Source organism: Neltuma alba, unplaced genomic scaffold (assembly GCF_004799145.2).
Source record: "Neltuma alba isolate B1F8T4 unplaced genomic scaffold, ASM479914v2 tig00005347_pilon, whole genome shotgun sequence".
In the NCBI taxonomy this organism is placed as follows: Eukaryota; Viridiplantae; Streptophyta; class Magnoliopsida; order Fabales; family Fabaceae; genus Neltuma; species Neltuma alba.
The window spans coordinates 12211-84299 of NW_021634073.1; the positions used below are offsets into that span (position 1 = coordinate 12211).

The window sequence follows — 72089 nt, forward strand, 5'->3', positions numbered from 1 at the left end:
AATTTAAATCATATAATTTAATAAAAATTCAGTCTTATCATGTTATTAAAAAATTAGTTTTATTCTAATTAATATAATAATATATTTAAAATAATCAAATTAACAAATTTTATATGCTCTAAAAAAAATGAAATTTTATTCTCTTTAGGCTTTTTTTTTCCAGCTTTAAAATATATTTAATAAATAATATATTTATAAAAAATAATTAATTTTATAATATTATAATTTTTTATTTAAATAATTTTTTATAAAATATTTTAATTATAATAATGTATATACATATTTTTTTACTTAGGATAATATATTTTTTATTTAAAATAAATATTATAATAATATATTTTATGGGTAAAAGTGGAATATTGAAAAAATTATAAGGGCAGAATGGTCTAAAAATTTAACTCCCCTCCTAAAACCTTCAATTTGGAGGGGAGTCAACATGGAGAAAAAGAGAGGAAAGGAGGAGACATTTTAGCTATCCTCTCCTCTAAAATTTTTAACCAAATGAGGGGAGGGGAGAACCAAACAAACCGATAATGATGTGTGCATTTATGGGGGTATGTGTTCCAGTCGGGCCCCGGCTCCTTGATTTACGTTCCACTGACAATGTGATTTGAAGGATCGAGAGGTTCGCTCGTGATTACTAGCAAAGGTAAGACTATATTAGCGTCATGTTTTGTGGGTGGCCAGGTGGGTCGCTGAGAAGGAGTAGCCTCCCTCACAATTGATATCAAAGGGGAAAAAACAAAACCTCTGTCTCCATCCTATAAATAACAGAGCATGGTGGGGAACAAAAAAGCAGAATGAAGGTTAGTGAAGATTCATGGAATGGTAACGTCATAATTTCCTTGGGAAAATGACAAAAAAAGAACAGAGAGGGGGAGAGAGATGAAGAGAAGGACCAAAATTTGTTGAAGAGGATGTTAAAAACTTTAATTATTTAAAAATACAAAATCACCCTACAGTTCTATCCTCAGTCTTCCACCCGGATGCGTGTTTGCCATGAATATATCTTAAGCTTGTTTTACGTAGAAAACTGAGCCTATTTGTTGTCTGCTAAACGTACTATTAGGTACGGATTTCGTTGCTATTGTTCCCTGTTAATTGCTTGTGCCTTGTGAATAGATCTTCAATGCATAATAGAGGGGAAAAAAACATAACTTGTGACCAATGTATTAAATTTAAACGTGCTTAGTCCGCGTCACTGTTTCTAAACGTGAATGAAGGTCAACTTAAACGCTCAGGCCTTGTTTGGCATAGCATTAGAAGTTACTTATACGTTTTATATAAATTGAGACAAAACTCCTTTCACGTATTTGTTCTGTATTTCATGAATCACCAACACAAAGTTATTTGGAAGCTATTCCAAACAATTTTTTAAATTTATAAGTTATAATCATTCGTCCCTTAAGTTTGCTTTTATTTTGGTTTTGGTTCCTCAAGTTTCAAATAATAAGTTTTGGTTTCTCAAAAGGCAAAATGATCCAGATTTTTATTAGATTATAAGGATTAATATTATAAATAAATAAAAATTTGAGAGATCAAAACTAAAATAAGGATAAACTTGAAAGACTAAAAATTATATTAATCTTTTAAAATTTGTGGTTTTTATTTTATCTAGATCTGTTTACTTGCGTGATGCACCAAAAATATTGGCATTTTTTTTTTTTTTGAGTGAAAGATGTTTTACTGGTAAAAGTATTTACAACGGTAGGACAAAACAAATAGAAAAGCCCAGCTTACAAGAAAGAGAATTACAAAGTCAGGTGCTTATCGAAATCCGCAGACTTGATAGTGTGGTCAGACAGCAATAGGACTTCATTGACTGGTCTATATGGCTGGATGTCTTCCTTGCTAAAATGTCTCTTGTTATGGGAAGACCATGGCTTCCAGCATAAGGTTCCAAAAGTAACGCGCCAAACAGTATTAGTTTTATTGGATCACAGAACGAGCCACAAAAGGATCTAATTCTTTATGGTCCTGGTTATTTCCAAACTAGATTCCATTTGGAGGATTCCTCATTCCAATCTGGTTCCATGATAGACTGATAAGCAGATATGAAGGTGAGCTCTTTTTTGGTTTCTAGTCCCCACAATCGGCAGTCATCCTTGTTATGCAGCCTTGGGGGTTCAAGTTTTGCAATATCGGACAAAGCAGTTTGAGGGAGTAACATAGCAAATGCCTCCCAGTTCCAATTCCCATCCTCCGAAATGAAGTCAATCAGTTTTTAACCCAACTCAGTGGCATCTAACGGAGTAAAAGCAAGATTGTGAAGAGCACCGAGATCACCTAACCAGTTGTCACACCAGAACCGAATTTGCTTCCCACTGTTAATTTTCCATTTAATGCCTAGTTGTGTTTCTTCGAAGACAGTAGCCAAGCTGCGCTATAGATATAAGGTATTCTTTGTTTTCATTGGCTGACTATTATCACTACTCCAGCCATATTCCCTTACAAGGATCTTTGAGCCGGTACAAATCTGGCCGAATCATCTAGATTTTTTAGACCACATCCCCCTGATTCTTGGGTTGGCACATTTGGGTCTATTTGATGAGATGGACACTTTTATGATGGTTAGTATTTTCCCAAATAAAGCTTCGTATTAAGGACTGTAACTTAGCTGTTGTGGTATTTGAGAGGCGAGTAGTTTGCATGGCGTAAAATGGTATAGTGAAAAGGATAGATTGTGCTTAAGTTATCCGACCTGCTAGGGACAGGGTTCAAGCTTTCCACCCAGAGAGCTTCCGTTGCACTCTCTCTTCGATGTATTTGTAAGTGTCCTTTGTGATGCGCTGATGCAAGAGAGGCACACCCAGGTAGTGTCCCCGGTTGTCTGCCTTCTGAAATCCTAAACAGTGGCTGATTGCAGACATAGTTTGACGGCACATACAGAAGGGGATTGGAGAAGAATATTCTTGTCTTAGCTTTGCTGACTTTATGTCTCGAACACATACAGAAATCATTAAGCATATAATGTAGCAAACTGACTATAGGGATGAATTTGTGGAGCAGAAAAGGATTAAATCATCTGTGAAAAACAAGTGTGATAGGGCCGGACCTCCCTTTCCCATTCTGATCGGTTGCCAATGGCCTCTTTAGGCTCCTGCATCGATAGTTTGAGACAATCTTTCTACGCATAACACAAAGATATACGGTGACAGCGGGTCTCCTTGTCTAATTCCCTTTTGAGGATAGAAAGTAGTTGCAGCTTGTCCATTCCACAAAACCTGGATGGATGATGAGGTGACGCACTTCATAATGAGAGTAATGAGCGTTGGTGGAAGTTTGGCAGCCTTGAGTGTATCTCAATAAAATCCCATCGCAAGCAATCAAAGGCTTTTTCCAGGTCAACTTTTAGAACCATCCATCCAGTTTTTCCCCTTTTCCTGCGCATTGAGTGGATTGTCTCTTGGACGATAATTATATTATCGGTGATTAATCTTCCCTCAATGAAACTTGATTGATAGGGAAGTACAAGCTTGGGCATGACTTACTTGACTCGATTCGCAATTATCTTGGTAACAAGCTTGTAGAAAGGAGTGCAAAGACTAATTGGCCAGAATTCTTTAAGTGTTTGGGAACTGTCTTTCTTTAGGATGAGGCCTATTAGAGTGTGATTATGCTCCGAGTCAATCTCCCCTTCTTCAAAGATAGCTTTCATTTCATTGAAAATAGTGTCATCAACCACTTCCCAATAGGTCTGGAAGAAGTGACTGTGCAAACCATCAGCTCCCGACGATTTAAGTGGGTTCATGTAAAAAAGAGCATGCTTAGTTTCTTCCTTAGTGATATTCCAGATTGAGATGTATTGATTTCGGAACTGGGGGAAACACAAGTGTATAGTTCTGAGGTGGGCAAGGATCGGAATCCATAGAATAGCGTTGTTTGAAATAGGCAGTTGCCATTGAGGGACGCTTTTCTTAATACGTGCAGCAGAGTATCGTCCGTAGTTTTATATTTTATAGATCGGAAAATACTGAAAATTGTTCTATAATTTAACAATATAAAACCCATTATTTCTTTTTCTTTTTTAAAGTATGTTTCCAAGCCAGATGAATACGGTTTTCTGTCTGTCCCCCCCCCTTTTTGTGAAAAGAATTCATTTTATTAATTACCAAAAAAATTAAGTTACAGACTAATCACCGAAGCCAAGAAATAAAACTCTCCAAAAACACCAATCAATACAGCCTAACACACGTCTTTCCAAGAAGTAAAAATAACAAAAGAAACCAACAATAACCAGTTTAGCACAAAATCACAATGCAGTTCTTAAGAAACAGTTAAAGCAAACAAACAGAACTAAGCATAACAGTATAAGCAGTAGCAACTTCTATCAGAAAATTAACAAACACCTTTCCTATTCCAATTATTCGGCTGAACCACCATTGTGCTCCACCTCTCACGTGTACTTTTGTAAAACTGTAGATTCAAATCGCGATTTTGACAAAAATAGAGCGATTATAGTGTTATCCTTGCAATTAAAGCTCTTCTTGATCCACGAATGAATATTCAAATTGAATGATACAATATGGATGTGCATGCCCATATTGACCCGGACCCAGCAAGCGGTCATGCAAAGATTAATAATGGGATCATATCCAAAAAGTAGGTTAGCCCTTATTTTTCGTCAGTTAAAAAAATAAAAAATAAAACTGCATCTTATCTTCGAGTTGAATCAATTTCTTAACAAATCAAGCACAAAGGACATAAGTTTAAATAAGGAAAAATATGCAGTAGTATTATACGTGAACCCAGAAAGAAAGTAATTTTTTTATAATATTCTTGAAGACTCGTTATTGTGGGGCTTCTTTTCCAAGGCCACACCGCCAATTGGATGGCCACCACCGCCATACCTAAGACAGATGTCAGAGAAGATCTTGATAACCCATCTTCTCCGATCAATTTCCCTACACCGTTTCCATTCTTCTGTTCAAACCACGACGGAGCCACGGCAAACCAAGCTCCAACGGCGACTACTCTCCGATCAGAAAGAAACGCCGTTCCGATCGTCAATGGGGATATTGTTGGTGGTGACGTCGAGCAGCCCTTGGTCGGAGCTTGGCTGGACATCACCACCAACAAGGTCCCGATTGATGGCCGATCTTGCACAGACAAACTTGCGTCAGGCGTCTGTGTGCGCGGGGGATTTATAATGGGGACCGACAAGTGGAGTCAACGAGTCAACGCAAGCGGGCTTCCGCGAAGCTTTACGTGTGAACACGGTATCGATGGGCCACATATGTGAATATCAATGCCTATAATTGCGCCCGAGCTGAGCAGCTCTCACCATTTAATTACTCGTTTCCTTCCAGAAGCCTTTTTGACTATTCCTTCCTCTCTATAATGCAAAGTACAAGAGTCAAATTTTTGAAAAGGTTTAATTTTTTTTTCAATAAGATATGATTTTGATTTATCCAATCACTCAATATATTTTTTTCATTTATAATTAATTATATGTCTTTCTGATCCTTTTTTTTCACTCATTTGATCTCTGTCTTGCTTATCCTCTTCATAAATAATAGTGGTTTAGAAAAATAAGTTTTATTATCTTTAACCAATTTTAATTAATTTTTTGAATTGCATGATTTAATTATTTGATGCTTATGTTTTGAACCAAATTTAAGTAGTACTTCATTAGCTATTATTGTTAATTTAAAATGTATGATAAAAATATTCCATTAAAAAAAATATGTTCAGTATTTGTGCTTGGCTTTCACAACCATGCCTAACAGTTAATTGATGAGATGTATTAATTAGAAATGACTATTTACCGAAGAATGGAGAATTAGCCAGATCAGAGGCATTTTAGTGGAAAAAATACATTTAATGCATGAAACAAAATGAATGAATTCTTATATGGAGGGATAAAGTAAAAAAATTAAAAAAAAATCTATATTTTTTTAGTCTTATTTATAATTTCAAATTTGAAAAAGAGTGTAAAACATTTTATGAATTTTAATTTGTATTTATCTTAACATTTAATTTTTTTTTCAATTTTTTTCTTAATTATTTACTATGTCCCATTTACCATATTCTTTTTCATCACATTTCTCTGTAATTTTTTAAATATTTTTTTTCATTTATTATAAGAGCATATTTAGAAATAAAAGTATATTTTAAATTTATTTATTCCTTTTAAATATTATTTTTATTTTATACAAATTAGTTATTTAAAATTTGTAACAAGAACCAGGAGGAGTATTTTAAAGGAAAAATTTTAAAAAAGAACTTTGAAATTAGTATTTTTCAATTTAGAGACCTAACACTTCAAAATGACAGAGAAGGAAGTAAACCCAAATTAAAATTTTGAAATTCAAGTAAAATAAAAAAATGCCTTTTTGTTAATTCCATCGAAAAAAAATATATTGTTAATCCCAAATTAAGATTTGTAATTTCATAATCAAGACTAGTTATTTCCAAATAAATTGTTGTATTTTTTAATTAATTCATATGTTATGTATTAGAAAAAAAACGTGTTATTAATTCCAAATTGATACCTATTATATTACAATCAAGACTTATTATTCTCAAATAAATTGTTATTCTGAAAAGAACATTTTTGTCACTTTTATTAAATTTTAAAATTTTAATTTTATGATTACTTTCTTCGATGTCATTTTGAAGTATTAAGTGTCTCAATTGAAAAATACTAATTTCAAAAAAAATTTCCTGAATTTTTTCCTATTTTAAAAACAGGGGTACAATCATAATTTTTCTCAAAAATATACAGAAAACGGGTTAATAGAATCCAGCACAATCTTATTCCTTATAATGGTCGATGTGATTGAGTCATTATTCTCTCAATCTTTTAAAATATTTCTCTTAATAAAAAAACTTCATTAATTTTATCTTACAATTTAAATTTTTTTTAATTTTATCTCTATTTAATAATATTTTCTTAAAAATTATAATTTGCACAATAATAAATAAAAAATAAATTTGTATACTCCTATTAAAAAAATTAATAATGACATAAAAATAGAATCAATAAAATTTCTTCTCTTAAAAATTATAAATAAGATCAGGTGGTAATCTTATTTAAAAATAAAATAAACTTATAGTTTTACTCATATTAAAACAATTGCCATTAAATAAAATTAATTAATATCATAACATGATAATGTTATGTAAAAGAAATTAAAAAAGGACGACCTATAAGGGCACCTATTTATAGCTGCATGTGCATTTATAGGGCTATGAGTTCCGGCAGGTTAAGGCTCCTTGATTTGCGTTACACGGAGAATGATGTGAAGGATTGAATGGCTCACTTGTAATTACCAGCAAATCAAGACTATATTTGTGTCATGTTTTGTGAGTGGGTAGTTGAAAAAGGGGGGGTGGCGATTGCCATTTAGGAGAGTTTGGCAACATAATAACAAATGCGTCTTTAGCATAAAAACTAATTAATTAATTTAAATAAATTAAAAATAATTAAGTTAATTATTTATAATAAATAATTATTTTTTTATAAAATATATTTATTAATCAAGTATATTAGATAGAACTACCATTATTATAAAAACTATTTTAAAATAAATAAATAAATATGATAGACAAAACGAATTGGTATCTTATAATTAGGTCAAAATAACAGTTAAACAAGTTATTATATTAAAATTGAAAGTAGTACTTGAAAAATATTTTCATCCAAATTGAGGTAAAATACTTGTTATCTCAAAATTTATAAAATTACTAATTATCTCGAAATCTATAAAAAAAATTTCAAGAAGCTAATTCAAACATTCCTTGAAAAAAAAAGAAAACAAAAAACTCTATCTCCATCGGTCCATCCTATAAATAACAGTGTGGTGGTAAAAAGAAAAAAAAGGAGAAGTGAAGATTAGAGAAGGTTTCATGGAACGGGAACATTATAATTTCCTTTGACCTGACAAAAGACAGGAATTAACATGGGTTCTATTGAAACATTATATATGTTTATTATAAATTACACAAGAAAAGACCAAGAAGACTTGGCTGGGGAAGACTTCGGAGGTTGACTAGGAATTTTTGTCCAACAATTCAAGTTCATACCAAGCTGTTGCTTCTTTCTTCTTGATGGACATTTATTGTTTTTAAATTTGATAATTATTGGGAAACGAATTTCATGTGTCAACGTGAAAACTTTACCATTTCACATTAACAAGTTGAGCAATGAAATGCGATTGAAATCGATTAAGCTTTATATATTGTTCTTAATTTTTTACGAATAATTTTTTAAACAGTTTTATAAAATAAAGGAAGGCCATTAAATAATAGACTGTGTATGATAAAATAAAATTTTCAAATTTAAAATATGTGTATACACACTTTGTTGAGAATTTTACCATTAATAACAAGGTAAGAATCACTAAAATGGTTTACAAAGAATCCATATTTTTGCAGCAATATAATAAATCCTTTAAGAACTTGAATATAAGTTACCGCATGAGTCTCGCATCACACGTATATGCTCTCCCTTTATGTTGTAGCTTAATAGCAATTAGTGCCTTTACAAGGGATGAAGGCACAAATTTATGGGATTGCAATTGGACCTCCAGAGCATAACATCTAACAGGCAAAGTGAAGGCAATTAAGCCATGTAAATGCCCAATCCGAAACCCAACTTGAATGCAACTACATAGGTGATGTAGAAGTGAGATGTAGGGGATAGGATCCATTATCAAAGGGATTACTAGTAACAACTTAAAATGATCAAGACATATATCACCAAATTTAATGAGCAAGGCACAGAAGTCATTGGGGCTACTTATCAAACAACGTGTGCGCATCTCAAGACAGGGGAAAATGATAACTTGGTGCTTATCTAACACCTCAACAAAATCCATTAGCAGAACACTTGTAAATTCAACTGGAAAATTTATGACATTACCATGATAGGAACACTCCAATTTGGAGATATGACCAATGAATAAAAAAGGTATTTTCGATATTTCCCTTTGATTATTATGTGAGATGTGATTTAAGATAATTTTTTTATTGTCAGAGAGTGAATAAAAAAAGGTATTTCCCATATTTCTTATAGTATCGTCTGACTTGCAAAACAGCTATGTCGGAAAGCATGCATAGTATGGGAAAGAATATCAATGGTAGCACAAAAAGAAAGAGAATTGAAGGGGAAAAAAATACCTTGAAAATCCACGTCCAAACTCATATCTTCCTCGAATTCATCTGAATCTTCCAGTTGCTCTCTTGTATTTTTTGCCACAAGTTTTGATCAACATATCTTCGAGGATCCATGAACTGAATATTTTCTAAGTTACTTTGTAGATTGCATACATGTACTCCAAAATATCTTTCCCGTGTTTTGCTCTCAATGGAAACCTTCACTTGGTTCCACCTATTTACATGGAGTTCAATATTGTGAATTATACTTTGCATATCACACATATATATGTGATCGGTCTTTATTGTTGATAATAAAAGCCACTTAGAAGAAATATCTAGTTTGATATCATTGATGCACACAGAGAATTTGCAATTGTGGATATAATCTTGATAATCTTTAACAAGAATCCATAGAAACATATGGGAGGGAACATGGTACGAACCCAAAATGACATACAAGTTCCTCGACTACAATTGTGTAGCCTTCCTGGGAACTTTTTTCCTTGCAAAATAAAGTTTCTTTTCCTTGATTAAAGTTGGGTGCCTATCGTTGCATATTACCAAAAAAATTATTAAAAAAATGCCAGCTAACACATAAGTAATAGAAGAATATGCATGTACGTATAACTAGAGAGAATGGCTGGTGAAAAGAGAGATATCTGCTTTAATACTTGGCTTTTAGAAAACTTAGTCAACGACTTGCAACATATGGCACTGAATTTTTCCAAGTTTGGTGGCATCCCTGGAATATGCTGAATTTGCTTGCAATTATCCAACAAAAGATATTTCAAATTGCGATATTCTCTAATGCATTCAGGAAGAATTGTGAAATTATTAAAACTTAGATCTAAATGTATCATATTTGGGAAGTGAGGGAGACCAAGAGCAAGAGAGTCATCTGATAAATTGCAGTCTGAGAAATGAAAATGTTCTAATTTCAAAGACATTGCTGAGCAACTTAAGCTTGCTTCTTCGTCACCTTCACATATCTTAAAATGCCTCATTCTTTCGCAAACATTTGCTGTTAGCTTCCAAAGGTTTGGCAATATACAAATGCTAGCTGGTAGTTGCTTAAGATTAGGACACTCCTCCATGTTTAAGATTTTAAGTTCAGTGAGGTTGCAAATTGAAGATCGCAATTCAGTAATTGCTGTCCTGTTTGGATCAAGTTTTTGCATTTCTTCCATCATGACTAATATCTCAGGAAAATTCTTGAGACTTGAGCAACTGAAGAAGTTGAGATGCTGAAGAGACGTCATCCTAAGGCCAGGTGGTAAAACTTTCAACTTTTTACATCGCATGGCACTCAATTTTCCCAATTTATTTTATTTAAACATCCAACTGAATCATGAATTTCAATTAAATTTGTGCTACAATCGAGCAACAATTCTCTTAAACTAGAAGCTCCAAATAAGTCTGGTATTTGCTGTAAAACTTTACAATTTCTAAAATTCACGCGACTTAAACTGTGGAACCTTTGCAAAACAAATGTCATATATCATTTAGAATTAGGCAAAGAAAGAAAAGAAAGTGCAAGCGGTAGACATTCACTCACCTTATCAAATGGTTGGAGCAATTCACAATAACTAAAAGACTAGTCTAGATAAACAAGCTATGTTGGGCGCATATGATATGCTAAAAATTTGAAAGGAAATTCTTTCCATTCCAACCACCTTAAACTGTCTGGGAGATGTTTGGGACATTTGGAAAATCATGCTTTTCTTATCACAAGCATTTTAAGATTTTTATCTTCATGAATGCCTCTCCACTCCATTGTACTTCCATACCTTTTGGTAAATCTAGAATTATGGCTTCAACCTTGTTAGTTTCCTTTTCAAATGAAAAACACACAATAAATTTCAAAATTTAGATATGTACAAATCATGAGCAAATTTTAAATAAAACAAAATGGATATGTATATGTGAATATGTGATCTTATTGTGTCCTGTTGTAAGACATGAAGAATGTCTTGATAGAACCATAACCTGCTACGTTCACCCAGCTCATGTGGTGATTCTTGTCGAACAATCTCTTTACGCACATCTTCTATCAAGTCATGCATTGTTTATACGATCTTCTTTAATCTTTGTGAGTGATTTATCAATTAGTGCTTCAATAGCATATTCTAGCTGTATTCCATGAATACACAATAGGGTATAATTGACATCTTCTAATTCTTTACCATTGAAGAAGACAGTCAAATCAAGAAAAACTTTTTTCTCAACATCCCCTAAAGTATCATAGCTTAATTTTAGGGCTTCCAAAACTCTTTGATACAGTGTTGTCTTAAATTGATCCAATGCAGAACTCCAGTGATTGACTCCCTTACCATGCAAGTTAGAACCAATCACTTCTAAAGCTAATGGAAATCCACACGAATAATGTATTGCACGATTGCAAACCTCCATGTAGGTGGAATCCATATTTTTCTTTTTAAAGGCATACCAACTAAGCAACTTAAGAGACTCCTTGTAGTTCAATTCTTTGACATCATAAATGCTTTCAACATCATGACTCACAAGCAATTGCTTATCCCTAGTGGTGATGATGATTCTAGTTCCACAACCAAACCAATTACAACTTCCAGCAAGCACTTCTAATTGGTCCAATTTTTCAACATCATCAAGAATCAAAAGAGTCTTCTTTTGACTAAGCCTATGTTCTATTATTGGTATTCCTTCATGATAATCTCCCAATTTGAGATCTTTCTCCATGACTAATTTATACAGTAATGTCTCCTAAAGATGTGACAAACCATTCAGCATTTTTAGATTGTTTTCTTACATTGGAAAGAAAGCATAAACTGTCAAAATTATCAGCGATCGAATTATACACAGCTCTTGCAATAGTTGATTTACCTAGACCACTAGGTCCCCAAATTCCTATCATCTTAATTTTCCTAGTAGACCAAAGATCTAAACAAGAGATGACTTCCTTCACTTGAGATGCAAGTCCAATAGCATAATTTGTAATGCAAAGGCTCCTGATTAATCCTAGTAGCCACTTCACAGATGATCCTTGTAATACACTCTTGTTCTTTTGCAATCTTGACCAATATGTAAGAAGTTTACTTTTAATCCAACTATTCGATGTGTCAATTTAGAAATAAAAACTTGTTTTTTTTTAACCTGATCTTCTATATTGAAAATAGTAGTTTCATTCCTCACACAATAAGTGATGATATATGCAAGTGTGGCATCATGACCTTAAATTCAATTGCAATGATTAGGGGAAAAAATTAAAGTAATCACATGAATTGATTGTGTTCTAGTTAATCGAATTTAGCTGCTATTGAGGGAAGTATAGGGCATGCTTGATTATTGTTTGTCTTCTTTAGAAAAATAAAATACAAAAATATTTTGTGAGGGCTTTTTGAAAAAAAATAAAAACATTTTTTCCATAAAATATTGTAAAACCGATAAATATGGAACATAATTGACGAAAATTTTATTTTCATGTTGGACTTCATAGATTATGTTTGAGCATATTGTACTAACATGGAAATTCGAATTAACTCTACCCAAAAAAAAGGGAAAAGGGTATATAAAAAGATGTGTATACTTTGGTTTTAGATGACAGCCTTTGAGTTCAGCAGCTTCAGACAAAGCCCTCTTCTATTTCTCCACCTTCAGCTTGTTATCTTTAAATCGTTCCTCCAATCGAGCAAATGCCTCTACGTAGTTTCCTCTTGGTCGTCGCAATTCTAATGGCTCCACATAATAGAAGATTGGATATATCAACCGGCCTTCTTCCTTGAAGCAATCCAAAATCTTTACAAGTTCCTCCAAACAAAATGTTGAGTTTGCATAATTTTTTGAAAAAACTATGGTGGCTATTCTTGATTCTTCTATAGCCCTGAAAAGAGCATGTGTGAGTTCTTTCCCCGTCCTAATGAATTCGTCATCAATAAAGGCATGAATTCCCCTTTGACGTAGAGCTTCATAGAGATGGCCGATGAAACTTAAGCGAGTATCATCGCCATAAAAACTAAGAAACACATCATAAGTCCATTTGTGATAGATACAAGAGGATGATGTGGCTCGCTGCGCCATGAATCTTAACACATTTGAGCTGTAACAACAATTATTTCTAACCTGTTACTAACCTTTTTAAACTCAAAATTTAATAATACTAACCATGGTAGGAAACAATCTTAATATAATCTTTGAAAGGGCTACCATGATTATAAAAAAAAAAAGAAAGAAATTTGATTCGCCAGAAATGTTAACCATAATAAAAAAGACTTGAACTAATAATTAGATATGAAAATAAACAAATTGGGTGTTGGGCTTTACTAAACAAATTAGGTCTTGGGTTTTACGAAATTTAGAATATCACTTTTAACTCTAAGCCTATAATATGATATTTTTTGAATAAAATTCTTCTAAACTGACAGTAATTAACTATTTTCAAAAATCATTGTGGATTCACAACTCAATAACACAAGCAAACCCTTGAAGACCTCTGGTCTTCTACTAGCATGCAATCCTACAACAAAAATAACCAAGACAATCACTCTTAGATAAATCAGGGTACATAAAAAGAGCTATATGTGGCAATATATAAATACTCATCACATGACAAAAATGAGGATATACAAGACAAACTTGATAGCCAACCCTTTGCCGCCTTTCCTGAAGGACCAGCCCTAGAGCTATTACTTGAAAATTTTAAACTATAGGATGAGACAAAAGTCTCAGGAGTCAACAATCCTACCCATCAAGCATACAAACAAGTGCTTGGAAGGTGTTAAGTGGAACAGTTACAAAAATAATAACATTCACAATTGTCACATGGTTATATATATGTATATATCTAAATACAATATCTCACTCTCAATTCCACCTTATTTTCGCACACTTTTTTTCCTCTGACTGAACCCATTGGCTAGTACTGATTTATGTGACTGGTAGCTCAACAAAATAAGCTCACTAATCAAGTGATGTGAACAGGCCAAAATCCACAGAACACAAGACCGGACCATGGGTTTCACCTCTAGCCTACTAGCGAGATGTCATATGCCCTACAGCACGCAAAAGGGCCAAAGGATCAACCAGTATACATCTGGTGTCCTATTATATAATTACCTATATAATATGTACAAAATTCACCCCTTATTTTTTCTGTAATATGCCTCCCATCAATCCACATTCACCATCCTCTCTCGTATTTATACTCATGAAATTTATAAAATAATTACTTACCAATACATTTACCAAAATCAAGATTTTTAAATTTCAATAATCAACATCAATCCTCAAAATCATTTCTCAATAAATTCATGTCCTACATGACAACTTTATAATAAATTTATAATTTCATAACTATTTTTTCAATAACATTAAGTATCTCAAGGCAATTTCAATAATAATACATTTTATTGCTTAAATCATATCCTAATGGCATTTTAAGAATATCATGTAATTTGAAATCACTCACAAACATCATAAAAGCATATATAACAAGTGAAAAGTAGTTACTTTTTACTTAAGCTATAAAAAGATTACCACAAAGTCAATCCCGTGCTCAAACCAATAATCCAATAATTAATCTACACATTTAATATAACCATATATTAATATAAGCTAATTAATTAATTAATTAATTAAGCTTATATATTAGTTAAGTTTCTTATTTTATTTTATTTTATTTTCATTCTAAATTTTCACAACTTTCATAACCCAAACTAAGTATTTTATAACTAACTTATAATTTTTTAAGAAGCCAAATTATTCATTTACATCCTTCAGATTATTTACTTTACTAAAAAGAATTTTCTAACATTTTTAAATATGAAATTATTATATTTTAAATTTTAAAAATCTCATTTGAAGTTTAAATCTTAACCAAATCATCAAAATTAAATAGCACCTCAAATATTTATAAATAAATAATCTAATCAAAATTTTAATAGTATAATTATCATTTTTTTTCACAAATAACAGATTTTTTAGTTAAAATAATTATTTTAAAACTTCCAGTCACCCAATAAATAAAACTAAACCGATTAAAATCTCAATAATATGTCAAATGATCCAAATAAATTATTTAACTTAATTTTAATCGGTATAAATATGGTGTCTCATAAATAAAAGATTTTTTTAACTAAAAATTAATTTTTAAATACTAAAACCAATAAATGAATAAATTTAAACCGATAGAAATACTCTAGTATAATAGATCTACAATATTACAGTTAACACTCATCAAAACTTACCACTTGCTCTAAACTTGAGATAAAAATTTTTCTCTAAACAACATAAAATTACTATTATTAGATAGTTCTAACAAAATAAAAATAACTTTTATGAAAAAAATTTTGTAATCAGGGATAATTTTACTTGCCAAAATGACGTAACACGAAAAAAAGAAATGGGAGAGAATGACGGTGCGAAGACGGAGAGACGGGGAGAAGAGAAGGAAACGACCGCAACGACAGCTATAAAGAAAACATTTGCGGGAAACTGAAGTTAAGGACCCCGTTTAAAACGGAAAAAATAACAGATCGGGACCCCCATTTTTTTTAAATATTTAAATCTTCCTCATGAGCCATGTAAAAGGCAACCATTTCGTGCGGTTTGGGGGGCCCTTGAGTCAGCCGCCCGCGCCCCACCAGGGCTTCATAAAAATGGCAAAAGCATAGGGTAAAGCTAAAAAAGAGACCTAATTTTTTTCTTTTATTGAAAATGTATATAAATTAAATCTTGTGGCTCACCAAGAATATGGTAGCAGGGTGACGTGGAAAAAGCATTAATAATTTCATTAACGCGTAGGAAATGGCTCCTCTCCACTAACCCCTTGCTTAGATATAGAGAAAATTAGGAAAAGAGAAAACTAAAAAAGAAAACATGAAGAGAAACAAGTTTTCTCTTGTTTGACTATGGGAGAAAATGTGGGAGGAAGAAAAAATGGAGAAGAAAATAAAGTGGGTTCTATGCCTCATTTTCTCTTCAAATTTTCTCTCCATATATGGAGAGATTTGGGAAGGAAAACAAGATTTTCATGACTGCCCATCCTCTCTCTTCCTCTCCATATTTATTTTCTTATATTATATTTAAAAAGTTATTTACCTTTTATTTTTTTGTCTTAAAACAATATTTTTATTAAATAATTTGGTTTTAAAACATAATAATCTGAAAATATATATAAACCAAATAACTTGATTTTAAATTATTTGATAATGCTAATGCTAATAGAATTTTTTTATTGCAATATTTAATTTAATTTAATTTTACATATGATATATTTTGATAAGAACATTTTAGTCATTTATATATTTGCTAATTTTCTTTCTTCTTTATTTTCTCTCATCCATCCAAACAAGAGGGTTGATAACAACTTCCCTCTACTTTTTCCCTCTCTCTATTTTCTCTCCTTTTAATTTTTCTTCTTATCCAAGCAGAGCCTAAAAGTAGTGGGAGAAATTCAATAGATAGGTGTAGAGATAATGACCTTCATTGTGCATAGAGGAATATGTCTATGAATATTAAAACTTTCATATATAATTTGAAGTTATTCTAGTACTTTCAGTTCTTGATATAAGATAGAGCTAGTAATTGAGGAAGTTGAATCATATTCTAAATATAAGACTACAATCTATTTTATTATCCTTATTTATTCAAAATAACCCGATTAATTATATATATGAAGGGAGTTTGCATCAAATGGTAGTTTCAATGATTTAAAAAAATACTTTAAGGAAACTAATGCATATTTTTGACAAAAAACAAATTTAGCTATTTTTCTTAGCCAACTTAAATTAATTAAGTATATCTTGTATTAAGGAAGGGGAAGTGGTATTCTATTGTGTGATCTATGCAATGATGGTAAATTTAATAATCATGGCGATGGAAAAACCACATGCCCGTGTCCATGTCCAAAGAAGATTAAATAAAGCAAGTTGATGAAATCCAACTGTACTCATGGCTTAACCAAATAGGATACACATTCGTGTAGCTTGCGGTCTTGTTCCCTTAATTTTAACGGCTTTAGTTTACACAGAAAGATACAAAAAGGTGGCAAACGGAGAAAACAAAGTGTGGAAAAGATATTTACGGGTATTAGTCTTCTTAAGAGGGCTACAAACACATCGTCTTGGAAATATTTTTTACAAAAAAAAAAAAAGGTCACAATCCCCGTCATCTTCTAGGAAAACAAAGGAGCGTATTTTTTAATAATTTTTATAAGGGTGATGTTACAAAGGACGAAACTCCAAAGGACGAAATCCTTTTGAGTTATGCTCGTTACCCAACTCCTATGTTGATAACATGGCATGGTGGTCCTTTCAATATGAAAGCGAAAATTGGATGCCACATTTGAATTCAGAAGCTTAATACTTAAATGAAAATTTCCTCTTTTTAATTAAGCCCAGGCTGACTCCATACTAAGCGAGACTTCCACTGACACTTAACATTGTAACAATTTAATGTTCAAAAAACTGTAATTATTTTTAAATAAATATACTGGAACTTAATTTTAAATTCTGACGTTTAGTAAGCTATTTTTAAATAAAAGTATACCTAATTGTTTGATTATTTATCTTGACGGATTTGTATTCGTAGCTTTATTTTTTAACCAACTTCTAATCTTTGTTCTTCATGTCATTTTCATGATCTCTCTTGTTCAAATTATGGATTGTTGTAGCTTCGGCTGAAGATTTTTTTTCTTTTGAAGGTAAAAGCAAACTAAACCTTAAAAATTGCGAAATCATAAAGGCCTAACAATTCCGGTTTGTAGGCAGCCCAAAATCCTGAATTGTTGAGGGTGGGCTTGGTTTCATGAGATTTTCCATATAGCTGGTAAAAAAAAAAACGGAAGTTTGCCACGTGTTCGGGCTTACTTAGACAGGTCTGAATTTGGGATCACTCGAGCAGGCCGGACCCTCCTGAATTACCAGCTATAGTTGTAAGTGCTTTCTTAGGAGAGGATCAACGCAAATTCTCAAGTCGATCGAAATTTTGGCTTGATGGTGAAGCAGCATTGTGCCTCCCATGTCCCATCAAGTCACCTGATCGAATCGGGTGCTCCTTAATTGAACCCAAAAAAAAAAAGGAAAGCAAATTGCCATTCAACCATTATTTACCAAACAGGCACCTCCAAAGCAGATTTCCCTGCATAAAAAATTCTTTGAATACCAAGACTCACTAACGACTGTTCATCCCATGTAGCACCAATGACCCTGCTTCCTTGACCAAATTGATCCCACCCTCTAGCTGCTCAAAACTGATCCCATTCTTCGATATGATCAAGAATTACAAGAATCTTCTTCTATGGGAATCAGGGCTGTTTTATCAAATCATGGAAATCATCTAATGTGAAATAATTGCTGCTCTTGGCTATTTCCTGAGAACCATAAAAATACCATAAATCTTCGAAATGACTAGCAATAGAATTACACACAGCACGTGCTATCTGTAATTTGTAAAATATCGTTCCCCAAATTCCTACCATTTTGACTTCCTTATTAGACCTAATATCCAAAATTGAGACTGCTTCTTCTCGATCCCAGGACTCAAAATAACCCTGAAAGATCCCCATGAGGTAAAGGAAATTTATCAATCCTTCTACAGACTTCCCGAGTAACCCTTTTAGTAATAATATGCTCGTCTTCTATTGCATTCCTGACCAATTCAGAATGAATTCACTTTTTAGTCTAACAAAAGACTATGATATATTATTTCTTATCCTTAATATAAGAACTAGCTGACTAATTTGAGTAGATTAAGTAAGTTTGTTAAGTTTGTTATTTATCATAAATATGTGTTATTTTTTCTAAAATACTCTTACTAATCATATGTATTAATTCGAATTATCATTTAATAAAATCTTTAACATGTGCAATATACTACGAGGACTACTTTAAAAAAAAAAGATAAATATAAAAGTCAAAGTGGATTGAGGTTTTATATTTATAATTAAAATAAAAATTAAATTAGTTCTTATATTAAGGACAGTAGGCAGTGCTACTTGTAGAAATTTACCAGCGGCAGGGAAGCATCTTTATCAATATACATACTACATGCATACATATATTATTCCACATGTAAAGTAGAATAATGCTTATTAGAATTAGTTAAAATCAAAATCTATATTTTATACATAATATCAAATTTTGAATAAGTCATATTCGTAAGTTATAAAAGAGATATGGGAGTAACAAATAGAGGAGTGCTGAAAAAGAAGAATGATTAAGAGAAAGGGTGAGGATATACTTGGGAATGAAATAGCAATTGCGTCTTGAGTCAGCTGCTTCAGCCAAAGCCAACCTCCATTTTTGCATACGTTGTTTGTCGTGTTTGAATATCTTCTCAAGCCTTGCAAATACTTGGCCGCAACTCCCTGTTTGATGTTGCAGCTCTAATGGCTGCATGTCATATAATATTAGATAAACGAATCGATATTCTATTCTGCAGCACTCAAGAATGGTTGCAAGACTATCCAAACAATATGTTGAGGATGCATAGTTTTTGAAGATAACAACGATAGCTTTCATTTCTTCCTTATCAGACATGAGAGATTCATCGTTAACAAAGGCATGGATTCCTCTTTTGCGCATGGAGTTGTAGAGATGACTAACAAAACTTGAACAATCATAATCACCGCTATGACTTAAAAACACATCATAAGTCCATCTGAATGGATATAACGCTCGCTTTGCCTTGAGACTGGCCACACTTGGAGCTAGATCTTAACAAGTACATCAGAACGTTATCACTTGAAGTTAAAAATTTTGGTTTACAGTCATTAGTTATAAACTAGTCAACTTGCATAAATGATAAAACAGACAGAAAATTCAAATCATATTTTTAAGGGAAATTGATCTCAAAGTATAAATAAAATAGAGAACGACAAGACAGGCTAAAGAAATATGTCAATCTAGCACAGTTTGGGCCAAGACTCTAAGCATAAAGCCAATTGCAAAATTGATATTGTCTCAACACTCTCAACACTGTCAATTTGACAAACAGGAGTTTTGTTCAAAGGAAAGGGTTAGTTCTTAACAAAGTGACAAATCAAGGTTTGAATATATACTATGAGATGTTTTCATATTTAGTATCCATCACTATCTCAAACAAGATTGTATCCAACAAAAGGATACCTGTGCATAACCAAAAAAAAAAAAATACAAAATTGAATTTTTGAAATTTTGAAATGAAATCAAATTTGTGAAGACCATCAGACAAAATGCACACTCTAACCATGATCATACTTTATTTTGCATCTTTTGATTACTTATTTCTTTACTTTTGAAACGATCAAATATTTATTGACTTCGTTAATTTATATTTTGGCTTCTTATTTTTATTCACTATTTTTTAATTTTGTTTTTTTATATGAAATAAGTGTTTGCTACATTGCGTCATAATTTTTTAATCATTACTATTTAAAATAGTCAGTATACTATATTTGTTTACCTTAATAAGTGCATTAGCCAGACTAGTTAATATTTTTATAAGAAATTACTTTTAAAAAAAAGAATTGAATGTAGAGATTGCAAATAGAAATATTTATTTGTTCATCCATGCTCATCTTCTAAAAACACATCGAATAGAAATATTGAGCATAGAGTTGATTAAAGTTAGTTATTCCAATAATTCCTCACTGGAGTTGAAATCTTGCTCCAAGTCATTATTGCAGTTGTAGAAGTTATGGTATTTTCGCTTGGGGTAATCAGGCTTCGTGAACCGAATATTCTCCATGCCATTTTCTTGCTTGCATACGTGAAATCCAATACACTGGATCTCTACACCATTCTTGTGTGTTCCAATTTCTTGCTGGACAGAAACTCTAAAAAGAACACACACCACAATTGCAGGGAACTGTTTTTAGACCCAGAAGCACACTGAATTTCCCTTGCTATGGTAATCAAACCATTTCGGGATGCTTTCTCCTGGCAAAGAAAAATTTAGTGGAACTTGTTTAAATTCTGACACTAAGTTATTTTCAAATAAAAGTTTAACTAATTGTCTGATGATTTATCTTGGTGGACTTGTATTTGTAACCTTCCCTTTTGAACCAATTTCTAATCTTTTTTCTTCATGTTATTTTCATGTTTTGCCTTGTTCAAATTATGGTTGTAGCTTTAGCTAAAGAATTTTATTTTTTAAAGGGAAAAACCAAGGTAAACTTCAAAAATGAAAAAATATATATTATTATGATTATGATTATCATCATTATTATTATTATAAAGGCCCAAAAAAATTGGGTTTACAGGCCAGTTTAAAAGCCTGAATTGTTAAGATTGAGCTTAGTTTAATGAGACTTTCTGTACGTTCGGTTTATTGGGCCAAACTCAAATAGGCCCTGGATTACGGGTTATAGATTTAAGTGCCTTTTCAGAAGAGCATGAAAGCAAGCATACAAAAACAACTCACAGATAAGAGGAAGAAGACCCTGGAGAATTGAACATATATACACGGTCATGCCTTGGTGTCCAAGAAATTGGAAAACTGCGAAAGAAGAAAAAGAAGTTATGGAAGAACTCACAAGAGTACAGATCATCACATGAATGGGCATCATGATAATTGAGTATAATGTTCCATTATTGCCTCTTTCGACATGCTCATGTATATACATTGCGTCCAAATTTATCACACTGCTGTAATAACTTCTGTTCATAGAACATTATAATAACTTATCGAAGTTCATGTTGGAATATATAACTCACTTCAAAGCAAGGTATATAATGGATGAAAAAGAATCAACTAAACGTATATTTGTTGCTATAATGAAAAGTTACAAACTTAGAAAGGGGAATTATCCTCATATATGACATGAACTAAAGCATTCATATATTGGAAAAATGGCAGCAAAAACATTCCAAATATATAAAACTAGTATATTTGTATTGCCTATACAAATGTATTGCTAACAACGTGACATCAGATATTTTTGTGTTGGGTAATTTTGGTGCTTCAATCAGTTGAAATACAGAACAGTACAACGTATGCCTAGGAATGGAGGTCGATAGTTCTAACTTCTTGCCATTATAAGTAAGTATATTTCTATCAATTGTAATTTTAAAGTTGCTACAAATGTGACAAATTTGCATGGGACAAAAACTAAGAAAAACAAATATAGCCAAGTTATATGTGTTATCAAAACCACGTGGTGCAGCAGAGCTTATATATACTATGTTAGAGAATGTCAGTGGCAGACATGAAAAGAAATAGGAAGGACAAAAAATTACCTCGGAAACTCATGGTGCTCGTGGCTGACCCAAGTGAATTGCCAGATTCTGTTAAATTTGAATCCCAATTCATATCCTCCATAGTTTGTTATTTCCCCTCTGAAAGATCCACTAGTAAAAGTATTGGATACCAATCGACCCTCACCATATGAAGCGCTCCGTAATGTTACAAGCATGGCGCTTCTTTCCCTCAGCTTCTGTCTCTGAGCTGTCAGTGTCTTCTTTCTTTCTCTTACCTCGTTCTTCCTTTCTCTGTAGCTCCATTGGCCGGTGACCTGCATCATAAATTTCTTGGATACCAAGACTTATTAACAACTGCCTATCCCTTGTGGTGAAAATGATCCTGCTTCCTTTACCAAACCGATCACATTCTCTAATTGCTCGTAGCCTACCCAATTCTTTAACTTCTTCAATAATTACGAGAATCTTCTTCTGTGGGAACCAGGGTTGTTTTATCAAATCACAGAAACCATCCAATGTGAAAACAATGCTCTTCCTGGCGATTTCCACAGAACGAGAAAAATACCAAAAATCTTCAAAATGACGAGCAATAAAATGACTCACAGGACGTGTCATTAGTGAGAAGTCACGTGTTTCCCAAATTCCTACCATTTTGACTTCCTCATTAGGCCCAACATCCAGAAGTGAGATTACTTCTTGACATTCCCTGCCACACCGTTTTGAGGGGGGGGAAAAAAATCCGCTAGTCCTACTGAGGTTGAAAATGACGTCTTCAATAATATGGTCGTCTTCTTTAGCGTTACTGACAAATTTAGAAGAAATTCACTTTTTAGTCAAACAAAAAATTACGATATGCTATTTTTAGAAATAAAAGCCATGCTCCCCCCCCTCAAAACATATTTCTCCCAATAAAAATTAATAGCATTCTTAACATAAAGAATTAAAAATTGAAATGCGGTAAAATTATTACAAAAATTTTAAAATAATATTAAATTCAGTCACATATATTAAAAAAATTACTAAGTCATTCTAGTGATGAATAAATTTGTAATACAGACATGTACAGTTATTAATTAAAATAATTACATAAATCAAACATGTTCCCCTTTTTTTGTCCTTTTTTTTCTTTTGGTGCCGAGCCTTTTGATCATTGAAAGAATTCAATTATACTCCTCCGGTTCTTAATATAAGACCTATTAACTAATTTCATTATATTAAGAAAGTTAGGTAAGTTAGTTAATTTAAAAAATATGACATATTTTTCCTAAAACACCATAATTATCTTCTTTAATATCCTTCTTCTTTTTTATACTTGATTATGATTGAGAAAGTATCCATAGGGATAATTTAGAAAAAATAGATAAATAAGAGAAATAGATCTTATATTTAGGATCAAAATTAACTTAACAATTAGATCTTATATTAAGAACCGGAAGAGTATATGCATATGGCCATTGTTCAATTACTGTGCCTAAACTTTTCAAAATTTTAAAAAATAGTTTTGCACGTTTTTGGAATAAATATTCAAAATTATTATAAATTCAAAAAATTAAAAAGGGGTCTTATGAGCTTCATTTTCTTATTTTCCCCTTAATGCAAGTATGATCTCCATTTCCATTTGGACATCTGGTTTGATTTGTGCAACACAAGATATACAATACTTATTATATTATTAATATGAATTTGCAATTCAATTTTATTAATTTTTATTCAAATACATGAAAAATACTTTTCATTTACAAAATTATGCTTTTATCTTTTTTCATTCTACTCATCATGGGAAGAACCAGGAAAAATATATCTCATGTTAACCGGTAGTAGCAAAGCATTTTTATCAATATATTATTCCCATGTAAAGTAGAATAATGTATATTAGAGTTATATTGATATAAAATCAAAAACTATATTTAATATGCAACTAATATCAAAATTTCAATAACTCATATTCATAAATTATATATGATACTACATTCGGTTCTTAATATAAGAATTAGTTTAAGTTTCAAATTGGTTCTAAATATAATATCTCAATCCATTTTGTCTCTCATATTTATTCATTTTTTTTAAAGTAGTCTTTGTAGTAGTCGCACATATCAAATATTTTTATCAAATGACAATTGATTAGCAAGGGTATTTTCGGAAAGATAACACCTATTTATTACAAATAACTAACTGAACTAATTTTCTTAATTTACTCAAATTAATCAATTAGCTCTTATGTTAAGAATAGGAAGTAGTATGTCTTATTTATGAAGTTTTTGTTTAATGAACCAATTTGAGATATGGGAGTATTAATAGCTAAAGTAATGTCCAAAAATAAGAATAATTAAGAAAAAGGGTAAGGACATACCTGGTAATGCTTCTCAGGTTAGCTGCTTTAGACAAAGCCAGCCTCCATTTCTGCACTAGTTGTTTGTTGTGTTTGTATATCTTCTCAAGCCTTGCAAATACTTTTCCGTAACTCCCTGTTTGATCTCGCAACTCTAATGGCTCCACGCCATAAAAAATTGGATAAACGAATCGGCATTCTATGCTAAAGCACTCAAGAATGGTGGCAAGACTATCCAAACAAGATGTTGAGGATGCATAGTTTTTGGAGATAACTATGACAGTGGTCTTGGATTCTTGTATTGCTTTCAATTCTTCCTCACTTGTCTTGAGAAATTTATTGTCAATGAAGGTATGGATTCTCCTTCCGCATAGGCGATTGTAGAGATGGCTAACAAAACTTGAACATTCATCATTGTCACCTCTATAACTCAAAAACACATCATAATTCCATGTGGATGGTAATACCGCTCGCTCTGCGTTCACATCTTCATTTTGTGAAACCTGGGCCTTGAGATTGGCGACACCTGGAGCTAGGTCTAAGCAAGTACATTGAAATATTATCATCTCAAGTTAAAAATGTCTATTTACATTTGTATTAGTTATGCAATAGTCAACTTGCACAAGTGATAAAACAAATAAGCTTCAAAATCACCATATTTTTAAAGGAAAATTGATCTAAAATTTCTTGTAATTTCTCTTTTTTAATTAGATCCTATCTGTTTCTATCGTCAACTCCTTCAATCCCCATCTTTGTTTCACCTAGTTTGTTGGATTTGTTGTTATTGCTAGTAATCAAGCAATGTTTTGACATGAGAAAGATATTAAAGTAGGTAACACAGAACAAAAGGAGAAACCCAACCTTGGTAAGGCATGTTGTCTTCAAGTTCTTCCCGGTGTTGTGGATGTTGTAATCTTTCCCAGGAGTTACTATCAATGTATGTTGTCCTAGGATCCATAAATCGGATGGTTGTTGAGTTTTTTTGTTGCTTATAAACATGAAGGGCTAAGTGAAATTGATCCCTTCCCTTTTTCATTTCTTGGACATTGCTCTTGATGGAAACCTTCACATGATTCCATTTATTTCCATGTGGCAGTTCAGCCTTGGGAATCATACTTTGCAGATCGCATATACATAAATGACCCATCTTCATCGTTGATAACAGAAGCCACTCAGAAGAAACGTCTAGCTTGACATTATTGACGTGCACCAAGAATGAACAATTGAAGAGAAAATCCTGATCTTGTTTAACAAGAATCCATAGAAAAATTGTTGGAAACACATCACGAACCCAAAAGGACACACAGCTTCCCCTACTATAACTATCAACATTTTCTGGGAATTTACCTCCAGGAAAGATAAAGTTTGTTTTCCCAGGTTGCAAGTTGAGTACCTATCAATTGCATTTTAAGGGGGAAAAAAACTAATAAATAAAATGTAGGGAGATGATTATATACACATAGAGGGAGGGATAGAAGAAGAGAGACCTGATACAATACTCTGCTTTCAGATGTTTTTGTCAATGACATGCAGCATATGGCACTGAATTTTTCCAAGTTTGGTGGCATCTCCTCAATATGTTGAAGTCGGTTGCAATGATCCAGTGAAAGATATTTCAAATGGTGACATTCCTTGACGCATGCTGGAAGGGTTGTAACACGACTACTGAAGCTTAGATCTAAATGTATCATATTAGTGAAGTGAGAGAGGCAAAGAGCAAGAGAGTCATCTGATAAATTGCATTTTGAGAAGCAAAAACGTTCTAGTTTCAAAGACAGTGCATAGCAATCCAAGTTTCCTTCTTGTCCTTCCTCATACATCTTTATATGAGATAGTACTTTAGAAGAAGCTGCATTTAGTTCCCAAAGATTTGGCAGCAAACAAATGGTGGTTGGTAGCTGCTCAAGATAAGGACATTCCTCTATGTTTAAGGTTTCAAGTCCAATGAGATTACAAATTGAAGATGGCAACACAATAATGGCTGTTCTACCCAAGTGAAGATTTCGCATATATTTCATCTCAATCAATATCTCTGGGAAACTATAGAGACTTGAACAACCATAGAGGTTGAGATTCTCAAGAGATACCAGTCTAAGGTCTGGAAGCAAAATCTCCAAGCTATTGCATCGCATGGCACTCAATTCTTTCAATTTATTCAAACACCCAACTGAATGATGGATTTCGACTAAATTTGTGCAATCATCAAGCCACAATTCTCTTAAATTAGAAACTCCAGATAAATCTGGAATTTGTTGTAGAAATTTGCAATTTCTAAAATTCATGCGGCTTAAAGTGTGGAACTTCTGCAAAAACAAAAATAAATTCTCAGAAAGTTAGACACATAAACCATGAAAAAATATGGCAAGTGTTAGATATACATACATACGTACCTTTGTAAATGGCTGGAGTGTATCAAAACAACTATCTGACAAGTCAAGACAAATAAGTTCTGTTGAACAAATATTATGCGGCAAAAATTTGAAAGGATACCCCTTCCATTTCAACCACTTTAAACTCTTCGGGAGATGTGTGGGGCATTTTGAAATAAAGCTTGTACTTTTTATCACAAGGATTTTGAGATTTGTCATCCTCATGAATGCCTTTCCACTCCATTGCATTTGTACTTCATTATCTTCAGAAAAGTCTTCAGGTAGGTCTAGAAATATGACTCCCACTTTATTGGTTCCCTGTCAAAATGAATACTACACAATAAATTTTAGAACTTAGACATGCAAAAATCATAACGTAATTTTAAAGAATAAAAAAAAGAATTCATATATCAGTGATCTTACTGTGTTTCGATTTAAAACATGGAGAATATCTTGGTAGAACCATAACCTACTTCGTTTACCAGGTTCATTTGGTGATTCTTGTCGAACAATTTCTTTACCCATATCTTCAATCACGTCATGCATTAACACCTGATCTCCTTCAATCCTTATGAGGGATTTATTGACCAGAACATTAATAACATTATCTAGTGGGATTCCATATAAACATAACAACATGCCCTTAACTTCTCCTAATTCCTCACCTTTGGAAAAACAAGCCAAGTGTAGGAAAATTTCTTTCTCAAATTCTCCTAAAGCATCATAGCTTAATCTAAGGACTTCCAAGACTTCTCCTTGTGGAATTCTTTTAAATTGATCCAATGCAGAGTGCCATTCATTGACTCCTCTACCGCATAAGTGAGAACCAATCACTTTTAGGACTAATGGAAATCCACAACAATAACGTATTGCACGCTTAGAAGCCTCCATGAAATCAGACTCCACATTCTCCTTTTTAAAGGCATGCCAACAAAGCAATTGAAGAGATTCCTCATCATGTAATTCCCTAACATTATAAATGCTCTTAACATGAGAACTTGCTAACAACTGTTTATTTCTAGTTGTTATGACAATTCTACTTCCAAGACCAAACCAATCACAACTTCCAGCTAGAGCTTCTAGCTGTTTCAATTCATCAACATCATCAATGATCAAAAGAATTTTCTTGTGGCCAAGCCTATGTTTTATTACTGGTATTCCTTCATGCAAATCACCCAATTTGAGATCTTTCTCCTTGACTAATTTACAAAGCAATGTCTCTTGAAGATGTGCCAAACCATTTGGCATTCTAGACTTTTCCCTCACATTAGGAAGAAAACATAAGCCTTCAAAATGATCAGCAATCAAATTATATAAGGCTCTTGCAATCGTTGATTTACCTATCCCACCAGGTCCCACAATTCCAACCATTTTATTTTTCTTAGTAGACCAAAGATCTAAATGTGAGACCACTTCTTTCACCCGAGACACAAGTCCAACAGGGTATTGAGTAACGTGTAAATGATTATGAATACGATTAATCCTCGCTGATACTTCATTGGTGATCTTTGTAATATGTTCTTGCTCATTTGCAATCCTGAACAATCAGAGAAAAGTTCACGATTAAACTAAATTATATGACGTGCCAAAGCTAACTTTTGTCGTCTTCTATTCATCCTTATAAAAGGTCCCATTCCTTATCCAAGCAAATATGTAAGTATTGTCAGGGAAAACACTCAATCCATATTATAAAAAAAATAAATAGATAAATTTTTAATAAAAATAAGGGGAAACGACACAAAAAAAAAAGCACTCCAACATGCTACACCCAAATTTAGGAAACTAACGGTTCATAATACATTAAAGGGAAGGAAACTAAAATGCCATTTTAAAATTAAGTTTAAAAAAACTGCCAAATTTAAGGATGGCCATTAGGTCATCAATACTTTACTATTAATATGATGCCAAAACAAAAATAAATAAATAAATATATATATATATATATATAAGTTTAACTAGCATTCATTCACAACTTTTTGAATAAAGCTTAACAAGTCACAGTTTTAATTTAAATACTTGAGAAATGAGCAAAAAATCATATATTGAGGAAACATTCAATTCCTAAACTTCGGATGATAATAACAAATTTTCAATTTATTTTACTAATTTTAAAATAAAAATGAACATAAGGGTATTTCTGTCATTTTGCTTCAATTTCAAAATATCTATTTAAGGTGTGGTATTATGAATTATTAGCTGCTAAAATTGGAATTCGTCATTTTCAAGATTCTTTTTGTGTCTTTTTTTCAATAAATAATATATATAATTATTGCTACAAACATGCATGCCTACTAAAATAATTATTTTAATTAATAGAGCTACTCTACATTGGGTGGGAAAGGACAAGGAAATTGTTTCTCTTCTCCACCCTTTCTCTCGACTATGGTGCCCGGTCCTCCTCCACCTAAGACCATATCGTTTTGGGTCAAAAATGAAAGGGTTTTTTCTTTGACCTTAAAAATAAAAGGGTTTGAACACTTTTTTTTTAGCATCAAATATTTTAAAATACTTTTTTTAAGAGCATTTATTATTCTAAAATAATAATAAAAGGGTTTGGATGATTTTTTTTACATTAAATATTTTAAAATACTTTTTCTAAGAACATTCATTATTCTAAAACAATTTTTATTCTCTCAATAATCTAAAATATTTTTTAAGGAGGACCGCCCAATACCTTAAAAGAAATTTTGGTACACTCTGTATTTTAAAATATTTTTTAGAATAACTCAGTATTCTAAAATAATTTTTAATGCATCTATCAACATAAATTTGTTTTGAAATAGTGATTAGTATTTTAAGTTTAGAGTACTTGTTGTTACTAAAAAAATATTTTAAGATATCAGGTGTTATTAGAATAAAAAGTTATTTTAGAAATCTAGTTGCTCTACTGAAAAAATAATTTTAAGAGTATGTTGAATACATCAAAAATTATTTTAAGACACTGATGAGTGTTAATGAGAAAATATATATTTTAGGCTGTTTGAGTGTATCAAAAAATTATTTCAGGATGAAAAAAATATTTCAAGATAATCTTATTAAAAAAAATAAAGGATAGGACATGGACATGCAAATACTAACATATTTTGCACGGCTTTTCAAAGAAATGAACACGACAAAAATGGAATCAAAAGCCTTACATTTCATGTTGGATTTGTATTTAATCACGTCTAATTAATCAGGTCACGTTGTTAGAAGTATCTCAGAAGTCAGAAGAATAATATTCAAATAGTTTAAGAAAAATAAAAAAGCAAACGGTAGAAAAACATACTTGGCTTTGAGATGACACCCTTTCAAATTAGCTGCTTGGGACAAAGCCAACCTCCAATTTTCTACTTGTTGTTTATTGTCCTTAAATCTTTCCTCCAATCGAGCCAAAGCCTCTGCATAGCTTGCTCTCGGACGTCGCAACTCTGATGGATCCACATAGTAAAATATTGGATATATTAACCGACCTTCTTCTTTAAAGCATTTGAGAATCTCTACAAGTTCCTGCAGGCAGAATGTTGAGTTGGCATAGTTCTCGGAGAAAACTATGATAGCTATCCTGGATTCTCTTATGGCTTTGATAAGTGCTGGTGTGATTTCTTCTCCCGTTCTGATGTGCTCATCATCCATAAAGACACGGATTCCTCTTTCATGTAGAGATCCGCGAAGAAAGCTAACGAAACTTAACCGACTGTCTTCACCATGAAAACTAGGAAACACGTCATACTTCCATTTGTAATCAATGCAAGAGGACACTGCTGGTTGAGCCATGGCAGCAACGTAGTGCGTTGCTAATTTTAGCAGACTCGCAGGAGCCTAGAATAAAGCAAATGAGAAAGATGCCGTCCCTGGGCTAGAAACAATGAGAGGTTGACTGAGGAAGCTCTTGGTAGATTTTGGAGAACAAGAGGCGGTCATTCACCCATTGTAGTACGACCCTATTGGGTCATCTCATCCACCTACCGTAAGTTAGGGGCCAAAATAGTCTTGTTAATTGAGGAAGCTTCCCAGAAGTTACCTTGGATTATAAAGCTGTCATGCATTAATTCCCACTTCCTGCTGAAGGGTTAGAGTACGGATCAATAATTGAGGCCGATGCCAAGCCTCCACGAAACTTCCTCATAAAGGAGTTATTTTTATCGGATTTTTACTAACAAAAAAATGAAATAAGCCCAGTCTTAACATAAATAATAAAAAATGGAAATGTTGTAAAATTGTTTACAAAATGTAAATGAGTATTAATAATTACATAAATCAATCTCAAGTTGCGTTCTTGTTCCATTTCTTGGGGACTAAAGTATTTTTTTTTTAATTGAAAATGCCACTGGGCATAGTGGATCGCTTGAGCTTGTTTGTCTTGTGGTCCCCCCCCGGGGGCGGGGGCCGGGGACAATTATAAGCTTATAACACCGTTAGACCAGTCCAGACAAGTATATAATCGTGTAGTGAACATCAGTTCTACGAAGGGGCGAACAGACTTCCACGAAGCTCCGTCGTGTTTCCTTTGAAATTTAAGGTACATTTGGTATGAGAGATTTGAAAGGAAAAAGGAGAGAAAAATTTCAATCATTTCTTCTTATTTAGCATCATACAAATTTTAGGAGGAGAGGAAAAATTCATCAAGCTCCCCTTCAAAATTGAGACGATTTAAAGGTAAAGGGTAATATTTTACTATATTGTGACTATTATGCCTATATTTATTTTTAATATCCCTATACTATCTTAAATCCTTCTCTTATTGTCTCCAAATGCTGCTCTCTCCTTTACATGACCAAATATTTCATTCAAAGATAGGATACAGTACAAGTTGTATCTGAACTTTATTTCACCTTTTTTTCAATAATACTTCACGCTTTAGAGTATGTTAGAATTTTGATATAAGTATTGCTCAATATATTAAATGTTATTTACAATCCATTTTATTAAACATTCGATAAAATTTGAAAAAATAATCTTAAATAAAATAAGAGAAAAATTGTCTATGTTAAAATATTTTTTCTCCCCTCCCTTCATGAACCAAATAAGATAATATTAAAACTCCTTCGCTCCCCTCTTTTTTATAAATCCAAACAAGATAATATTAAAATCCTTCCACTCTCCTCTCCTCTCCTTCCCTCCATTAAAATCCCTCCCCTCGTCTTCCTCTCATTGAGCCAAACAGACCCTTAGAGAATATTTAGATAAAATAAAAATCATAATTTTAAAAATATTTTTATAGTGTACGAAATAAATATACGGAGGAACTTATCTCGATTTGTAAAAAAAAAAAAAATACTGTTTTTCATTGTCAAACACACCCTTAATGGCTAACAGCCTAGATAGGTGTTTAAGAACACTCAAAAATACTTTTTAAAAAAATATTTTTTTATAAATTGAGACAAACTTTTTTTTATATATTTACTTCATATATTATACAGTTATTTTTAAATTTATAGTTTTATTTTCACCAAATTAAACACTCCTTCAATTATGTAAATAATAGATTAGTTAGATTTAGTGTACAGCTGTAAATTAGCTAACACCATCACATGACTCAGTGTATATGAACACTTGTATTACTCATTACTTCCACTGTCTCTTTTTATAAACAACATTAAAACTTATTATGTAAATTAAAATATTAGTTAAAGATAATAAATACGTATAAATTAAAAGTTCTTTCTCTTAGATGTCATTATTTATCGGAAAAAAAGTATAAAAAAGGAATAAAAAATTATTATAATAAAAAAATTATAAAAAAAGAAAATGTGTAATGAAAAGATGTGATGTCAAAAATAAGATAATAAATATGTTGAGTATTAACATAAGTAATTAATGAAGATAAAATAAAAAATTTATTATAAAAATTTAAAATAATTTATAAATGTTACTTATATTTTTTTAAAAAAAATTATAGTTACAAATCTTTTACCCCTCTTTTTCTCTCTCCGTGTTAATGGCTCCGAAGAAAGAAATAGGAAGTGAAGAAGAGTCAAACTCAAACATGGGGAAAATAAATTGACTTGAAATCTTAATTATATCATATTACTGTCGAGTTACAAATTCAATTTATTTGGATTATTTGTAATCATACCCAATTATTCACCATTCATTGCTTTCAACGGTCCAGCATAGCTTAGGAAACTAACTCGACCACTTACCCCCATTATTCTCGATTCCTAGTTCGAATTATCTCTACAGAATTTTGTGAAGGCTTCATTTGCCTTTTATTACCTGTGATCCTCGATATAACACTTAAGTGACTAATTTTAATAGATTAAAAAAACTAATTAAATTAATTATTTATAATAAATAGGTATTATCTTTCTTAAAATATTCTTACTAATCAAATGTATTAGTTAGAATTATTATTATTCCAAGGACTACCTTAGAAAAATGGATAAATATAAGCGACAAAATATATTGGAGTCTTATATTTAGAATCAAAATAAAAATCAAATGAACTCTTATATTAAGAACCAAAAGTAGTATATTTTATTAACAAAATATTTTCAATTTATTACAACTCAAATTATGCAACAAAAATTATTGTCTAATTTAATGACAAAAGCATCTATAGTAGTAGCTAATGCTACAACAACAACAATTTTAACATGTTAAGTAAAGTCGACTACAAGAGTCACGCAATATTATTGTACTTTATCCTAGATCAATTCTTCCAATAAGTCATTAATGAAGAGATCTTGATTAATCCAATGCTAACCCTATCCCCAGTCCTGTGCCTAACATTATCGTGGTCGTCGTCAAAAATGTAAAAGAAAATGGCAGTCAAATTACTAATAGTATTGCTTTTAGATGTACGTCTTTTTTTATTCCAGTATCATTTTCGTTCTATCTAACAGCCACACATCTAATTAATTACATATTTTAGGAAAAACTGGGAATAAATCCCTCAAATTTATTAGTAAATGGTTCTTATGATAGATTGTATTAGGAAAACAAGTTACATGCAAGAGAAGTTAAGTTGTGTGAAAAGAAAATGGTTTGTACAAAACATTAGGATTAATCTGCATATAGAAAAAAATAGATTGCACAAAAAAAAAATCAGTTGCATAAAGGAAAAATGTCTCACAAACAAAGACAATTGCACACAAGAAACGTTATAAGCTGTGCAAAATCGTTAGAGATCATTTGTCAATTAATTTCTTAAGTAGGAATTCATCTCCAATTTTCCCCTTCTAATATGTTATTAGTACCATTTATCTTTTACTCCGTCACATCTCTACGATATATAAGCACCTAATAGTAACTTTACATTAAATAATGAATTTAGTGAAAATTAGTTATTTCTTATAAAATATTAAAATTATTCTCCATAAAACTCATTGGTTATAAAGTAGAATGAACAAATTAAATCAAACGAAAAGGTAGGCAGGTATGACAAGCTCTATCCTCCGTGAGCCTCACTCTTGTTATAATGCAAAGGCGAGAAAATCCAGCACAACTTTATAGTCAACTACCAATTAAGGTCATAGATTGGCCGCAGATTGGGTTTAAGATGAACCAAGATCAAGATCCAAAATGAGCAACAACAAAGAGGAATACACTTGTTCAATAATACCTATAAAGTCAAGTCTACAACCTTAAAACCCAAAAAAGGTTTTATTTCCCAAGTTTATGTTGCATATTAAAAAGCCAGCATTAACATGGAATTAAGAATGATTTTCACAAGTATACCATGCCTAGAAGAATTCAAATAGAAGCAGGGTCAGGCAAACCTTTTGGAATGTGGCCACGACTTATGGGATCCCCCAAAAAAATCCAAAAGGAAAGTTTCAATATCGCAAACATTGTATTTAATGTGTTTGTCACCTACGTAATTATAATACTTCCTTAAGAATGCTTGATAAGCATGAACTAGCTTTTGGGATATAGAGATCCGCATGCCCTCACGCAGTAAACAATCTGGGATCACCCAAGCAGTTTGGATCCTATAAATATCCTCAAAGGCAACGTAGAAATTTCGCAATCTCGTCTTGAGAAGATTACACGACATAGATAATTGAATTCTCTTATCCTTAAGCAAAGAGAGAACTGAACTCCAACTAGCTTGCTCATAGTTCCATGCAGTTGCTGGTACTTGTAGACGTGCTTTCGAATCCATTCATCTCCAAAAATATGCTTCAATTGAGATTCTTGAATCCTTTGAGCCATATAATGCATATTGACGATTAAGAACAGGTGTTGGCAAGCAGCTTCCTTATGTAACTTGGACTTGTTCTCAAGCTTCAATTCCAAGATTGAAGTGATTGATCGAAAATGAATTGTGACTGAGGAAACACTACTGTGGGAAGATCCCAAGATGTCACTATCTTGTGATGTGTCATGGCTCATTGAGTGGTACAGTGAAATATCATACTCTAATTCCTCTTCACCATTCAGTATATTAAGGGTGTTATTGTAGTCGAAGAAATAACTAATATGGCTCATGACATAATAGGTTAGGGGATGAATTCCACCACTTGGGAAGGGAGATCGAGATGGATTTGATGCAATGACATTTTTAAATGCAAGAAATATTAACCCCACACAAGCACCTAATCTGTTTAGAGCCACCTCACACTTGATTCTAACTGAAGAACCAACCTCACCTAAATACAAGGCATCTAGGTCTGGTATTGGATCTGCCAGATCTTGGTACATGTCAAGAAAATGAAATATTCCCTCAGAATTGTGAGCACCAATAGATATAGCTTCACAAAATTCTAGAAACCATAACATTAAAGCCTTTGATACACCAACAAAACAAATCAAACTGGCCTCAGTGTCTCTAAAAATCTGCTCACTTAGCCACTTCTCACTTGCAATATACACCCTAACAAATATTTTCACTTGATAAATCCATCCTTTGATTTTGGAGTTCAAACTATCCCATTCCCTTTTTGAAACATTTTCAATGCTCAATCTTTCCCTTTCAAGATGAAGCAGAAACTCATTTAAGGCATGTCTTCGAACATTTTTGTGGGCATTGTAACATTCTCAACTATAGTCTAACACAAATATTAAGCTTGCAATACATTTAATATGTTGGAGCAGTTCTGGACGGACTAAATCCAAGATATGCTTTTCAGATGCTTTGCTGAAACTACCTTCACCAATGGTGTCCTTTAATTCATTAGACTAGAAGGGGGTAGATTTATGATCAAAAGGATCCCTATTTTGAACTAGGAATTGCTTGAACTCAACCTTAAGTCGTGCCTTATCTGTTAGAATTTTGAGATCCATCAACACAAAACTGTACCCTTGCTCTTCTATGTTCAAATGCAGCATACTTTCCAACAATTCAATCAATTGGTTAGCTGCCACAACCACATTAGTCAGATCTTTTAACTTCAAAATCATGGATTGATCTTCCTTCCATCTCCTTATTTTCCTCAGGATGGCATTATGCTTACTTCATATCAAACTATCTCGCTCGTCCTTCCTCTCACTTAATTTGGAGATGTAGCAAAAGTTTGGGCCAATATCTACCACAATGAAAATATTTCATACACAAGATATATGCAAATTATAAATCTATAGGTTTGCCAACAAGGGCACAAGTTTGATGTTTCTTATATCATCATAACAGGTAAATCTTGTATTAAACTATATGAGACATCATACAAGAAAACACTAATCATGATAAAGCCAAATTATATGAGTTAAATGCAAAGCCAACATACACAGTAGCTCATATATAAAGGGATAGAAATCAATGGAAGTGCGCAAAGAAAAAGGACAATAGATACCTTGATAACTTATGTTGTTCTGGGTTAATTCTGCATAATTAGTTGATTCTGAGTCTTGATTCATAGCATCTTTCAATTGCTCCAAATCTTCTGGTTGTTGAATTAGCTTCCATGAATAATAATCGATGCATGCTTTAGGGTTCATGAACTCGATATTCTTAATATTATTTCCTTGCTTGTACACGTGAATTGCAAAATAAACTTCCTTCTTGCTTCTTATTTTTTGTGTTTTGTTCTCAATGGAAACATTGACATGATTCCATTTATCCATGAGGGAGAGTTGAAGCTTGCGAACTATGCTTTGCATATAACTAAGATATATGTGATATCTCTTCATTGTTGAAAGTGAAAACCATCCAGAAGAAATTTCTTGTACAATATTATTGACGCGTACAGAAAATTTACAATCGCACAGAGAAAGTTGGTCGTCTTTTACAAGGATCCACATATAAATATTTGGCAACTCATTATGAACCCAAAAAGATAGTGAATTTCCACAACTATATATGTCAAGCCATTCTGGGATATTTTTTCTCGACAAAATGAAGTTTCTTTTCCCTCGATATTGGTGAATTGCTTGAGAAGGATTAACAATCATCAAAAATTGATCATTTATAAATAGGAAAAACAAAAAAGAAAAGAAATGGAGACCTGATTCAATAACATCCTTCTTGACGTCTCATTTAACAATGTGCAATGCAAGGCATTGAATTTTTGTAGCTTTTTTGGCATCCCTTCAATATGTTGAAGCATATTGCAATTATCTAAGGAAAGATACTTCAAATGGTGACATTCTTTGATGGAGGCAGGAAGGGTTGTGAAACTATTATAACTTAGATCTAACTGTATCAAATTAGGGAAGTAAGAGAGACAAAAGTCAAGAAAACCATTTGACAAATTGCAATTTGAGAAGCAAACATGTTCCAATTTCATCGACATGGCTGAGCAGTGTAAGCATGCTTCTCTTTCACTTTCACACATCTTAAAATGTCTCAACTCTTCACAAAAGTTTGACGTTATTGTCCATAGGTTTGGCATCAGACAAATGACAACTGGCAACTATTTAAGGTTATCACACTCATCCCTATTTAAGCTTTCAAGCACAATCAGATTGCAAATAGACGATGGCAATTCTTCTATGGCTGTCTTATCCAAATCAATTGTTCTTATTTTCCTCATTTCGTCTAATATTTCTCAAAATCTTCGAACGCTTAAACACCCATAAAGGTTGAGATGTTTAAGACATGCCAATTTAATACCAGTTGGTAAGATCCTCAAATTTTTGCATCACATGGCACTAAATTCTCCAAGCTTATCCAAAAGTCCAACTGAATCGTGGATTTTAGTTAAGTTTGTACGATTATCAAGCCACAATTCCATCAAATTGGAAACTTCTGACAAATCTAATATTTGTCTTAACAACTTGCAATTTCCAAAATTCATGCAACTTAGACTCTTGAACTTCTGCAAAATAAAGAAAAATTTATTCTTAAAATCAAAAGGAAACAAAAAAAAATAGAGAGAGCTCATCCTAATATTCCTTCGGTCCTTAATATAAGACTCATTTAACTAATTTGATTAGATTAAGGAAGTTATATAAGTTAGTTTATTATAAGAAAAGTGATTTTCCTAAAACACCATAATCATCTTTCTTAATACCCCCTCTCCTTCTTCTATTTGATTATGGTTGAGGGAGTATCTGTAGGGGTAATTTAGAGAAAATTGATAAATATGAGAAATGGATCTTATATTTACAACCAAAACTAACTCAAGAATTAGGTCCTATAGTAAGGACTGGAGGAGTACATTATATACATACCTTATTAAGTGGTTGGAGTAATTTAATGGAACTATTAGACAAGTCAAGACAGATGAGCCTTATTGGATGAAAATTTGATGGCAAAAATTTCGAAGGATACCCCTTCCATTCCAATACACTTATGCCTCGTTTGGTAGGAAGATTGAAAATGAAAGAGAGGGATTGTGATTGCAATTGAAAAAAATCATTAAAATAGTATTTAATATGAGTAATTACTTGTTGCATGGGATTAGGCAAACCCATAGAGGTGGGATTGAGTAATACCACTTCCCCTAATAGTATTTCCCAATTCCATATACATGGGTTTAACTAATCTCATATAACAAGCAATCTCTTATACTAAACATTCTTTTAATAGATTTTTTTCAATCACAATCCCAATCACTAATTCTCAATACCTTCTACCAAACACAACCTTAAGGTGTTTGGGAGGCATTCAAGACTTCTAGAAAAGCTTGCATTTTTTATCACAAGCATTTTGAAGTTTTTAGTGTGTTTAAATGCCTTTTCACTCTATTGAACTTCTTTATCTTCAGGTAAGTCTAGAATTATAGCTTCAATCTCATCAGATCCCTATAAAAATAGAGAGCAAACATAATAAATGTCATTATATGATTTATACAACCCATATAAGGAAAGGTTTTAAAAAAACAACATCATATAAAACAATCTTACTGTGTTTTCTTGTAGAACATGGAGAATGTCGTCATAGAAACACAATCTATCTCGTTTTCCAGGCTCTTTTGATGATTTTTTCCCAACAATTTCTTTGCCCATCTCTTCTATCATGTCATGCATAGTCACACGATTTTCTTCAATCTTCACAAGGGATTTATCCATAAGTGCTCCAATAATATACTCAGGATGAACTCCTCAGAAACTAAGCAATGTTTTTATGACATCTAATTTTTCACCTTTGAAAAAGCATGCCAAGTCAAGGAACATCTCCTTCTCTCTATCCTCTAAAGTGTCAAAGCTTAATTTCAAGACTTCAAAAACTTGTTTATTTGGTATTCTTCGGTATTTATCAAATGCATATTTCCATTCATCAATCATTTTGTCACATAAATCAGAGCCAATTACTTCCAAGGCTAGTGGAAGGCCACATGAATAAAGTATTATATTATTTGAAATATCAAGGTAACTAAAATCTATATTTTCCTTTTTCAAGGCATTCCAACTAAACAACTGAAGAGCTTCTTCATCATTTAATTCCATGACGTCATAAATTCTTTTAATCCCATGACATGCTAACAAATGCTTATTTCTAGTTGTACTTATGATTCTCCTTCCAAAACCAAACCAATCACATCTTCTCGCTAGAGCCTCTAATTGCTCCAATTTGTCAACATCATCAATAACCAAAAGGATCTTCTTTTGATGAAGCCTATGTTCTATAATAGAAATTCCTTTATCGGAATCTCCCAATTTAAGATCTTTCTCCATGACTAATTTGCAAAGTAATATCTCTTGAAGATACAGCAAGCCATGCTTGTTAGAAGTTTCTCTAGCATTAGAAAGAAAACATAAACCATCAAAATGATCAGCGATTGAGTTATAAACAGCCCTTGCAATTGTTGATTTACCTAATCCCCCAATGCCACAAATTCCAACCATGTTGACTTCTTCATTGGGCCAAAGATCTACAAGTGACATCACTTGTTGGACCCAAGGCACAAGTCCAACTGGATAATTGGTGACATGTAATGGTGTGCGATTGATCTTTTTAGAGACTTCACAAGTGATCCTTCTAATATATTCTTGTTCTTTTGCCATCCTGCCCATGATAAAAATTATCATTTGTTCGGTGTTTGTTTGGACATATTATTTCTGATTGTTGATACAAAAGTTATAGAACTAATTTGTGAATATTAATAAAATTAATTAAGTCAATTATTTGTAATATATGGTTATTTTTTTCTCTAAAATATCCCTCTTAATTATATGTATTGAAAGTAACTCTTGATGAAAACTCTTTAACATATGCAATCAAGATAAGGATTACTTAGGAGCAAACATGATAAGTATTTAGAACAAAGTGAATTGTGATATTATATTTAGGATCAAATTAAATTTTTAACTAGCTTTTATATTAGGGATAAAAAGTGCTGCCTTTAGTCCTAAGTATAAGACCTCATTTGTAGTTTACAAATGATATCTTATACATAGGATTGGAGGGAGTATTATGTAATTTTCAACTATTGCCAAACCAACGCAATCAAACCGCAAGCAGAGATATCCCAAGTTACGGAGTGTAATAAAATATAGGCAGAAGTGCACTTTTAATTAACCGTTTAATGCATGTGAAATTTTGATTTGATTTTTTTAATTTTATCAAGTATTGTTTTTAATCCACTAAACCTGCATATTATTCTTTTGAAAATTGAACTTAGTATATCAGTACTCAAAAATACTTTATCAATATTTTAAATTTTAATATTAGCATCTTTTATATTAACAACATTAGGATGGAAGAACCCAAAAAATACCTTATAATAAAACTAAAAGATAAAAGCGAAAGAAACCTTATGTAGTTATGTGAAATTAAATGATTAAAGACATGCTTTTGTCTAAAATATAAATGTGAGGTGTCGCTTGGATATGGATTTCATCTTTATATTCTCACATAAATTAAAATGTAAACAGAAAGATACTCTAATTTACAATTTACTACCAAATGCACAAAAAGAGTATGAATAACAACTCATTTTATTTTAAATTTCTTAATCATGGGTATATTGAAAATGTAAATAACAGTTTGTTTTATTGAAAAAAAAAATACTCCGTGCAAAGCACTGTTGTCAAACTCATAAGTTAACTCTTCGAGTTTAACGTTTTTACGTTTTCAGCTAACAAAATCGTGTTGATTCGTTCTTAAACTTGTGATAACTGTAAACTCGATTAAACTTATGAGTTCATTTACCGAGTTTACCGTTTTTATGTTTTTAGCTTACAAAATCGTGTCAACTCGCTCTTAAACTCGTGCTAAATTTTTTAATTTAATTATATTTAGTGACATTATATATGATTTTTTATAGAAATTTCTTTGTTGAATATGATAAATTATGAATATTGATAGATATAATTTCAATTATTTAAATTTAAAATATATTTAAATGAAATTATTCTGATTTTTATATATTAATTATTTAATTATATACTTTTAATATCAGTTTATTAATAAAAGTGAACTTTTAGGAATTCACGATCCGAGTTTACATCATTATCACGAGTTTGTTTAAACTGGCGAGTTTAACAACCTTGGTGCAAAGTATGATTTATATAACTTGTTGATTTTTTTTTTTAATTTGTTACTCCCGTGTATATTAAAAAGTTAAACCAGACATCTTGTTCCAAAATTTATTATTCCCATGTGTCCCAATGTAATAGAAATTATTTTAATAGCAACTTAAGATTATGTTTATAATTTATTATTTTTGCGAGTACTAAAAATTATAAATGATGTAATTTATTAACTTTTTAATAATAAATTCTAAAGTAGAATATATTATTTTTAAAATTTTAACTTATGTGATAATGTATAAGCTATTTTGAAATAATAAATTATTCTTTCTAATTTTAATATGAAAAAATAACAAGTGGATTAAGAGGTCCAGGGGCAATATTAAAATTTGAGACGTGATACGTATGGGACTCACCTTCCTTCGGAATAATTCGTTTTTTGTTGGTGCTGACGCGGGCTACATATTTCCCCCTTAAATGACGATGGCGTTTTTTATTTTTTAAATAAAAGAAAATTTTAAAATTTACTAAATTTTAAAGAAAATTCAATAAAATTTAATTTTTTTATAAATATAATAAGATATATTAATTGTTTCTTATAAACTGGGGGAAAAAAAAGAGAGGAAAGTGCTGATTTTTTTTATTAAAAGTCAATTTTTAGGGTACTTGTTGAAGCTAAGTTGTATAATATATATATATACATATGTATATATTCCTTTCATTTAGTTAATGGCTTTGTAGATCGTAGAAAGGAGAACGAAATATGAGAGAACGATCGAGATAAGATTTCATTGGCCCATAAGAAGAGATTGTCTTTTTTAGTCAAAGGGAAAATGGAAGAATACTAATAGTGCAATTAGTTCCTATATCATGAGGCCACGTGTAATAATATACAGGATTTGTCGAAGCACGGGGAAGAAAGACTGGAAGATGGAGTAGCCATTTGATGTGACAATGGAAGACCGTGGGAGAAGACTTGGACAATTGGAAGACCGTGGGAGCTGACTTGGATACTTTTGCATTAGGCCATCAGCCACCCGGTCCATCCCTCACCATTAAAGTTGTCAGTAGCTCAAGTACTAAATACAGAATCTAGACTTGTATCAAAAAAAAAAAACACATATATAAATATATATATATATATATATGTGTGTGTGTGTATATATTTATAGAATCTAGACCAGAGCTTCACTTTGGTTTTAAATGTAAAATTCTAATTTATTTTTCCTTAAAAATGTATAGTTTTGTCTAAATCATTCCTATTGATATTACATAATAAAAAGCTCTCAATTAAAAAGTAACTTAAATGTACATGATTAAATATGATACTCCTCCAATCCTTAATATAAGATCCATTTAACTAATTTGATTATATTAAGAAAGTTAAGTAAATTAGTTAATTATAAGAAAAAGTGACACATTTTTTCTAAAATACCATAATCATCTTTCTTAATACCCCTCTCTCTCTTCTACTGGATTATGGTTGAGGAAGTATCCATAAGAGTAATTTAGAGAAAATTGATAAATATAAGAAATGGGTCTTATATTTAAGACTAAAACCAACTCAAGAATTAGGTCTTATATTAAGGACTAGAGGAGTAATTTATAACAACCAATTCAGGGTTTGTTTGGAATCACGATATTAAAAGTAGCTTTTTAATCGTGATTTACCAAATAAGAGATAAATATGTAAAAAGAGTTTTATCTCAATTTATATAAAAATACTTATAGGCACTTAAAGAAATGCAAACTAGTGTTTAGATTTGTTACAAATAACTAACTAATTTTTTAATATTTATAAATTAATTATCTAGTTTTATATTAATAACTACAGTTAGTAATGAAAATGAATAAAAATGAATGACTTTGAGAGAGTTGGCTGATAACCTGATGAGCTAGCCAACGCTAAATGAAAGGTCAATATGAAACTGATCTTTTTTAATCGGTAAATATAGTTGAGAGCAAATTATTGTGTTCAACTCTGTTTTTGTGGACTTAAAACAGAAGCAAACTATGTGGTGCCATTGTGCACGAATGTGGTGCCATCACCATCTCTCCCACCTATCAACGATGTGGTTATAAGTGGAGGGTTGTATTTTTCGTTTCAATGAGGCACAAAAGCAAAAACTTTTAGGGGATAAAAAGCTTTTTTTAAAAAGCTAATAATGATTGTTATTGGAAGAGATTTATAAGCTTTTAAAAGTATTAATTAAAATAAATAAATATATTATAAGAGGATGAATTGATTTTTTTTTTTTACCAGCATTCCAATAAAGCAATCGTTTATTGCCTATATAACAGTTCATTTTTTAAACAGAAATTAATTTAATAAATATTCATATATAGGTTTATTATCATTAAACTTTTAGTAAAAATGTAAAAAAAAAAAAATAGGAGTGAGCAAAACTGAACCGAATCGAATTTAATTTCGGTTTTTTGATTCTATTATTTTGGTTTTTGATTTTTATTTTTTAATAATTTTGTTTGGTTAGTAGAAAAAAATTCAGTTATAACCGAAAAACTGAAATAAATATATTATGTATTTATATTTAATAAATATTATTATAATAAATATATATGTGGGTATATGTGGACTCTTTAAATATATTTATATTCAATAAATATGATTATAATAAATATTATTATAATAAATCACATTGAAAGATCAAATATTTATTAATTAACAGTTGTAATTGTATTTTATTATTATTTTTAATTTAAAATCACTTTTTATATTTATATATTTCGGTTAATCAGTTAATCGAACTGAAATATTTTGATTAATTTAATTTCAGTTAGTTTAATTAATTAGTTTCGGTTCGATGTTTAAAATTCACTATATTCAGTTATTCAGTAAATTCGATTATCAAAGAAAATCGAATCAAAAAACCAAATGCTCGCCTCTAAAAGAAAATAGCACAAGGACGATATTAAAAGCATAACTTTTATGTACTTCTTATATTCTTATTCTAGTACTCCTTCATTCCTAAATATAAGATCCTTATATAGTGTATATAAGAATCTTATATTTAGAACTGGAAGAGTATTATTTATGTTTATTTAATAGTAATTAATCTAATTTATTTATTAAAAATATATTTTTAATATTAACAATGTTTTGCTTGTTATCATGTATCGATTACCAAATAAAAATGTTTTGCTTAAAATGGAAAAAATTACAATTTATCTTTGCACGGCATATTTTATGGCATAGGAGAGTGCAATTGTTGACCCAAAAAAAAAAAAAGATTTGCCCACAAGTCATTTTAACTAATTCGTCAAGATCAAAAACATAGTAGCTAACTTATTAAGTTTATCTCAAATTAAAAAAAAAAAATTCAACTCTACCCATATTTAAATAAGATTGCAGAGGAGACAACAAAATATAGATGTTATTAATTGTAGGAACGAACTTGACAAATAAGTAATAGTTACTTTTCAAATAACTAATGGTTTGGACCAACTCATTCTTTTAGAGATGACTTGTACCGTTGACAGGAGAAAATAGGAGTGTAATTTGAACATGAGCATGGGGATGAGTCATCTATCCAAAATTATAATAATCTCAGCAGAATTTAAACCGTTCCTTACTTGTTCAGGAACTCTTCTTTTGTGATTGGAGGGCATTTGACATAACAAAATACAGAATATATCACATCAACAAGGCCAAGCAACAATGATGGGACACTAATCCCAGGTTGTTGAACCATCTTGAGTATGATTCAAGCCTTAATGCTATTGCTAGATAGCCTTGATCGAACAGACTCCAAATCTGGCACCTCCTTAATACTGCAAAATCATCAGAGTCAGGACATTCCAGAGATATAGTATCCAAAATTCACAAGAAACACTAATACCAGCGTTAAAAGTGAAATTCCCTTTCATTTTTTTTTTTATGGCTTCATTTTCAGTACATTACAACTCAAACTGGAACAAAAAGAATGCTGACTTGGGATGTTTTTACCAAGAAAAGACATCGCCACCTATAGTTTGTACAAGACATGCAAATCTAATGATATGCCCGTCCTTAGTCTTGTGACTATTAGGGCACCACTACCTTGTGGGGATATACTGGCCACATGACTCATATAAGCATAATAATTTGTATGCATGAGAATTAACAAAACCAACGCACCAAAATTTAGTCTTATTTAATCAAAACCGAATTTCAAATATACAAATCTACAAAGCTAAGAAATATTTTACTTTGGCATCTGACAATGATCTAATCCACTCAGTTTCCATGGTTGGTAGATGCAAATGGAGAGACTCACCAGTACATAGTATCTCCGCAAGGGCCCAACTTCCTGTAGATCCAATCCGGCACTACCTTCTCAAGAAAATTAATCTGCTCTTCAGCTTCTCCTGTAGAGAAGACTAAGTAGTTAGTCACTCATCAGTGTTAAGACACTAACAAGCAATTAAAAACTACTTTGAGTTATAGTCACAATCAATAGATACTCATCTCAACAAAATCTAAACTGTTCATTATTATCTTGTGCAGGAGCTCCTCTTTTGTGATTGGAGAGCATTTGATGGAACAAAATATAGAATATATCACATCAACAAGGCCAAGCAACGATGAAGGCATCTGCTGCCCAGTTGCTGCACCATCGTGTGTCTGATTCGTATTTTCATGAGAACAATCAATGAACTCAGCCATCTGTACTGAGCAACCAAATATGAGATAATGACAAGAATATAAAACCACAAATAACTCATAAAAAAGATGTAACATATATCAGAAAACAAAAAGGAAAAATAATTTGGGGCAAGAGCAATGACTTGATCAAATCATGGCCTCTATGACAACACAGTTAAGTTAATTATAAATGTTGATTTTGATCGGAAGTTGATGATGAGAGTATAGAAGGATCTACGGGCAAGTCCTCACAAATCAAGCTATTTCTTTGTCGAAAAGTTTCTGGTAGAGTAGCTTCTGGGATATCAATCAGCATTCTGGTCCACAAAAGTAAAGAAAACTTTTAAACAAGATTTATTAACTTATTTTGAATTAAAAAAATATTACCAGATCGAAACCACACTCAAAACTCACAGTATAGAGAAAGATAATCTACATACAAACAGAGTTATTACAAAAGGATCAGAACTCTCTAGGTTTATATTTTAAAACTTACACCCCACTTGGTGAATTGTAGGAAAGAAATTCCCTTTTCCTTCCACAAAAAAGTCAAGATACTCCTCTGGGCCACAATATAACTGGTTTAACCACCTCACATGGACCAAAAAATATTAGTTAAACGGTAGTTATAATATTAAATATGTAAAGAATAGATATCCAACTATGCCATTGACAAAAGTCAACGCTAGATTAATTATTATGACTAATTACTTATGAAGTTTAATTGTATAGAACGGGAAAACAGGGAGACAAATATTAAATGCTCTAAATATTATCGAACTGGATTTATATTTTGGACCAAGCCAAACTAAGGAAAAAGGAATTATATTGTGGACCAGAGAAGTATATAATATCTATTACGCTCCTATTATCGTCACTCTACAGTAATTATTTATTTTTATTTCTTTTTTTTATCTAGGGACATAAGGGACACTTCTCATTCCATGCTATTTTGTTTACCAATCCAGCCCCATGACCATGAGAATTTAAATTGATATTTACATAAAACCAAATCAGATACGTTTGACCTAAAGGACGATCCCAAAGTATTGCTATGGTTGTCATAACAGCTTTAGACAGAACAAATACAATAAGCCATAACAACACAATATTGGAATGATACCTCTGGATGCGTATTAAAGAACTCAAGCAGCCTAAAACCAAAAAGTTGCCGGAGAGCCATATAAGTATTTTCACTAGAGTGTCCTAGCACAACCTCATGTACCAAGGTGATCCTCAAATCAGGCTTCATACACAAGTTTCTATTATCATGTACTAATACCTTTTGTATGCGTATGGCTTCAGGAAGTATGTACTTTATCTGCCCAAGATCCCTGTACAGGAATTTTCTGCGAAGAGAAAATAGCAGCAGCACAACATGCCAACCAACAATAGTGAGAAATGAGAACTGAATTTGAAAGAGAAATTCAGGAAAGGATAAAAATCCAAGCCCTTCAATGGGACCCATTAGTTATCTCAGGTACATCGGAAAATAAAACAAAGCAGCAAAAGTTTCAATTACCTTTTAGCAACGACTTCAACCTCGGAACAGATGTTTTGAAAGGTGGTAGATTTTTTGCAAAGACGAAGCAACCTCAGTGAACAACTCATATAGTCCAACAAATCTGCTGAAGCCTTGTATCTGAAATCTCAGAAATTTAAAAAAAAAAAATCTCAAAATACAGTTCAATCACAGATGAGGAAAAAAAGAGCAAACAAATGATTACTTCCTACAGGAAAATTTTTCAAGGGACGCAATTCACAAGCAATCAGGCACTCACGTTTCTGGAAGCTGTGTGGATCCTTCCTTGAGTTTGGCGGGTAAGGGCTCACTAGTCTTCTCTGGAGTCTGACAAGCGATAGATTTATCAGCTCCATGAAGGATCTTCGCACACTTAAAATTCAAAACGTTTTGTTCCCCTTCTTCCAGTGTTTTCTGATCCATTCTCCAACAGCAACACAGTATAGGAAGAGCCGGAGGACATGAAAGAATTGAAGAATATCATCATGCATTGCGAAAATTCCACATCGTTCACGAAAACACTGCAGTTCTTTAGCCCTTCGCTAGAAGGAAAAGGAGAAGCATTACCTGAATTTGCACTTGCAGGACTGGACACAAAGCTTGACTAGCTAGGTTTTGGAGCTGATGGAGAAGCCGAATGGGAGGGAAAATAATCAAATAATCAAAGTGTTTATGTTTTTCCGAAACCTTTCTGGATGACGGGAGGGACAAAAACGCCGTCGTTTAACTTTCAGACATTTGACCGTTGCTGGCTTGGGCACTCTACTCGAGGGTGATGATTTTTAGGCCTCTTGTTAAAATCCAAATTGGATGGGCCAGACGCTGAGAATTTATTCAGATCCACTACATATGGGCCTTGGCCCAGCCCATTAGACTGGTCAAAGAAAATGAAATTCCAATTGGCTCCCTATTAAAATTACTGAGATTTGTATCGGAAACTAAGTCATTCACATGCAGATTCTCAAGATGTTTATTTCTTTTGGATTGTTTGAATTTAATTTAAATTATTTAATTTTTATTATATTTTATTGTAATTATTTAAATTTAATTCAAGGAAAATGGGAGCAATTTAAATTGTGAAAATGGGAATGTTATATATTATATGCAAGCACCGTGTCGTTAGATGAAACAATAGCGTACTCCATGTTCAAGGGCTAGAATCTAGTAATCAAAGGTATCACTATAGATTCTAGTTCCTTAAACAATATGTTAATTGATTCGATGTTTAGAATTTAGGTTTAGACTAAACTTAATTTAGAAAGTTTATTTTTTATCATCAATATTTCAAAGAAAATAGTCTATATAATAATGATGGAGGATACTTTATGCCACATGGAATTTTTTCTTTTTTTCAGGTAAAAGAGCACATCCACTACTTTGATTTTATATGATATTTTAGTTTCGCATACTAATTTTATAAAACATATTTTAATAAAAATATTTTTTAATAAAACTATTTATGTTAAAATTAGAAAACTAAAAAAGGTAGTTTATTTTCATTAAAAAATATAATTTATAAAAATTAAGAAATCAAAGTAAAATTTGATATAAATTAAAGAAACAAAAATACATGTTCAGCTTCTTATTTTATTTTATAAATAAAGAAGCAAAAGGGAGAAGATGTGATAACATCCATATCCTTGTAAATTAGACAATGCTACCTCCTGTCCTAAATATAAAAATTAGTGAAAGAATTTATTTTGATTTTAAATATAAGATTTCAATTCATTTTATCTTTTAAATTTATAACTTTTTATTGAACTCTTCTTGTTAATTACATATGCTAAAGAAAAGTAATATCAAATACAAATTATTAAAAAGAATACTCTAATTAGAAAAATTAGCATGTATTTATTATAAATAAATAACTTCTTTAATATTTATAAATTAATTATCTAGCTTCTATATTTAATAGAGAGACAGTAATTTTTTTGCAAGCAAGGAATACAAATTTCTACATGCATCCATTATAACAATCATCAGTTAAATTACTCAGTTTTTTAAGTAAACATAGTTTCATTTTTTATATATGTGAAAGGAGACAATATCAGAACCAAATGTTTTTCCCCCCTTACCAATTAAAACCAAATCTTAATATAATAAAGAAGAATGCCCTCCAAAGTCCAACCCCCAATTGGCTTAGTCCGGTTTCAAGAGGACATTGCTACGTCATAGATGATGCCATTAATTAGTTGAGAGCCGAAGCGCCATTTTGCAAGCCAAGGCATACATGAAGTGCGAAAGTAGTTATTTTTTGTCCAAAATATAATATTTTAATTTATTTTATTATTCATATTTAATAATATTATACAGAATTAGTTTAGAAAGAGTAGATCACACATATTATAATTAAATAATTTATTTAGTTTTTTTAATTTTTTATTAGTAATGTAATCAAATTAGATAAATAACTCTTAATAATGGAAGGGCAATAATTCTTTTTGGCCAAAAAGATTACTTAGTCTATGTTAAAAATTTAAAATGTCTATGCATGAGCAATGATAATTATATTAATTGATGATACCCTTTATATAAAAGTTTCCACTTGAAAGTTGAAGTCTTCTGCATTAAGAAAAACAAATCCATTGGAGCTTTTTTCCCCAAATGGGACTTTATTTAGGACCCAATTGAGACTTAACCTAATTTAAATCCAAATTATCAATGGCTAGTTCCATATGTCATGGGATAGTATTATTAATTTCCCAATTGAGTTTAACAAAGGGCATGCATTACGCCAAGGATTGTTGGTCAGTAATGGAATGAAGCATATGAAAACTTGGTATATGAATATCTTTTTAAAAAATAATTCGTTGTTATGTCGATAAAAAAAAATTACTGTTGTCATATTTGTTTTCTGGAAACAAAAATTGCATGAATAACTAGCATGCCTGTACACATGACAAGAGGGAAAAACTGACACGTAATTTTTTTTTCTTGCATTTTTTTTCTCAAATTAAAAAATGTGAACTACATTATTACCGATCATTGTTAGTTATATATATAACTAGCGCGAGCTTCGTATATGGCATAAATTTTTAAAAAGAAATTGTATTATTAGACTTATAAATAATATAACTTGTCAAAGTTTTTATATTACATGAAAATATATGAATTCCTACTACTATTATTATTACTTTAATAAAATCAGAATTAACCTGTTATTTTCTTTTAAATTATCATTATATTATTATATAAATGTAACATCAATTAACAATGTTCAAATATTGTTCTTTTACATGCTCTTTAAAAACTTTTTTTAACTCCCGCGCGGGTATAATATCAATGGCCTTGGAAAAGGAAAAATATCTCTAGGCTAATATAATCTAGTTCTTTTGAAAATTTGAATATCTCCCACAGAAAATAGAAGACAATTGAAATTAACATTAATTTTGTATTTTTACCAAAAAAAATTCATTTTGTATGGAACGTAATTATTTTATATATATCAAGAGAGGGCGTGGAGGGGGAGAGTGATTAAGTAGTTTATTAAAAGAATTTTAATCTTACATACCGCTTAACATATTTGAGAGTGACTAAGTAGCATAATCTAATTTGCGAATCAAATAATGTGTTGTTTGCTTGCTTCAGCTTGTTTTTTTAATATAGTTAAACAGATAAAGAAAAACTGAAGTCAAACTCTTTATATCTATTATTTTATTTTATTAATACGGATTGATCTTATAAAAATTTGGGTTAAATAAAACTTTGGGTCTCTCAAATTTATTTTCATTTTGGTTTTAGTCCTTCAAATTTTAAACTACAAATTTTGGTCCCTCAAGTTTCTTTTTATTTAAAATATTGGTCCTTATAAAAAACTTGAATCATTTTACCTCTTGAGGGACCAAAAATTATGTTTTGAAACTTAAAAGACCAAAGCTAAAATGAGGATAAACTTGAGGGACCAAAAATTACATAACTTATATAATAATTTAACTTCATGATTATAACAAACTTTTTAAAAATTTTAATCTGTTAATTATGTTTAAAATTGTAAATTATTTTTTTAATAAAAAGACAATATATAACTAATAAAAAGCATAATTTATGGTACTACATCAGAATGACTTGAAATGGGAAATAGAAAACAAATTCCTGATTAAATCACTATTAAAAGAACAAATATCATAATTTAGAAAGAAGCTGAGTATTATCAAAATCTCTAGAGCAATAATGGAGGAAGATCCTATATAAAAAGAGTGCAAATTGATGTACTTTGTCTTTGTGCAAATGATAAGAAGAGGTTCCTGTGGCTTAAAATTACTATGTGACAAAATTCAATAAATCATCATATGAAAACAAAGAGCATAGAAGAAGTCATGAACTGCCTGAAAGTGCAAGCAAGAAAATTTATGAACTAGAGAACCTCAAGCATATGATGCCACAACAGAGAACCTTTATAGTCCTCTTCTACTCTTTTGATAAAATAATGGACCAACCATTTCTGAGACTTGATGTCAAAATGATCTGCAAAAAGGCTATGTTGTTGAACAGGTCTACTATAACGACAATGAAGGCTAAGACTTACCATCATGCAGTACAGAATTCCTTTTACTCTAGATAGTAGTATTGATGAGAATTATAATTCTTTAAATTAGATCATGTCTACCATCTTCATCCAGCCGTAAAAAACAAAGTATCTCTTGCCCATTGAATGAAACTATTGAAATTATGCAGTTGCAATCTTATAGAAGAACAACCAAACTGCATTGACTTAGCAAAAAAACAGGTTATGAACAAGTACTCTAAAGTTTCATTGCTCAAAGTCCCGTTAAATTAATATGATTTTTAATATTATGTAAAAAAAATAATGTATAATTATTCCATATCATCGTTTAAAAAAATTGTTAATTCTGATTTTCACTAGTACATTTCAAATGAATATATTTTGAATAAAGGTGATTATATTTTTTTTAATAACAAAATCAATATTTTAAAATTTATTAATTATTTTGGTGTTAGCTTAAACCCTGCACGATACTTGGCCTTCCTAACCAAAATGTTCATGATGCTCAACCTAATACCAAAATAAGTTTTAATTATAGTGTAAATTTTGTTACCAGTTTTGATTTTTTTAAAGATTTTTTTATCATGGAATATCCAATTATTTGCACCTGCCCTATTTCAACCAGAAAATTCACAAGAGACCTAGACTAATTCAGTTACTCAGATAATCATGAAAGACACACAAAAAAAAAAACTCTACCACCAAATATTTATATACAATTTTCTACACTTATCCAACTTTAATTGAAAGATTTATCTCAGTCTAGTATGATGTTGGTCAAGTCAAATAGAACCATAAAGAGTGGCAGAGCTATACCAAGTATTTTAATTTTTTTTTTTTAATTAAAATACTTGATAGGAAAAGTTCTCTTCTTTATAGTCTTATCTAACTCAATTTATATAGTTTGGATAATTGGATGCCAATAAATTTTACAGTTAAAATAAGTACGTCCAAATAGTTTTCTTTTGTCAATTTTTTTTTAAAAATAGTTTAAATGTACTAAAAATTTTATAGTATTAGTCATATTTATTTTTAATTTTTAATATTATGGTGATGTCGCACATTATTAGCTCTTAGATCAATCTGGATGCATCATATTGAGATGCTGAGGGACGCTGAGAGAGGGACTGCTGAGAGGATCCGGACCTTGAGGTTTGAGGGAGTACCTATCATGCTTATTGATGAGTATAGAATACTTATGTTAATTTGAATAGATATAGAATTCAAAATAAAAAGAATTTTATAACTAACACTACTTTTAAAAAAATAAATTTATCATTGAAAAAAATTATATAATAAAATTTTTTTTCATATCAGATTTTGGATAGTCTAGATTGTATCATAATAAATAATTATGCTCGTCGCTGTGGTGAGCGAGTGAGAACCCAAGTTCTACTCATCCTTCCTTTCCATAAAGCAAGACATTTTTTATTAGCTACTGTTAATTTAAATGTAGGATATTTTTAGTTTTAAAAAATATGTTCCTATTTTTATTCATGCAGAGTAATGGCTAACGCTAACTAAGTAATTCTGCATAAAAAATAGTGATGTTACTTGTAGACAATAATAAAATTGAAACAATAAGTAAATTTTTTGTGAGATTTAGGAAAAAAACTGGAATTTTCTTAATCAGCATTGCAAATTAAATGTTTGTAATTATTAGTGTGGGCCACTCTTTCACACTCACTGCCGATATTAAATTAACCACATGTATTAATCATGGTTTTGAAAGCCGGACAAGGCCGATTGGGTTTGGCCATCACCCGTTCGATATAATGGCTTGGTTTGTATGTTCAGACTGTTTGAACGGTTGATCCGGATTGAGTCTCTGTAACCAGCAATTGAGCCGAAATCTGAAATTAAACCGAAATACGGGAACGAGTTTGTAAGAGCCGAACAGCTCGAATTTTACCTCAGTAATACCGTGTTATTTTCATGTTTGAAACCATGTAAAGAGAAGAAGATGGAAGAGGAACTAAGAAGAATGGAGAAAGAGGAGATTAGTACCAACTTAGAGATTTTTGTCCTCCAAGATCAAATATCATCGTCTCGCGCTGAAGAGTCTTCTCTCCCCTTCGTGTTTGATTTTGGATCTCCAACCGTGCAGCGAAATGCTAGAGGAGACGAGCAAAAAGAAAATAATGAAATGTCATGATTAAGAAACAATAAAACACAGAAAGGGCATGTTCACCGAACATACCAGAGAGAAGGTAATAAGAAGCCAGTGGTCAAAATTGCTCATATTTAAATATCAACGGCTTATGTTGACTTGTGTTTCACTCTTACTCATGACCCAGGCATACACATTTCAGTTTTCCCCCAGTAGATTTCACCTGTTTCGTACTTCCAATAAGCTACCACTAAAATCCAATATGTATTAGTAGTAGTTTTCTCATAACCCGTGGATACTAGTTGGAGACTCGGGTAATTCCTGATTCAAATTGCATATTTTATTATATTATTTTTTATTTATAGAAACATATTTAAGTCATCAATATATATGTATATAAAATTTCTATGATGAATATATTAAAATTCTTTTAATTCATCTTTTTTATTATTATTCAAATTATTTATTTTATTTATACCATTATATATAATATTATTTTTAATTTAATTATTACATTATCAGTCCTACCGATCTGATCTTTAAGGGTACGTTTGGATCACTGTTTGGAGGAGAAAAAGTACTTGGGAACATGCGAAACGGTGGTTTGAAGCTTTGTTGAAGTAAACATGTTGTTTGGATTGCTGCTGAGTGCAAATGAACTTATGCTATGAATTGACTTTTTTTCCAACGCTCTAGGGCTTGTTTGGATTGACTTATGAGTAGCTTTTCAAACGTGATTTACGGAATACAAGGTAAGTATGTGAGGAGAGTTTTGTCTCGGCTTACGTGAACTTGCTTAAAAGCCCGTTTTGAACGGAGCTCCAAACAAGCCCCTAGAAAGTGACTTTTGCCTTCTGCAACGTAATTGATGGGGTCCACATGGGTGAATAACAAAATGTTTTTACTTTTTTGCCCCAGAGAGAAAATGCTTTTACATAAGATTCAATAGATTAATTTAAGAAATTTAAAAAGCTAAATAAATTATTTAATTATATTTTATATTACATGGTTTCTTAAAAATACTTATATGTATTATTAGACTACATATTAGTTTATAAGTCAAGCAAATTAATTTGAAGAAAAATAAATATAAATATTTCAAAATATTTTATTTAAATTTCCTAATATTCTCAAATTAATTATATGTATTTAATTATATTCTATGTATATTCAAAATTTTCTCACCAACAAATATTTTTATTTTACAATTATAATTTTAATTATTTTTTTAACAATTATCGTACTAATATCATATAATATAAAACATTAATATTCAATAAAGTTCATGTCCTTTTCAGTCATTTTACATTTAAACTTATTTTTTTATTAATCATCCAAACAACTTTTAACTTTTTCAACTGACTTTTTATGAGCACTTATCCAAACATAAATCATATTACACTAACTGACTTTTACTCTAACTTCAGTTAGAAAAGTCAGCTAGATTAGAAGTCAGTTTTATCAAACGCCAATCCAAACACACCCTAATATCTGCTCCGGCTTATAAATGACTTTTACTGGAGAATGAAGAATTAACCAGGAGTATTTTGGTTAAAAAAAAAATTACATTCTATGCAGGAAATGTCGGTGAATTCTTACATAGAGAAAGAAAATAAAGTCCTTAAATAGGTCCTATATTTATTAACAAAGGGAAGACATCACAAATTCTGTCTCAACAATATAGAAAACATTGTCAAAATCTAACGTAATTAAGTTATGAATGAAAGATTATTAAAACAAGAAGTTCACAAAATATAAAATTAAAGGTGCCTGATACCCTAATTGTCCGCGAGACACGCTCTTTCCAGCTACCATTGGTCCATTAGAGAAGGAGAAGACGAGGACGAGAGCCCTAAAAGTGTCCTCATGTGAAGTCTAACGTAATTTTATACTATATAGAATTATGCATTTTTAATCCTCTCACATAAAAATTATTTTAATATAAACTTAATTGTAATGTATTTTTAAAATATTATTAACAGAGTTAATGATTTGAATTTATGTGTTTGTTTTAAAATAGAATAAATATTCATATAATTAAGACAAAATATAAGAGAATTGGAATTTTTTTCCTCTAAAATTTATCACAAATTTAATATTAATTTCAATTTCAAAATTAGACTGCTGAATTAATCAAGATGAACTAGTTTCAGTACTTGTTGTAATGATGAACACCATGATGCTCATTGTGTGATAAAATCTAAACTATCCAGATACAGTTTTAATAATCTAAGTATAAAAATTTCAACTCTTGATTTTTAAATAAAAAATATTTTAGAGGTTACATTTATTTTGGATTATATAACTATTAAAAAATTATGGATTACATTTATTTTGGATTATACAACTATTAAAAAAATATTTTTTAAAAAAAGAAAAAATATTAAAGAAAAATAAAAAATAAAGACACCAGAAAATAAAAAATTGTGATTACGGTTCTTGAATTCAAAAATTAAAATACCCAAATCAAAATTTTGATATTTTTAAGGTCGTTATCTATGATTTTTTTAAATATTAAATATTAAATCTCAATTGTTTATATTAAATTTGAATAGTTGAGATTTTATGAGTACGGTGCTTATCAATTGCAATGAGCACCAAAAAAATTCCACAAACAAGAGTGGGGTTGGGGAGGGGGGGTAGGAGGCTGACTTGGAATTTTGTCATGACAATTCAAGGTCCCTCGCCGTATTTGTTACTTCTTTCTTCCTTTTTTGATAGCATTTACTTCTTTCTTCTTCATGGATCATTATGAATAGTTGACCATTTAACATGTTGAGCAATGAAATAAGATTGAAAGAATAGACTTTGTATCAGGTCAGAAAAAAGAAAGAATAAACTTTATAACTAAATCAGGGCTGGGGGGATTTTTTTTTGTGAACTAGTAAATTAATACATTGTTCTTTTTTATTTGTAATCTTTTTATCAATAATTTTTTAAAATAGTTTTATAAAATAAAGGAAGGCCATTAAATAATAAATTGTGTATGATAGAATGAAATTTAATAGATCAGATACTAGCATATCTGTAGGGAAAATCAATCCTTATAGTTTCAGTTAGCTTTTAATTAGGTCTTTAAGAGTTTATTTTCTTTTTACCGGGTCCTTGTCACTATGGAATCCTCAAAGGGGTTAGCCCCTCTTCTTCGAAACCGTATATGAAACAAAGACCAAAGGAGTGGTATTTGCCGTTAGGCAGGCTTCTCTGCTTATCAAATAGAAATATGTCATGGTAGACGAGAGGGAGAGAGACGAAGCAAGACACATGGATTATGAATGAAAAGGGAAAAGGGGTTTAGCTTATATATATCATCGTCAAATTAAAGAACCCCTAATGAGGAGCAAATCAAAACTGTTCAAAGCTTTGCAACTTTGAATAATCAGTCACTTGTTCAATGAAAAAACCAAGAAAGAAGGAAAGTCATGCCTTACCTGATCGGTTTGATGTCCCACACACGACACGATCGACGACCATATTCTCTTCTCATCTGCATCCAGAAATGCTCTGTAACGCAATATGATGAAATAGATTGATCTAAGTTCCAACTGCATGCTGAGGGTGCAGCTTGTCAAAATTGATCTAACTGTAGGCCAAGCCACTACCGTCTAACAAGAAACAAGGAACTATAAGGATTGACAAATTAGTTTTGGCATGCTAATAATAAAAATAATATAGCCTTTACTATATGTATGTCAAAAATTTGTGGGAAAAAAAACAGAGAAACAACCATAGGGTATGTCCGCCACTGCATTGAATCATTTCAACTTGTCTCAATGGCCCAAGATGATCCAAATGATCAAATTTACAAAATAATGCTTAAAAACGATCCTTATCTTTTGCCTTTTACTGAACAGTATAAACAAAACAGAGAATGACAAGATTAGGCTACGGAATTATGTTAATATCCCATAATTTGGGCCAAGACTCTAAACTGAAGCCCAACGCAGAATTGAGTTGGTCCTATGCTTATCTTTTAAAAACCCAACGAATAGGATGGGGATATGAGATTTAACTTTTAAAAATAATTAATTAAGCTCACAATCCCGCTGACAACAGTGCCCACATTTAGTGCCTGACAGTGTCTCGAACAGAATTGTGTCCAATTGGAGGATGTCTATGCCTGCCTAAAAAAAATTAAAAATTAAGTGCACAATCTCTCCCATCTCATTTTTAATGGCCATATACTAATCTAGTTAAAACAGAGGTGAAAAAAATAAAATTATAAGAGCTAATCTTGTGGGAAAAAAAAGTAAAATTAAATCATTTAATTAAGAGAACAAACATATTGATACCAAATTAAAAATTGAAAAAAAAAACTATATGTGTCTCGACTATGGTTTTTAAAAAAAAGTAAAATTAAATCATTTAATTAAGGAGAAAAAAAACATATTGATACCAAATAAAAAATTGAAAAAAAAAATATGTGTCTCGACTATGGTTTTTCCAAAAAAGTATATGTACCTCTGATTATTCCATTACCAAGTTCTGCTAGCCAGTTTCAATTTAGAGTTACAGAATTGTTCATACAGTACTTTATGCTCTGTTTTATCTCCTACCACAACATATTATCAACCATACTGAGAGCATTATCTAATGGAGTCCTAATCCAACACTTTACTGATACTGCATATCATATACTACCTTCGGTCTTAATTATAAGAGCTAGTTGACTAATTTGATGAGATTAAGGAAGTAAGTTGAGTTAGTTATTTGTCCTAAATAAATGTTGTCTTTCCTAAAATATCCTTGTTAATCAAGTGTATTGACTAGAATTATCATTGTTAGAAGGGCTACTTTGAAAAAAAATGTATAAATATGAGAGACAAAGTGGATCGGGGTCTTGTATTTAGAACCTAAATAAAAGTCAAATGGGGTCTTATATTAAAGATCAGAGGTAGTACTACTTATTATAAGCACAACCAGTGCACAATTTTCTCAAGAACTTCTAATTTGTTCATAATTACCGTGTGCTCGATCTCCTTTTTGGTTCATGGAGAGTATCTTATAAAACATCACAATATAGAATATTATATCACGTCAACGCATAATTAGGATGGTACAAATTTCCAGAAGGAAAACAACACAAGACACTCTGCCACTGATAACTTTTGAAAGAAGAGATACAACATCACGATCGCAAACTCATGCAAACGTTAATTCCGGCTAAAAAGAGCACTAACTTAATCCAAATATGGTCCATTAAGTGGTTCATCAAGAACTTTCTGTGGATTCTATCTCATGTTTCAAGGATGGCATCTGTTCCCTAGACTTATATGACACAGAAAATTGATCTTCTTTCTCTTCTAAAGCCGTCGACGCGTTGTACCGCCCTTTTTGGAATCAAGTTCCAAATCTTCTGCTTTGAACTAACAGGGTTTGTTTCTCTGCCTGCAACATGTCAGTACCTTATCCGCTGATTGAATTCTCTCGAGATTTCTAAATTCAATGATAAATTGGAGAATTCTCTCTGAAGAAGTTTTACGCCATTTCCATCACAGGATACTTGGTGCATTTGTACAACTAGATATTTGAAGAAGTTCTACACCATTTCCATCACAGGATACTTGGTGCATGAGTACTTGATTTCACCCGAAAAATTTTGAGTTATCATTCTATTTGATCATTGGCTGAAGGATCCAGAACTGCATGGTCCGACACACACTGCAAAATAGTAATGATCAATAACTGCAATTCATTCAACAGTAATTGTACCAAGGGGAAGAAACAAAAGTCAACTCTTCCTTGCCCATTTTACTCTTTGAATTTGACTCCCGATTCATATCGTCCTCATGTTCTTCGCAACATGGACTCACTGAAAGATTGCTGCCTTCACTGTATACCTTTATATATTTTCCTTTCAGTTTAGATGTAGTTGCACAACCTGCAGTGAGCATAGAGTTGATTAAAGTTTGTTGTTCCAATAAGTCCTCAATGGAGTTGAAATCTTGTTCCAAGTCATTATTGGAGTTGTAAAAGCTATGGTATTTTCACTTGGGGCGATCATGCTTCATGAACCGGCTATTCTCCATGCTATTTTCCTGCTTGTATACGTGAACTCTAATGCACTTGATCTCTACTCCATCCTTGAGTATTCCAATTTCTTGCTGGACAGAAACTCTAAAAAGAACACACCACAATTACAGGGAATTGTTTTTGGACCCAAAAGCACATTGAATTTCCCTTCGTATGGTAATCAAACCATTTCGGGATGCTTTCTCTGCAGAGAAAAATTTAATGGAACTCGTTTAAATTTTAACGGTCACTGAGTTATTTTTAAATAAAAGTTTACCTAATTGTTTGACGATTTATCTTGGTGGATTTGTATTTGTAGCCTTCCCTTTTGAACCAATTTCTAATCTTTTTTCTTCATGTTATTTTCATGTTTTGTCACGTTCAAATTATGGTTGTAGCTTTAGTTGAAGAATTTTATTTTTTGAAGGGAAAAGCAAGGTAAACCTCAAAAATTGAAAGAAAAAATTATTATTATTATTATTATTAAGGCCCAAACAATTTGGGTTTACAGGCTAGTTTATAAGCCTGAATTGTTAAGATTGATTTCAGTTTAATGAGACGTTCTATATGTCCCGGTTTATTTTAAGTGCCTTTTCAGAAGAGTATGAAAGCAATGTTACAAAAACAACTCGCAGATAAGAGGAAGAAGATTGGAAAACTGTGAACGAAGGAAATGTTAGTGGAACTTGTTTAAATTCTGACATTCACTAAGTTATTTTCAAATAAAAGTTTAACTAATTGTCTGATGATTTATCTTCGTGGATTTGTATTTGTAAACTTCCCTTTTGAACTAATTTCTAATCTTTTTTCTTCATGTTATTTTCATGTTCTGCCTTGTTCAAATTATGGTTGTAGCTTTAGCTAAAGAATTTTATTTTTTAAAGGGAAAAAGCAAGGTAAACTTCAAAAATTGAAAAAAAAATATTATTATGATTATCATTATCATCATTATTATTATTATAAAGGCCCAAAAAATTTGGGTTTAGAGGCCAGTTTAAAAGCCTGAATTGTTGAGATTGAGCTTAGTTTAATAAGACATTCTATATGTTCGGTTTATTGGGCCAAACTCAAATAGGCCTTGAATTACGGGCTATAGATTTAAGTGCCTTTTCAGAAGAGCATGAAAGCAAGCATACAAAAACAACTCACAGATAAGAGGAAGAAGACCCTGGAGAATTGAACATATATACACGGTCATGCATTGGTGTCCAAGAAATTGGAAAACTGCGAAAGAAGAAAAAGAAATTATGGAAGAACTCACAAGACTAAAGATCATCACATGAATGGGCATTATGATAATTGAATATAATGTTCCATTATTGCCTCTTTCGACATGCTCATGTATATACATTGTGTCCAAATTTATCACACGGCTGTAATAACTTTTGTTCATAGAACATTATAATAACTTATCGAAGTTCATGTTGGAATATATAACTCACTTCAAAGCAAGGTATATAATGGATGAAAAAGAATCAACTAAACGTATATTTGTTGCTATAACGGAAAGTTACAAAATTAGAAAAGGGAATTATCGTCATATATGACATGAACGAAAGCATTCATATATTGGAAAAATAGCAGCAAAAACATTCCAAATATATAAAACTAGTATATTTGTATTACCTATACAAATGTATTGCTAATAACATGACATCAGATATTTTTGTGTTGGGCAATTTTGGTGCTTCAATCAGTTGAAATACAGAACAGTACAACGTATGCCTAGGAATGGAAGTCGATAGTTCTAACTTCTTGCCATTATAAGTAAGTACATTTCTATCAATTGTAAAGTTGCTACAAATGTGACAAATTTGGATGGGACAAAAGCTAAGAAAAACAAATATAGCCAAGTTATGTGTGTTACCAAAACCACATAGTGCAGCAGAGCTTATATATACTATGTTAGAGAATGTCAGTGGCAGACATGAAAAGAAATATGAAGGACAAAAAATTACCTCGGAAACTCATGGTGCTCGCAGCTGACCCAAGTGAATTGACAGATTCTGTTAAATTTGAATCCTAATTCATATCGTCCATAGTTTGTTATTTCCCCTCTGAAAGATCCACTAGTAAAAGTATTGGAACCAATCGACCCTCACCATATGAAGCCCTCCATAATGTTCCAACCACGGCACTTCTTTCCCTCAACTTGTGTCTCTAAGCTGTCAGTGTCTTCTTCCTTTCTCTTACCTCGTTCTTCCTTTCTCTGTAGCTCCATTGGCCGGTGACCTGCATCATAAGTTTCTTGGATACCAAGACTTATTAACAACTCTCTATCCCATGTGACGACGAGGATCCTGCTTCCTTTACCAAACCGATCACACTCTCTAATTGCTCGTAGCCTATCCAATTCTTCAACTTCTTTAATAACTACGAGAATTTTCTTCTGTGGGAACCAGGGTTGTTTTATCAAATCACAGAAACCATCCAATGTGAAAACACTGCTCCTCCTGGCTATTTCCCGAGAATTAAAAAAATACCAAAAATCTTCAAAATGGCGAGCAATAGAATGACTCACAACACGTGTTATTCGTGATGAGTCACGTGTTTCCCAAATTCCTACCCTTTTGACTTCCTCATTAGGCCCAACATCCAGAAGTGAGATTACTCGTCGACATTCGCTGTCACACCACATTGAACGACCCTTATGGATGAAAAAAAATCCGCCAATCCCTCCATTGAGGTTGAAAATGACCTCTTCAATAATATGGTCGTCTCCTTTAGCATTACTGACAAATTTAGAAGAAATTCACTTTTTAGTCGAACAAAAAATTACGATATGCTATTTTTAGAAATAAAAGCCATGCTCCCCCCCTCAAAACATATTTCTCCCAATAAAAATTAATAGCATTCTTAACATAAAGAATTAAAAATTGAAATGTGGTAAAATTATTACAAAAATTTTAAAATAATATTAAATTCAGTCACATATATTAAAAAAATTACTAAGTCATTCTAGTGATGAATAAATTTGTAATACAGACATGTATAGTTATTAATTAAAATAATTACATAAATCAAACATGTTCCCTTTTTTTTTGTCCTTTTTTTCCTTTTGGTGCCGAGCCTTTTGATCATTGAAAGAATTCAATTATACTCCTCCAGTCCTTAATATAAGACCTATTAACTAATTTCATTAGATTAAGAAAGTTAGGTAAGTTAGTTAATTTAAAAAATATGACATGTTTTTTCTAAAACACCATAATTATCTTCTTTAATATCCTTCTTCCTTTTTCTACTTGATTATGATTGAAAGAGTATCCATAGGGATAATTTAGAAAAAATAGATAGATATAAGAAATAGATTTTATATTTAGGATCAAAATTAACTTAACAATTAGAATATTAAGGATCAGAAGAGTATATGCATATGGCCATTGTTCAATTACTGTGCCTAAACTTTTCAAAATTTTAAAAAATAGTTTTGCATGTTTTTGGAATAAATATTCAAAATTATTATAAATTCAAAAAACTAAAAAGGGGTCTTATGAGCTTCATTTTCTTATTTTCCCCTTAATGCAAGTATGATCTCCATTTCCATTTGGACATCTGGTTTGATTTGTGCAACACAAGATATACAATACTTATTATATTATTAATATGAATTTGCAATTCAATTTTATTAATTTTTATTCAAATACATGAAAAATACTTTTCATTTACAAAATTATGCTTTTATCTTTTTTCATTCTACTCATTATGGAAAGAACCAGGAATAATATATCTCATGTTAACCGGTAGTAGCAAAGCATTTTTATCAATATATTATTCCCATGTAAAGTAGAATAATGTATATTAGAGTTATATTGATATAAAATGAAAAACTATATTTAATATGAAACTAATATCAAAATTTGAATAAGTCATATTCATAAATTATAAATGATACTACATTCGGTTCTTAATATAAGAATTAGTTTAAGTTTCAAATTGGTTCTAAATATAAGATATCAATCCATTTTGTCTCTTATATTTATTCATTTAAATATAAGATATCAATCCATTTTGTCTCTCATATTTATTCATTTTTTTTCTAAAGTAATCTTTGTAGTAATTGCACATATCAAATATTTTTATCAAATGACAATTGATTAGCAAGGGTATTTTAGGAAAGATAACACTTATTTATTACAAATAACTAACTGAACTAATTTTCTTAATTTACTCAAATTAATCAATTAGCTCTTATGTTAAGAATAGGAAGTAGTATGTCTTATTTATGAAGTTTTTGTTTAATGAACCAATTTGAGATATGGGAGTATTAATAGCTAAAGTAGTGTCCAAAAATAAGAATAATTAAGAAAAAGGGTAAGGACATACCTGGTAATGCTTCTCAAGTTAGCTGCTTTAGACAAAGCCAGCCTCCATTTCTGCACTAGCTGTTTGTTGTGTTTGTATATCTTCTCAAGCCTTGCAAATACTTTTCCGTAACTCCCTGTTTGATCTCGCAGCTCTAATGGCTCCACACCATAAAAAATTGGATAAACGAATCGACATTCTATGCTAAAGCACTCAAGAATGGTGGCAAGACTATCCAAACAAGATGTTGAGGATGCATAGTTTTTGGAGATAACTATGATAGTGGTCCTGGATTCTTGCATTGCTTTCAATGCTTCCTCACTTGTCTTGAGAAATTTATTGTCAATGAAGGTATGGATTCTCCTTCTGCATAGGCGATTGTAGAGATGGCTAACAAAACTTGAACATTCATCATCGTCACCTCTATAACTCAAAAACACATCATAATTCCATGTGGATGGTAATACCGCTCGCTCTGCGTTCACGTCTTCATTTTGTGAAACTTGGGCCTTGAGATTGACGACACCTGGAGCTAGGTCCAAGCAAGTACATTGAAACATTATCATCTCAAGTTAAAAATGTCTATTTACATTTGTATTAGTTATGCAATACTCAACTTGCATAAGTGATAAAACAAATGAGCTTCAAAATACCATATTTTTAAGGGAAAATTGATCTAAAATTTCTTGTAATTTCTCTTTTTTAATTAGATCCTATCTGTTTCTATCGTCAACTCCTTCAATCCCCATCTTTGTTTCACCTAGTTTGTTGGATTTGTTGTCATTGCTAGTAATCAAGCAATGTTTTGACATGAGAAAGATATTAAAGTAGGTAACACAGAAGAAAAGGAGAAACCCAACCTTGGTAAAGCATGTTGTCTTCAAGTTCTTCCCGGTGTTGTGGATGTTGTAATCTTTCCCAAGAGTTACTATCAATGTATGTTGTCCTAGGATCCATCAATCGGATGGTTGTTGAGTTTTTTTGTTGCTTATAAACATGAAGGGCTAAGTGAAATTGATCCCTTCCATTTTTCATTTCTTGGGCATTGCTCTTGATGGAAACCTTCACATGATTCCATTTATTTCGATGTGGGAGTTCAGCCTTGGGAATCATACTTTGCAGATCGCATATACATAAATGACCCATCTTCATCGTTGATAACAGAAGCCACTCAGAAGAAATATCTAGCTTGACGTCATTGACGTGCACCAAGAATGAATAATTGAAGAGAAAATCCTGATCTTGTTTAACAAGAATCCATAGAAAAATTGTTGGAAACACATCACGAACCCAAAAAGACACACAGCTTCTCCTACTACAAGTATCAACATTTTCTGGGAATTTACCTCCAGGAAAGATAAAGTTTGTTTTCCCATTTTGCAAGTTGAGTACCTATCAATTGCATTTTAAGGGGAAAAAAACTAATAAATAAAATGTAGGGAGATGATTATATACACATAGAGGGAGGGATAGAAGAAGAGAGACCTGATACAATACTCTGCTTTCAGATCTTTTTGTCAATGACATGCAACATATGGCACTGAATCTTTCCAAGTTTGGTGGCATCTCCTCAATATGTTGAAGTCGGTTGCAATAATCCAGCGAAAGATATTTCAAATGGTGACATTCCTTGACGCATGCTGGAAGGGTCGTAACACGACTACTGAAGCTTAGATCTAAATATATCATATTAGTGAAGTGAGAGAGGCAAAGAGCAAGAGAGTCATACGATAAATTGCATTTTGAGAAGCAAAAGCGTTCTAGTTTCAAAGACAGTGCATAGCAATCCAAGTTTTCTTCTTGTCCGTCCTCATACATCTTTATATGAGACAATACTTTAGAAGAAGTTGCATTTAGTTCCCAAAGATTTGGCAGCAAACAAATGGTAGTTGGTAGTTGCTCAAGATAAGGACATTCCTCTATGTTTAAGGTTTCAAGTCCAATGAGATTACAAATTGAAGATGGCAACACAATAATGGCTGTTCTACCCAAGTGAAGATTTCGCATATATTTCATCTCAATCAATATCTCTGGGAAACTATAGAGACTTGAACAACCATAGAGGTTGAGATTCTCAAGAGATACTAGTCTAAGGTCTGGAAGCAAAATCTCCAAGCTATTGCATCGCATGGCACTCAATTCCTTCAATTTATTTAAACACCCAACTGAATGATGGATTTCGACTAAATTTGTGCAATCATCAAGCCACAATTCTCTTAAATTAGAAACTCCAGATAAATCTAGAATTTGTTGTAGAAATTGGCAATTTCTAAAATTCATGCGGCTTAAAGTGTGGAACTTCTGCAAAAACAAAAGTAAATTCTTAGAAAGTTAGACACATAAACCATGAAGAAATATAGCAAGTGTTAGATATACATACATACGTACCTTTGTAAATGGCTGGAGTGTATCAAAACAACTATCTGACAAGTCAAGACAAATAAGTTCTGTTGAACAAATATTACGCGGCAAAAACTTGAAAGGATACCCCTTCCATTTCAACCACTTTAAACTCTTTGGGAGATGTGTGGGGCATTTTGAAATAAAGCCTACATTTTTTATCACAAGGATTTTGAGATTTGTCATCTTCATGAATGCCTTTCCACTCCATTGCATTTGTATTTCATTGTCTTCAGAAAAGTCTTCAGGTAGGTCTAGAAGTATGACTCCCACTTTATTGGTTCCCTGTCAAAATGAATAGCACACAATAAATTTCAAAACTTAGACATGCAAAAATCATAACGTAATTTTAAAGAATAAAAAATAGAATTCATATATCAGTGATCTTACTGTGTTTCGATTTAAAACATGAAGAATATCTTGGTAGAACCATAACCTACTTCTTTTACCGGGTTCATTTGGTGATTCTTGTCGAACAATTTCTTTACCCATATCTACAATCACGTCATGCATTAACACCTGATCTCCTTCAATCCTTATGAGGGATTTATTGACCAGAACATTAATAACATTATCCAGTGGGATTCCATATAAACATAACAACATGCCCTTAACTTCTCCTAATTCCTCACCTTTGGAAAAACAAGCCAAGTGTAGGAAAATTTCTTTCTCAAATTCTCCTAAAGCATCATAGCTTAATCTAAGGACTTCCAAAACTTCTCCTTGTGGAATTCTTTTAAATTGATCCAATGCAGAGTGCCATTCGTTGACTCCTCTACCGCATAAGTGAGAACCAGTCACTTTTAAGACTAATGGAAATCCACAACAATAACGTATTGCACGCTTAGAAACCTCCATGAAATCAAACTCCACATTCTCCTTTTTAAAGGCATGCCAACAAAGCAATTGAAGAGATTCCTCATCATGTAATTCCCTAGCATTATAAATGCTCTTAACATGAGAACTTGTGAACAACTGTTTATTTCTAGTTGTTATGACAATTCTACTTCCAGGACCAAACCAATCACAACTTCCAGCTAGAGCTTCTAACTGTTTCAATTCATCAACATCATCAATGATCAAAAGAATTTTCTTGTGGCCAAGCCTATGTTTTATTATTGGTATTCCTTCATGCAAATCACCCAATTTGAGATCTTTCTCCTTGACTAATTTACAAAGCAATGTCTCTTGAAGATGTGCCAAACCATTTGGCATTCTAGACTTTTCCCTCACATTAGGAAGAAAACATAAGCCTTCAAAATGATCAGCAATCAAATTATACAAGGCTCTTGCAATCGTTGATTTACCTATTCCACCAGGTCCCACAATTCCAACCATTTTATTTTTCTTAGTAGACCAAAGATCTAAATGTGAGAACACTTCTTTCACCCGAGACACAAGTCCAACAGGGTATTGAGTAACGTGTAAATGATTATGAATACGATTAATCCTCGCTGATACTTCATTGGTGATCTCTGTAATATGTTCTTGCTCATTTGCAATCCTGAACAATCAGAGAAAAGTTCACTATTAAACTAAATTATATGACGTGCCAAAGCTAACTTTTGTCATCTTCTATTCGTCCTTATAAAAGGTCTCATTCCTTATCCAAGCAAATATGTAAGTATAGTCAGGGAAAACACTCAATCCATATTATAAAAAGAATAAATAGATAAATTTTTAATATAAATAAGGGGAAATGACACCAAAAAAAAAAAAAGCACTCCAACATGCTAAACCCAAATTTAGGAAACTAACGGTTCATAGTACATTAAAGGGAAGGAAACTAAAATGGCATTTTAAAATTAAGTTTAAAAAAACTGCCAAATTTAAGGATGGCCATTAGGTCATCAATACTTTACTATTAATATGATGGCAAAACAAAAATAATATATATATATATATATATATATATAAGTTTAACTATCATTCATTCACAACTTTTTGAATAAAGCTTAACAAGTCACATTTTTAATTTAAATACTTGAGAAATGAGGAAAAAATCATATATTGAGGAAACATTCAATTCCTAAACTTCGGATGATAATAACAAATTTTCAATTTATTTTACTAATTTTAAAATAAAAATGAACATAAGGGTATTTCTGTCATTCTGCTTCAATTTCAAAATATCTATTTAAGGTGTGGTATTATGAATTATTAGCTGCTAAAATTGGAATTCGTCATTTTCAAGATTCTTATTGTGTCTTTTTTTCAATAAATAATATATATAATTATTGCTACAAACATGTATGCCTACTAAAATAATTATGTTAATTAATAGAGTTGCTCTGCATTGGGTGGGAAAGGATAAGGAAATTGTTTCTCTTCTCTACCCTTTCTCTCAACTACGGTCCTCGGTCCTCCTCCACCTAAGACCATATCGTTTTGGGTCAAAAATGAAAGGGTTTACCACCTGCCATTCGGCCTAGTGGTATGGGTGTGTGTGTGTGTGGTGATGAACGGGTTTTTCTTTGACCTTAAAAATAAAAAGGCTTGGACACTTTTTTTTTAGCATCAAATATTTTGAAATACTTTTTTTAAGAGCATTCATTATTCTAAAATAATAATAAAAGGATTTGGATGATTTTTTTTACGTTAAATATTTTAAAATACTTTTTCTAAGAGCATTCATTATTCTAAAAACTCTCAATAATCTAAAATATTTTTTAAGGAGGACCCGTCCAATACCTTAAAATAAATTTTGATACACTCTGTATTTTAAAATATTTTTCAGAATAACTCAGTATTCTAAAATAATTTTTAATGCATCTATCAACATAATTTTGTTTTGAAATGGCGATTAGTATTTTAAGTTTAGAGTACTTGTTGTTACTAAAAAAAAATATTTTAAGATATCAGGTGTTATTAGGTTGTTTGAGTGTATCAAAAAATTATTTCAGGATGAAAAAAAATATTTCAGGATAATCTTATTAAAAAAATAAAGGATAGGACATGCACATGCAAATACTAACATATTTTGCACGGGCTTTTCAAAGAAATGAACACGACAAAAATGGAATCAAAAGCCTTACATTTCATGTTGGATTTGTATTTAATCACGTCTAATTAATCAGGTCATGTTGTTAGAAGTATCTCAGAAATCAGAAGAATAATATTCAAATAGTTTAAGAAAAATAAAAAAGCAAACGGAAGAAAAACGTACTTGGCTTTGAGATGACACCCTTTCAAATTAGCTGCTTGGGACAAAGCCAACCTCCAATTTTCTACTTGTTGTTTGTTGTCCTTAAATCTTTCCTCCAATCGGGCCAAAGCCTCTGCATAGCTTGCTCTCGGACGTCGCAACTCTGATGGATCCACATAGTAAAATACTGGATATATTAATCGACCTTCTTCTTTAAAGCATTTGAGAATCTCTACAAGTTCCTGCAGGCAGAACGTTGAGTTGGCATAGTTCTCGGAGAAAACTATGATAGCTATCCTGGATTCTCTTATGGCTTTGATAAGTGCTGGTGTGATTTCTTCTCCCGTTCTGATGTGCTCATCATCCATAAAGACACGGATTCCTCTTTCATGTAGAGATCCGCGAAGAAAGCTAACGAAACTTAACCGACTGTCTTCACCATGAAAACTAGGAAACACGTCATACTTCCATTTGTAATCAATACAAGAGGACACTGCTGGTAGAGCCATGGCAGCTACGTCGGGCGCCGCTAATCTTAGCAGACTCGCAGGAGCCTAGGATAAAGCAAAGGAGGAAGATGTCGTCCTTGGGCTAGAAACAATGAGAGGTTGACTGAAATATTGGATGCTCATCTTGGGAAGCACCCAATACTCATCAGATTTGAATGGTCTAAATTTATTTTTTTTTAAAAAAAATTATTTTAATAGATATAGAATAAAAAATAAAAATAATCTCTTAACTATTATTCTTTAAAATATAATTTTTATTTTAAAAATAATTATTTAATAATATTAAATCTGAAAACTCTTATTACTTTTTGGAAGATAAGAGGCGGTTATTCACCCACGTGTAGTACGACCCTATTGGGTCATCTCATCCACCTGCGGTAAGTTAGGGGCCAAAGTAGGGTTGTTGATTGAGGAAGCTTCCCAGAAGTTACTTTGGATTATAAAGCTGTCATGCATTCATTCCTACTTCTGCTAAGGGTATATTTGGGTGACACCCCAAACCATGGTTTGGAGACCCAAACCATAGTTTGGGGAATAAATCACCCAAACAACCCCCAAAAACCAAAATCATGGTTTTGGAAAAAGCAAATTTTTTTGTTTTTGGAATAAAAAGAGAAAGTGTGAGAGTCTATATGATATATATCTTGTTTTTTTTATAACATATTTAATCTTATATTTTATAAATATATACACACTCTCACTTCTCAGAATCACTTTTTACAAAATCTATTCTTCACAGAATCTATTCTCCCCAAAATCTATTTTCCAAAATCACTTTTCCAAACCACGGTTTGCCAAACACATCCTAAAGCTGTCATGCATTAATTCACACTTCCTGCAGAACGTTTAGAGTACGGATCAATAATTGAGGCCGATGCCAAGCCTCCATGAAACTTCCTCATAAAGGAGTTTTTTTTTTATCGGATTTTTACTAATTAAAAAAAATGAAATAAGCCCGGTCTTAACATGAATAACTAAAAATGGAAATGTTGTAAAATTGTTTAAAAAAATGTAAATGAGTATTAATAAATTCAGTCTCATTTAATTTAAAAATAAAGTCACTATAATTACATAAATCAAGTGCGTTTTGTTCCGTTTCTTGGGGACTAAAGTATTTTTTTTTAATTGAAAATGCCAGCATGGTGGATCGCTTGAGTTTGTTTGTTTTTGTTTGCTTTGTGCCCCCCCCCGGGGGGGAGAATTATAAGTTTATA

General features: G+C 31.5%; 5 protein-coding genes and 1 pseudogene across 7 annotated transcripts; all 6 read right to left on the minus strand.

The window, feature by feature from the left end:
- Window positions 1-11157: 11157 nt before the first annotated feature.
- Window positions 11158-11992, minus strand: LOC114747513 (TMV resistance protein N-like; annotated as a pseudogene).
- An 8675-nt stretch (window positions 11993-20667) lies between these two features.
- On the minus strand, window positions 20668-30770 carry LOC114747518 (uncharacterized). Of its 3 annotated transcripts, none has more exons than XM_028935858.1 (4): window positions 26070-26408; window positions 25444-25975; window positions 24604-25120; window positions 20668-20993 (listed from the first exon to the last, which is right to left on the minus strand). In XM_028935858.1, exons 1-4 carry the CDS (start codon window positions 26400-26402, stop codon window positions 20969-20971), a joined length of 1407 nt encoding a protein of 468 aa, XP_028791691.1. In that variant the 5' UTR covers window positions 26403-26408; the 3' UTR covers window positions 20668-20968. The 3 variants fall into 3 exon arrangements, with proteins under 3 accessions (XP_028791691.1, XP_028791692.1, XP_028791689.1); XM_028935859.1 differs by lacking the exon at window positions 20668-20993 and adding an exon at window positions 30220-30770 and having other exon boundaries at window positions 24430-25120; window positions 26070-26224; XM_028935856.1 differs by lacking the exon at window positions 20668-20993 and having other exon boundaries at window positions 24430-25120.
- LOC114747514 (TMV resistance protein N) lies at window positions 27188-30707 on the minus strand. The gene is made up of 3 exons (XM_028935853.1): window positions 30220-30707; window positions 27434-28488; window positions 27188-27269 (listed from the first exon to the last, which is right to left on the minus strand). The coding sequence occupies exons 1-3, from the start codon at window positions 30705-30707 to the stop codon at window positions 27259-27261; spliced, it is 1554 nt and encodes a 517-aa protein (XP_028791686.1). The 3' UTR covers window positions 27188-27258.
- Window positions 30771-39359: 8589 nt separating the features above from the next.
- LOC114747516 (TMV resistance protein N-like) lies at window positions 39360-40262 on the minus strand. Its single transcript, XM_028935854.1, has one exon. It carries the CDS (start codon window positions 40260-40262, stop codon window positions 39360-39362), a length of 903 nt encoding a protein of 300 aa, XP_028791687.1.
- A 20107-nt stretch (window positions 40263-60369) lies between these two features.
- LOC114747519 (TMV resistance protein N-like) lies at window positions 60370-65465 on the minus strand. Its single transcript, XM_028935860.1, has 2 exons — window positions 64843-65465; window positions 60370-60388 (listed from the first exon to the last, which is right to left on the minus strand). Exons 1-2 carry the CDS (start codon window positions 65385-65387, stop codon window positions 60370-60372), a joined length of 564 nt encoding a protein of 187 aa, XP_028791693.1. The 5' UTR covers window positions 65388-65465.
- Window positions 65466-67409: 1944 nt separating this feature from the next.
- LOC114747517 (TMV resistance protein N-like) lies at window positions 67410-70959 on the minus strand. The gene is made up of 4 exons (XM_028935855.1): window positions 70388-70959; window positions 67612-68725; window positions 67489-67506; window positions 67410-67451 (listed from the first exon to the last, which is right to left on the minus strand). Exons 1-4 carry the CDS (start codon window positions 70873-70875, stop codon window positions 67410-67412), a joined length of 1662 nt encoding a protein of 553 aa, XP_028791688.1. The 5' UTR covers window positions 70876-70959.
- Between the last annotated feature and the right edge of the window lie 1130 nt (window positions 70960-72089).

Bases quoted from the DNA above. Each gene is read 5' to 3' on its own strand.
- LOC114747517 (XM_028935855.1), bottom strand. From the start codon at position 70,875: ATGGCTCTACCAGCAGTGTCCTCTTGTATTGATTACAAATGGAAGTAT. The intron at 68,726-70,387 runs GTACGTTTTTCT...CTGATTGTTCAG, and splicing joins GGGTGTCATCTCAAAGCCAA to GATTGCAAATGAGCAAGAAC.
- LOC114747519 (XM_028935860.1), bottom strand. From the start codon at position 65,387: ATGATAATGTTTCAATGTACTTGCTTGGACCTAGCTCCAGGTGTCGTC.
- LOC114747518 (XM_028935856.1), bottom strand. From the start codon at position 26,402: ATGTATGAGGAAGGACAAGAAGGAAACTTGGATTGCTATGCACTGTCT. The intron at 25,976-26,069 runs GTCTCTCTTCTT...TGCAATTGATAG, and splicing joins AAAGCAGAGTATTGTATCAG to GTACTCAACTTGCAACCTGG. The intron at 25,121-25,443 runs GTTGGGTTTCTC...GTACTTGCTTAG, and splicing joins AGACAACATGCCTTACCAAG to ACCTAGCTCCAGGTGTCGCC.
- LOC114747514 (XM_028935853.1), bottom strand. From the start codon at position 30,707: ATGGCTCAACCAGCAGTGTCCTCTTGCATTGATTACAAATGGAAGTAT. The intron at 28,489-30,219 runs GTATGTTTTTCT...CTGATTGTTCAG, and splicing joins GGGTGTCATCTCAAAGCCAA to GATTGCAAATGAGCAAGAAC.
- LOC114747516 (XM_028935854.1), bottom strand. From the start codon at position 40,262: ATGGCAAAAGAACAAGAATATATTAGAAGGATCACTTGTGAAGTCTCT.